Here is a 72089-nt window from a genome sequence, read left to right on the forward strand (position 1 = left end):
AACCAATGTCTAAAAATAGGTTACTAGGTTTGATAAAACCAGAAATTTTACAAAAGAAATGAGAAAAATAGGGCGTAAAGTTATTTCCCCATGGGTTACAGACCTATCGATCAAAAACGTTATCAATCGTACCATGGTGAGTTTAGAAGTTAGAACTAAAGAAACTAAGAAAGGTGCCCTAGAAAGGGAATGATGCAAAGCCTTATACAACTGATACAACTGGAAAGCTTTGTTTAACTTTTCACCCAATTTTACAAAAGGCATTTGGTAAAACGCCAGTCAACACAGTCACAGGCTAAAATGCCACAAACGCATGTTATGCATGAGACAAACTTGGCATTGATAAGGTCGGGATAGGTAGGTAGGTTATGGATAACATTTTGAATGCCGCATGATATTTGGAAACTTGCTCTATATAACTTCATGTAAAAACTCATTTTTGTACATCAGACTAATCTTCGCTCGAATCTGACGATTCAGATTCAATTGCCTGCTGAACACTGGCTATTGCAGCATTTACTGTTGCGTCGATTTCAATGTCAGAATCCTCGTCATCAGAGCAGTCTGACAGAAGATTTTTGCAAATTTCTAATCCACGCATTGCTGTAAATCTTTGCCTAGACATTTTGTAAATGTTTTTGTTTTCAGAAGTAGCCTACTATGATACTGACTCCGATGAAAAACTCAAGAAAATTCAGATAAACATCAAACACTTCCCTTTAGTAAAGTTACTACTACACTACCACAATAGATAAGGGTAAGCTAAGGTTTTCACAACATTTACCTTGAACTAGTTTACCAAGGCAAGAGCTCAATGTAATTGCATCCCATTTACATTTGGTAATAGTTACTTCGTGCAATTTTTCACTCGTATAAGTTGCGAGATAAATTCGGTAATTTTTACTTCGTGCAATTTGATACCCGTATACGTTGCGAGATACATTTGGTAATAGTAACTTCGTGCATATTTGCACCCCTGCAAATGATAACTTACAAAACTTGCGTTTGTACCCGTGCTAATTATAACTAACCCTAACCTCATTTATAAAATGGTTGCACTCAGTAGGCATTTGTTAACCCTATTTAGCAAATGGTTACAATCAGCAGCCATTTGCTAACCCTATTTAGAAAAAGGTTAAACTCAGTAGCAATATGTCAACGCTATTTAGTAAATGGTTACATACAGTAGCAATTTTTAACCCTATTTAGCAAATGGTTTCACTCAGTAAGAATTTGTTAACTCTATTTAGCAAACGGTTTTGGTCAGTTGCCATTTGTAAAATAGCAAAAGGTTACCATGAGTAGCCACATGTTAACCCTATTTAGCAAATGGTTCTGTAGCTTTGCGTCCATTTTGGAAACGGTATGAAGGTAACTATTGACTTGTTACTTTCCAACTGCGCTGAGGTCGTCACACGTCGCCAACTCCATTGTGCGGCATCACGCATTACAGACCACAATGAAATCACAAAGAAGACGCGAAATTTGCAGTTATATTGACCGGGGAAGGCTTGATTGGCCACGGTCGCATTATGTGGAACATTTGCACTTTCAAACGGAGAAACTCGTATTTGACTCTTAGGTAATATCGCGCATCGCACTGTATTTGAACTCTTACGTAATAACGCGCATCCTGGTACTCGCGCCTCAATCAAGCTCATTGAGGAACGTTTTCTTGACAATACAGCAAGTATGCATCATTAACCTACTAGGCCGCCGATCTTTGTTTCTTCAGTTCTAAACTCACCATGCTATAATTTATAACGATTACGATGAAAGCGTCTTCTCTGTCCCACGGTCAATTAATATCACGCTCCGTTTCGCTCATTTCTTTTGTATTTGCCAATAATAGGTCAATTTTTTCTAATTTCGTTTAGGTTATTGTCAAATGGGAACTGAATAAATGACTATATAACGCATCCCTTTTTGCTGAAAGAGTGAAAGACATTTACATGTACTGCTGTTCAGTTTGCCAGTCAGCTTAAGGGACACACTTGGCTTGGACCGAAGGTTTTACAGTTTTTTAACTATTTTCAAGTTAGCCATATTCGTTGATCAGATAGAGCTCAAAAACAGTTAGAGTACAGTATAAAGTTTCCCAAATAGCTAAAAAGTGCCAGGGACACACTTGGCTTGAGCCGAAGGTTTTACAGTTTTTTAATTTGTGTCCGGTCCTATGGAGACCATTGTCTAAACAGGTTCTTTGTTCTGGACGATGTTTTTCTTAAAGATCCACACGCCCCATAACATTATGGGAAGAGGAAACAATTAGTCGATAGCCTTACACGTGCTAATGGTTTATTTGCTAACTGAGGGGCAAAACAATTATATACCATATATATATAATTTCCTGCGGTTCCTCACCCATCGGTGCAGTTGAGGTTGGTGATCATGCGTCGGGCGCATCTCAAAACAACGTTGTTGTGGTGAGCTGATATATAAGAAATCTTACGTGACCGAAAATTTTTGTGGTGTGCAGTTAATTAAGTTGTTAGTTTTTGTTTTGGCAAACATGTCATAGAAATATTTACACGATTTTAAAACCAGTTGCTAGAGCAATAAGCTTTTTTGTATAATGTTTGTCCCAGCGCGATGACTGAAAAAAGAAACTCAATAAAACAATTCCGTCACCAATAACCGCGCGAGAGAAATTCGAAGCTCGTCCTAAAACGAGAGAAAAAGTGACAAAAAGCTGCTAGAAAAAAGCGCTAACGGCAAGGCAATTACTATTTATGCGCGAACCACTAATTTGTTGTCGAGGGATATAACATGTCTATTAAGAATTTTGCACGGCATTTTGTCAGAGAACAAGACCAAGAAGCAGTATTGTAATGACAAGGTTTTCAGTATGAGTGGTTGCACAGAACAGTTTTTAAAATTTTGGGTAATTTTGCGTGTAGAACGACAAAATTGAAATCATTTATCCGTCGCGAATTCGCCATCATATATTCCTAAACGAGTTTAGTTAAAGGATAGTAAATTTGGAAAAATTTGTTAAAATTTTAATCTTATTTAAAAAGCAATCAAGACATTTTTGCAGAAAGCATTATTTGTAAGGATGGTATATCACTGAGCATAACATATTAATCTAAAAGTTACGTTTAAAAATGTTAAAATGTGTCTTATATATGAATTTATGTTAGTCTAACAAAAAAATATTTTCCATACATAGATTTATTTTGCTACAGTTGTTTCTAAAAAAGTCTAAAAAAGAATGAAAGCAACAGCTTTGCATCACATACCATCGTCTCCCCATGACTACGGCAACCTGTTTCAAGCGGTCTCAAATCCGGCAGCCGCAGCACTACTTCTTCGGGCTACGGAAAATACCCAAGAACGCCGAAATGTGGAAGATGCAGAAACCATGGGGTAGTGAGCGCTTTGAAGGGTCACAAAGGATATGGTCGTTGGAAAGACTGCCTCTGTGCAAAGGGCACTTTGATTGCTGAAAGACAAAGAGTAATGGCAGCGCAGGTAATACCCACAGTGTAAAGTAAACCAAATAAAAAAATTTGCAAAGTAGGATATACATGGTTGCTTATGAAGATTACATTCAAAGTAGAACTATGAATAAAAACAAAAAGAAATTTAGGAATATTTTATATCCTCTGTTTTGAAATCTGTCTAAATCAGAATAAATTATTAATGTACAGCAAAAGTTCAAAAGTTTGTTCTTAATAGCGTATTCTTTAAATATGGAAATTTTTTTTAAAACAGAAATTGTTTTATCTTTTAATTAATATTACCCTAATATAGCTTGCTTTAAGACGTCAGCAAGCCCAAGAGGAAAATAACACACGAGAACTGCAACTGCTCTACTACTTTATTGAAAATGAAATTCACAACAAAGCCAGCAGCGACCCGTTATCATCATCAGGTGCGTCGTCTTCGCGTGTTTTTCAACTTCCCTGGTCAGTTTTTGTAACTGTAAGATATGACTTGAACCTTAAACGCGTTGTTATTTAAAAGTCATCACAATACGTACGTTGGTAGGCGCGAAACGTGCGAGATACGACGATTATATCTCAAATGATTGCAATGGAAGTTACGGTTTCGTGTCGTCATCACCGGTACATCAGCAACAACCGCACTTGGACAACAGCTCGGCCAAATCTGTTCATTCGGACAGCGATCAAAATGGCGACACGGAGAGAAAGTCCGACGTCACTCGCTCACCGCGATCGGACGACCCTAGGAAGAGTCCTCCTTCTGGTATGAGTGAAAACAGCTCACCGGCGTACAATGAAAGTCGATATAATCCTGAAAAACCTCACGCGAGTCAGGGGCCTGCATTGGATATCGACGAATCGCCAGAAAAGCATTCCCTTCTGTCACGAACTGACTCAGCTGACCAGGCCAGTGACGTAACCGAAAATCAGCTATACGATTCAAGCCAGCTAACACAAACGCAAAACCAAGATGCAACAAGGTAATTTCAATTAACTAAATTACTGTATAAAGTCAAGTTAATCTGTAAATATTAAGTCCATATAATTCGCTCTAAGTTATAATTATAATAAATCTAAATAAATAGAAACCCAGAAAATATATCGGGTTTTTTCATACAGTGGCGGGTTTGAGATGTTATGTCGAGTTTTTCCCAAACACAACGCGTCGCAATTATCTTCAATTTTAAAAAACTGCAACGGCGATGTGGTGAAAGCAATACAAAAGGTAATTACAGTATATTTATAGCATCGAATGTGGGTAGTAAAAATTAGCACGAAACTACCTGTAAAACGTCGCGCACTACCTTAACATTTCAATATTTTCTTTGTTTTTTCAAACATTTATAAGTCATATGTTTCATCATCCCACAGGTGTTAAAATTTGAAGATGAAATCGCAAAATCTTCACCACATTTGGGATCACCGAGAGACAACGCAACAAATTCTCATGTTCAGTTAAATTACACACGTGATAGCGCACGAGATCCCATTAACCTATCTCAACAAAGCGGTATGTTTTTGTCCTAAAAATAGCAACAGTGCGCCATAAAGATTGATAGAGGGTAATAATATTAATATTTTTTTCCTTCTTTTATAGCTGGAAGCTGCAACACGAGCCCTCATCCAACCATTGATGGTGACGCAATATCACCAGGCACACCTCCCATCGGTGATTTGTCGCAAGCCTACAAGTTCCAACAGGGTTCAATGGGTGCACCAGCACTGGATGCTCGAACCGCATTTTATCCTTTTGTAAACGGTTCGCTAGCAGGCAACTCCTTTTCAGCGCACACTGCAGGAAAAATTCCAGCGACTAACTTTAATGGGGCGTTTAAGCTGGGCCAATTCAGCAATTCTTCAATAAGATCACGTTATCCATTGCCGGGACAGATGCCGATGTCGTGCTTGGGAAATCTTTCCCCGTTTCCATCATCTTACGGCCAACACCCCGCCATCCGAGGACTCTTTGGGGGAGTTTCTCCTTACGGATCGTCTTCATTTATGCCTTCTCTTACCGCCGCCGCAGCTGCCCGCCCCAGACACCATTTCCTACGATACTAACCCTCAATTCTAAGGGCGCTTTCAGCCCTAACCCAAACCCCTCATATACATGGAGTCATTTTTCCAGATGCGATCGGTCATAAAGTTCTAACCCTGAACATTTAGAAACCGGTATTGTCTTTATTTTAGAGCAATAATAAGATCAATCTCCATTGTGGATCCTCATATGACCTTTTAAAGTGTTGCTTTGGGTAAATGACTTAAGACAAACTTAGCATTGATAAGGTTGCTCAGCCGTGTGAGTTTTTATATGACTTCTCAAACTGCCGCGTTGGGTAAATGAATTGTCGCACATATTGCATGAATAAGGTCTTTCTCCAGCGTGCATTCTCATATGACGTTTTAAATGCTAGCTTTGAGTAAATAACTTTTCACATAACTTGCAGTGATAATTACGCTTTCCAGTATGAGTTGTTACATGAGTTTTCAAATTGCTGCGTTGGGTACATGACTAGTCGCACATATCGCATTGTTAAGGTCGCTCATCTGTGTGAGCTCTTATATGATCTTTCAAGTGGCTTTTGTATTTGAATGATTTATCACAAAATTTGCAGGAAAAATGCTTTTCTTGTCCTTCTTTGTTGAAAAAGTCTTGTGAAATCCCATCAATCATTGCTTTTAACAAAACGTCAATTTGCATTCCAACTACTTGACGACCCATTGCGTTATTATTATTATTACCTAATTACATAATATACAAACCTAATTCGTTCGGCAAATTGAATTAAATTACCCCAACACGTGCCACAGTTGCAGATTGTTTACAGAATTTTATGTATGATATATATATCATTTAAGCAATTAACAACATTTGCGAAAAACTAGAAAAAAATTACTTTAATGTAATATTTAAGCCCTGTTCAGAAGACTTAATTCACAGGCAAGCACTCTTATCTCCGCGTTGTGATTTCCTTTGATAAAACAAGTTGGTCTTTGGTAAAATGACAAAACCAAACCAATTCTTGAAAAATATTAAGACGAATGTCAATGCAATGTCAATATTTCATGGTAGTAGGCTACTACACTATTATTAATGATTACTAAACTATACCCTGCAAAAAACATTTATAGGTCTCCAAAGGTCATATTAAATATGATGATCATTAATACACAACTGATTTGTGCCTAAAACGTTTATAAGTGCATATATTCTTGCTCATATTACGTGTAAATGTCAATATTGCATGATACTAAGTACAACTGCATTAGTAATTATCAATGATTACTAAAATATATTTTGAAAAAAGCAATTATATATCTCCAAACATCATGTTAACATGATAATCTTTAATAAACATCTGCTGAATTTTGATTATATTTAAAACTAATATTAATGTAACTATTGGTATTGTATTGTATTATTGTTATTGTATTATATTGTATTAATATGTGTAACGATTTGTACTAATATTAATGTAACTAATTAGTAACTGTAGTCTGTAAATAAACTACCAGCATAATATGTGTCATTTTGTATATATAATTAATTGCCTTCATTTCCTTGCCAGTTGCCACCATTTCAATAATGTTTTTGGATTCCCTACATACGAAAACTGCCTAAATCATAAAAATTTCGCAAACTTCACATAATACAAAACAACTTTTATTTATTATTGACAATTTTCCCAACAAGCACATTACTGAAACCAATATAACTTCCACGCAAATGTCCATTATGCCTGACAAACTCATAAATGTATGTATTCTTACTCATAAAATGTGTATTGTTTAAAACGATTTAGATCAAAATGAGGTCAAAATTTAAACTTGTTAGGTGAAAAAACTGGTTGCCCTACTAATAAGGGATTTGCCACTTTACTGCGATTGTATTTCAACCTGATTTAATTTCATTTATGATTTTCATTTTAACCAATCATGCGAATTATCATGGAATATTATCTAAAGACGTTAAATGCCGCACGTGATCTATGTCCCAGAAACGCACAACAGCGAGTGTTCATCACCTGAAGTGATGGTGTAAGCACCTCAGGGGTGTCCGTGCATGTAATAGAACAAGCAAACCTGAACTGACAGCTGCAGCGATCGGTCCTGAAACGATTAGTTGAAATGGATATTTCAACAGAAAATTTTTTTTTTGAGATAGTATTTTCGGCGCCTTGAAAATGAATCGCATTTGTGTTTCAAAAGTGTACAAGTGCTGCGGTTCGGATGTTTTTTGTGCTGCGACAAGTTACCGATTTTGCAAAGTTTTAAGTGATTTTAACGTAAAAGTGAAAGTTTCAATGTAATGTTCCCCGTAGTGGAGCTGCATCTTGTAAAGCAACGCCAAGAATAGACGCAGTCAACCGAGAATTTGCGGTGCATGCAGTTACTTGAAAACAACCGGATTAAGGGGTAAAAGGGCGTCATACTAACAAAGAAAATTTCTTTAATTTTGCCTCGTCCTTGCCTGGATCGCACCTGGTGTAGATATAACGCTGCTTGGTGTCGATGATAAATAATTGTTATTACGTAAGTCAAAAGTGAGCACACTGTAATGACTCCTCGCGGTCCTTAATCAACGCTTCTTGTAGCTACGTCGCATACCTCATAATCACGCCAATGAAGCTCTCAGTTCAGTATCTCAGTTTAAAACACTACACTAAGTCATACATTAATATTTTCTCCGACCTTGCTGTGGGTAAAAAATTTGAATTAGGGCCAATTCTTTGTATTTGCCGATATATTTGCAAACGTTTGTTTATTTCGACGAGACGTTTTGGCTTTTCACTGTGTGCTTTACCCTTGAAAAGCATAAAAAATCCATTGCATAATTGTTGCATTTAGGCAACATACGTTTGTGACGTATTTCTGCAGGATAACACTTTGGAAGATGATGAAGAAGAAGACAATGTAAAACCGGAGAAAAAGAAACGGATTAGACCGAAAAAAAAGTGTCCGTAAGTTGTACTATAATTTTGGCCTAGCTTTCAAGTATATGAATGGAAGAGAATTTAAAATAATCTCAGCTTTTCAATGCTGTTTTTTGTTTTTATGTGTAAAAGAGAAGAAAAGTGAAACATGTCCAAGAATAATGACATGATGGTGTTAATAATTGTTCTAGATTCTGTTGTGTCATGAATTCGAGTATCTCGCGCCACTGCAAACTCGTGCACGAGAAAATAAACTAATGAAGAAGGTGATTTTGCATGCGAATTTTGCGAAAAGACTTCTGACTTCTTGGAATGGCCTCGTGACTCGTGAGACACCTACGCGGCAAGCTTCACGCTGATCAACCTAAGGCAAAGGAGATGGCTGATTCTGTGGACCGCCGCCGGAAAAACGTCCCAATCGGAAGTTTTGGTAAATACACAAAGTACAAAATGACTGTGCAGTAGTTGCTCATGTTGTTGCCATTAAAAATTATTTGTTATTCTACAAACAATTTGTGTATGATTTGCATTTGTAAAAAAAACCTTTGAAGAAATGCTTCGTTGGTGCACTGTCGTCTTTATTTCATAAACCAGGTGGAAATGCAACGCGTACGAAGTCGGCCCAATGAAGCGATGGGATCGGTAATGGGATTTGAACGCAAAGCGATTGATGGTCTCGGAAAAAGGTGCACAATATTGTGTTTATTGCTGATTATAAATAAATAGCTATATTGTGTGCACTGTGCACGACCTGAAATGCATAAATGTGTTAGAATTTGCAATTCATGTATTCGTTATATTGTTTTATTTTCCTTTTTTCCACAATTTTCCAGACGACGACTTCAAAGTGGAAACGAAATGTATGGTTCAGTTGAAAACTTAATTTTTTTTTTCTGGTATCTAATTGTATTGATTCAATTCAAACGATGTTTAGTGCACAGGGTTCATAGTTGACCTGCCGTCGAAAGATGAGAATAACTGAATTAGGAACACTGAATTACTTTGTTTTGCAATGATCGCCAACACCACTGGAAACAATTCATTGGCACAGAACGCAACCATAACTAGATCAAACAACTGCGCTACGTTTAAAAATCAAACACAACTTGTTACAATTGTTCTGATATATACTTAAAAATCCTGTAACTGCTGTTTATAAACAAGTAAGTCATTTTTCATCTTCATCCACATCTATCTCATGACTCATGATAGCAGCAAGATACTGCCAGATGGTGATAGATGTGTGTTAAGTTAAAGTTGACATGATAAGGCTTTAGAATTTAGATAGTGGACGAAAAGTTAAATTTTTCGTGGATCTTTAAATAAATCTTTCACGAAACTTTTAAATTTTTCTTCATAGACGTAATTGAAGCGTGTATTCGCGAATTGCAGGAAGAGAAGAGATACATAATTTGCCTCGATCAACGAGTTGAGGTAGTGCTTGTACCATGCAGGCACCTCTGTAGCTGTACCGGGTGTGAAAAAGCTCTCAGAAAGTTTCCGATATGCAGAGCTGAAATTGAACAGTCTATGCGTACTTACAGGTCGTAATATGTCTGTCGGGCATGCTTGCCTGAAGTGGCATAAATCCTCCTCACAATTATTTTGTTTGCTTCTTCTCGTTGATATCGTTTCGAGCAAAGATTTATAGAGCTTAAGATGACACAGAAATGTCAGTGAGAATACCTACAGATCGTGTGTTACTTTGTGACTGTGACGCCATAGAATCGTGTGATAATTTTGTAAATCATTACATTGATGTCTTTTTGATATACAGTACTTTAGTTTAATTGGAATGGTTTGCAGCCTAAAATATAAAGTTTAGTTACCTTTATACTGTTTCCAGAATGGACGCGAAGCTACAGAATCAATGGAAACATCCGACTCGGCAACGGCTGCATTATGGGTCCCCGAAGGTTTCCCCTTCGCGCATTTCCAGATTTCTGTCGAATTTTCCCACCAAACACGCGACCGATCGTTTTCGCGCGTCTTGTGGTAAAAATAGATGCCAGTTCCCATTTGAAAATAAACTGGGGGGAAAAAATGAAGACCAATAAACCAATGTCTAAAAATAGGTTACTAGGTTTGATAAAACCAGAAATTTTACAAAAGAAATGAGAAAAATAGGGCGTAAAGTTATTTCCCCATGGGTTACAGACCTATCGATCAAAAACGTTATCAATCGTACCATGGTGAGTTTAGAAGTTAGAACTAAAGAAACTAAGAAAGGTGCCCTAGAAAGGGAATGATGCAAAGCCTTATACAACTGATACAACTGGAAAGCTTTGTTTAACTTTTCACCCAATTTTACAAAAGGCATTTGGTAAAACGCCAGTCAACACAGTCACAGGCTAAAATGCCACAAACGCATGTTATGCATGAGACAAACTTGGCATTGATAAGGTCGGGATAGGTAGGTAGGTTATGGATAACATTTTGAATGCCGCATGATATTTGGAAACTTGCTCTATATAACTTCATGTAAAAACTCATTTTTGTACATCAGACTAATCTTCGCTCGAATCTGACGATTCAGATTCACTTGCCTGCTGAACACTGGCTATTGCAGCAATTACTGTTGTGTCGATTTCAATGTCAGAATCCTCGTCATCAGAGCAGTCTGACAGAAGATTTTTGCAAATTTCTAATCCACGCATTGCTGTAAATCTTTGCCTAGACATTTTGTAAATGTTTTTGTTTTCAGAAGTAGCCTACTATGATACTGACTCCGATGAAAAACTCAAGAAAATTCAGATAAACATCAAACACTTCCCTTTAGTAAAGTTACTACTACACTACCACAATAGATAAGGGTAAGCTAAGGTTTTCACAACATTTACCTTGAACTAGTTTACCAAGGCAAGAGCTCAATGTAATTGCATCCCATTTACATTTGGTAATAGTTACTTCGTGCAATTTTTCACTCGTATAAGTTGCGAGATAAATTCGGTAATTTTTACTTCGTGCAATTTGATACCCGTATACGTTGCGAGATACATTTGGTAATAGTAACTTCGTGCATATTTGCACCCCTGCAAATGATAACTTACAAAACTTGCGTTTGTACCCGTGCTAATTATAACTAACCCTAACCTCATTTATAAAATGGTTGCACTCAGTAGGCATTTGTTAACCCTATTTAGCAAATGGTTACAATCAGCAGCCATTTGCTAACCCTATTTAGAAAAAGGTTAAACTCAGTAGCAATATGTCAACGCTATTTAGTAAATGGTTACATACAGTAGCAATTTTTAACCCTATTTAGCAAATGGTTTCACTCAGTAAGAATTTGTTAACTCTATTTAGCAAACGGTTTTGGTCAGTTGCCATTTGTAAAATAGCAAAAGGTTACCATGAGTAGCCACATGTTAACCCTATTTAGCAAATGGTTCTGTAGCTTTGCGTCCATTTTGGAAACGGTATGAAGGTAACTATTGACTTGTTACTTTCCAACTGCGCTGAGGTCGTCACACGTCGCCAACTCCATTGTGCGGCATCACGCATTACAGACCACAATGAAGTCACAAAGAAGACGCGAAATTTGCAGTTATATTGACCGGGGAAGGCTTGATTGGCCACGGTCGCATTATGTGGAACATTTGCACTTTCAAACGGAGAAACTCGTATTTGACTCTTAGGTAATATCGCGCATCGCACTGTATTTGAACTCTTACGTAATAACGCGCATCCTGGTACTCGCGCCTCAATCAAGCTCATTGAGGAACGTTTTCTTGACAATACAGCAAGTATGCATCATTAACCTACTAGGCCGCCGATCTTTGTTTCTTCAGTTCTAAACTCACCATGCTATAATTTATAACGATTACGATGAAAGCGTCTTCTCTGTCCCACGGTCAATTAATATCACGCTCCGTTTCGCTCATTTCTTTTGTATTTGCCAATAATAGGTCAATTTTTTCTAATTTCGTTTAGGTTATTGTCAAATGGGAACTGAATAAATGACTATATAACGCATCCCTTTTTGCTGAAAGAGTGAAAGACATTTACATCTACTGCTGTTCAGTTTGCCAGTCAGCTTAAGGGACACACTTGGCTTGGACCGAAGGTTTTACAGTTTTTTAACTATTTTCAAGTTAGCCATATTCGTTGATCAGATAGAGCTCAAAAACAGTTAGAGTACAGTATAAAGTTTCCCAAATAGCTAAAAAGTGCCAGGGACACACTTGGCTTGAGCCGAAGGTTTTACAGTTTTTTAATTTGTGTCCGGTCCTATGGAGACCATTGTCTAAACAGGTTCTTTGTTCTGGACGATGTTTTTCTTAAAGATCCACACGCCCCATAACATTATGGGAAGAGGAAACAATTAGTCGATAGCCTTACACGTGCTAATGGTTTATTTGCTAACTGAGGGGCAAAACAATTATATACCATATATATATAATTTCCTGCGGTTCCTCACCCATCGGTGCAGTTGAGGTTGGTGATCATGCGTCGGGCGCATCTCAAAACAACGTTGTTGTGGTGAGCTGATATATAAGAAATCTTACGTGACCGAAAATTTTTGTGGTGTGCAGTTAATTAAGTTGTTAGTTTTTGTTTTGGCAAACATGTCATAGAAATATTTACACGATTTTAAAACCAGTTGCTAGAGCAATAAACTTTTTTGTATAATGTTTGTCCCAGCGCGATGACTGAAAAAAGAAACTCAATAAAACAATTCCGTCACCAATAACCGCGCGAGAGAAATTCGAAGCTCGTCCTAAAACGAGAGAAAAAGTGACAAAAAGCTGCTAGAAAAAAGCGCTAACGGCAAGGCAATTACTATTTATGCGCGAACCACTAATTTGTTGTCGAGGGATATAACATGTCTATTAAGAATTTTGCACGGCATTTTGTCAGAGAACAAGACCAAGAAGCAGTATTGTAATGACAAGGTTTTCAGTATGAGTGGTTGCACAGAACAGTTTTTAAAATTTTGGGTAATTTTGCGTGTAGAACGACAAAATTGAAATCATTTATCCGTCGCGAATTCGCCATCATATATTCCTAAACGAGTTTAGTTAAAGGATAGTAAATTTGGAAAAATTTGTTAAAATTTTAATCTTATTTAAAAAGCAATCAAGACATTTTTGCAGAAAGCATTATTTGTAAGGATGGTATATCACTGAGCATAACATATTAATCTAAAAGTTACGTTTAAAAATGTTAAAATGTGTCTTATATATGAATTTATGTTAGTCTAACAAAAAAATATTTTCCATACATAGATTTATTTTGCTACAGTTGTTTCTAAAAAAGTCTAAAAAAGAATGAAAGCAACAGCTTTGCATCACATACCATCGTCTCCCCATGACTACGGCAACCTGTTTCAAGCGGTCTCAAATCCGGCAGCCGCAGCACTACTTCTTCGGGCTACGGAAAATACCCAAGAACGCCGAAATGTGGAAGATGCAGAAACCATGGGGTAGTGAGCGCTTTGAAGGGTCACAAAGGATATGGTCGTTGGAAAGACTGCCTCTGTGCAAAGGGCACTTTGATTGCTGAAAGACAAAGAGTAATGGCAGCGCAGGTAATACCCACAGTGTAAAGTAAACCAAATAAAAAAATTTGCAAAGTAGGATATACATGGTTGCTTATGAAGATTACATTCAAAGTAGAACTATGAATAAAAACAAAAAGAAATTTAGGAATATTTTATATCCTCTGTTTTGAAATCTGTCTAAATCAGAATAAATTATTAATGTACAGCAAAAGTTCAAAAGTTTGTTCTTAATAGCGTATTCTTTAAATATGGAAATTTTTTTTAAAACAGAAATTGTTTTATCTTTTAATTAATATTACCCTAATATAGCTTGCTTTAAGACGTCAGCAAGCCCAAGAGGAAAATAACACACGAGAACTGCAACTGCTCTACTACTTTATTGAAAATGAAATTCACAACAAAGCCAGCAGCGACCCGTTATCATCATCAGGTGCGTCGTCTTCGCGTGTTTTTCAACTTCCCTGGTCAGTTTTTGTAACTGTAAGATATGACTTGAACCTTAAACGCGTTGTTATTTAAAAGTCATCACAATACGTACGTTGGTAGGCGCGAAACGTGCGAGATACGACGATTATATCTCAAATGATTGCAATGGAAGTTACGGTTTCGTGTCGTCATCACCGGTACATCAGCAACAACCGCACTTGGACAACAGCTCGGCCAAATCTGTTCATTCGGACAGCGATCAAAATGGCGACACGGAGAGAAAGTCCGACGTCACTCGCTCACCGCGATCGGACGACCCTAGGAAGAGTCCTCCTTCTGGTATGAGTGAAAACAGCTCACCGGCGTACAATGAAAGTCGATATAATCCTGAAAAACCTCACGCGAGTCAGGGGCCTGCATTGGATATCGACGAATCGCCAGAAAAGCATTCCCTTCTGTCACGAACTGACTCAGCTGACCAGGCCAGTGACGTAACCGAAAATCAGCTATACGATTCAAGCCAACTAACACAAACGCAAAACCAAGATGCAACAAGGTAATTTCAATTAACTAAATTACTGTATAAAGTCAAGTTAATCTGTAAATATTAAGTCCATATAATTCGCTCTAAGTTATAATTATAATAAATCTAAATAAATAGAAACCCAGAAAGTATATCGGGTTTTTTCATACAGTGGCGGGTTTGAGATGTTATGTCGAGTTTTTCCCAAACACAACGCGTCGCAATTATCTTCAATTTTAAAAAACTGCAACGGCGATGTGGTGAAAGCAATACAAAAGGTAATTACAGTATATTTATAGCATCGAATGTGGGTAGTAAAAATTAGCACGAAACTACCTGTAAAACGTCGCGCACTACTTTAACATTTCAATATTTTCTTTGTTTTTTCAAACATTTATAAGTCATATGTTTCATCATCCCACAGGTGTTAAAATTTGAAGATGAAATCGCAAAATCTTCACCACATTTGGGATCACCGAGAGACAACGCAACAAATTCTCATGTTCAGTTAAATTACACACGTGATAGCGCACGAGATCCCATTAACCTATCTCAACAAAGCGGTATGTTTTTGTCCTAAAAATAGCAACAGTGCGCCATAAAGATTGATAGAGGGTAATAATTAGGGCAAGTTTTTGTTGCACTAAAAACGTGAGAAAGTTGCATTTATTTTTAACAAAAGTTGCAGTAAAAAGTTGCATTTATTTTTAACAAAAGTTGCAGTAAAAAGTTGCATTTATTTTAGACCGCCGAAAATTCATTTTTTTGCCGGTACGCAGCAAGAAAATAACGCTCAACAATAACTCAAATAACTGAACAATAACTCAAATTTAAACGATAGTGAATTAATCAAGCGATCTATTTACATATAGTGCCAAATATTTCCACACATTGTCTGGGGAGAAATGGCGATCGTTTGCCAACAGTTTGCGTAGCATGCTAAAACTTCGTTCCACAGAGCATGAAGTTGCTTGGCAATTTAACAATTTGGTATAGAGTTCTGGACTGATGTTTGGTCGGGTCATTTCCACAATTGCTTTTAGATCACTGTTCAGTTCAAATCGATGATCCAAATACAATTTTATTCCAGATATATTATATTATATTTACGTTTTGCGCAATACTTGATAAAAGTTGCAGTAAAAAGTTGCATGAAAAAATGAAAAAAGTTGCAAAAAGTTGCAATACAAAATTCCTACAAACAGCTTAAAACATCATTCTACGTAAATTGTGAGTATTTAGGAAGCTGCCGGAAGCTGTAAAAAAAAGTTGCAAAAGTTGCAAAAACTTGCCCTAGTAATAATATTAATATTTTTTTCCTTCTTTTATAGCTGGAAGCTGCAACACGAGCCCTCATCCAACCATTGATGGTGACGCAATATCACCAGGCACACCTCCCATCGGTGATTTGTCGCAAGCCTACAAGTTCCAACAGGGTTCAATGGGTGCACCAGCACTGGATGCTCGAACCGCATTTTATCCTTTTGTAAACGGTTCGCTAGCAGGCAACTCCTTTTCAGCGCACACTGCAGGAAAAATTCCAACGACTAACTTTAATGGGGCGTTTAAGCTGGGCCAATTCAGCAATTCCTCAATAAGATCACGTTATCCATTGCCGGGACAGATGCCGATGTCGTGCTTGGGAAATCTTTCCCCGTTTCCATCATCTTACGGCCAACACCCCGCCATCCGATGACTCTTTGGCGGAGTTTCTCCTTACGGATCGTCTTCATTTATGCCTTCTCTTACCGCCGCCGCAGCTGCCCGCCCCAGACACCATTTCCTACGATACTAACCCTCAATTCTAAGGGCGCTTTCAGCCCTAACCCAAACCCGTCATATACATGGAGTCATTTTTCCAGATGCGACCGGTCATAAAGTTCTAACCCTGAACATTTAGAAACCGGTATTGTCTTTATTTTAGAGCCTAAGGAACTATCTTTCAGGCCGTAATGCAAAAAAGCCGTAAGCCTAAAAACTTTTTCATTCAAATGGACAGCTCAGACGATCAGAAAAGGCCGAGCCCATTGAAAAAGTTGGCGTACCATTTCGGTCGATATGGAATTGCAGTACCCCAAAAAACAGTTTCACGATGGAGAACTTGTCCAGACACCATTTCCTACGATACTAACCCTCAATTTAATTGGAAATGCTCATGATTTTTACTGTTATTGTTTACATATCTTATTGTATGATCATCGCCATGGTAATATAGCCTACGTACGGTAATTAGCAACTACCACTGCAAGCATTTAATATAATCAGTTAATCACTAAAAAATAATATCGTGTTTGTAACGAACCACGACAGCATTCGAAAATATAAATTAGGCAGCGATAGTATTTCTTACAAACAAAATAAAATACTACTAACTGTTTGACTTGTAAACGCAATAGCTTGGTATAAAACTTAAACATACCACGATAATAACTCAACTGATAAATAGCAATTTAACTCACATTTAAAATAGGTGGACCATCGATCGTACACAACATGTCCAACAGTTCCACTTGGTGGATGGGTTGTATTTATCATGGCGAGATCGACATTTAGACGCTATATATCGCCGGTCCTGTACTCGAACCAGTACAGGTAACGTATTAATGGTCCAGGTTGATCGTCGTTGTCTAAATCTTCTTCGAAAAAAGTGACGGCAAAAGGATTGCTGACGTAACCATGGAAGCAGGACGTAGTACTGGGCAATAGCACCTATGGAATTCGGCGAAAACAGATGACTATTTAAATCTAGCAATATCTTACAGACCGTTGTAAATAATCGTATTCTATAATTGCACCACTTTAAGAGACAAGAATTAAGCTAAGCTGCAAGACAACAAGTAAATTAAGACAAAAGCCTAAAAAGGAAACTGGTATACTTTGTGTCTATCCACCATTCGCTGGGGTTTATATAACAAATCTTGCAACGTGTGAACTGAACAGACAGTTGTAATAAATAATCGTATTCTTTGAGAGACAAGCTAAGCTGAGCTTTAAGAATTAAGCTAAGCTGCAACACAACACCAAGTAAAATTAAACAAAAGCATAAAAAGGAAACTTATGGTTTTTGAAAATAGGATGTTTTTGGGACTATTTTTACCATTAACTTACTTCGACCAAAACGTTTAAGTACATTTTATTGAAAGTTTCATGCAAAAAGTTTGAAAATATTACTTTTCCTTTGCTATATATTACTGTAAATTAGACATGGTATAATAATACAGTTGTAAAAATATTACGGAATACAGTGAATATAAACATTTTATATCAACAATATTCCTTTCATTGTTTTCGCCGAATTTACTTGGTGTCTGGACCTATAGTTATTTAAGTAAAGTTCAGTTTTAGAGTTCTTGCTAAACGCGAGGTAACTTGCACTACGCGATAGCTATCAGTGCAATTGTTTAAAAACTTAGCAGGAAGCGTTTATACATACATATTTCACCAAAAGTAGGTCACCCGAATCGTGGTCGAAAGATGGCTAACAACGCAAGTTAAGATTAAGCGACGAGCGACGAGGTTTCATAACAGATCTTGCTAACTGATTCATTTTGCCGATGACATCATGACAAGACAGAAAATTCCTCAACTCCACAGAGCCACAAGAGAGGATATGGTGACCTGCGGCTTAGCTTTTCCAAGTACATCCCTTCAAACAGCGAACACGTTGCAGAAGTGGAAGCGGTGTTCTCAATTCGGAATTCCAAATAGATTCCTCAGAGAAGATACCGTTTCCACGGAAACTGCTATCTACCAACCAAACAGGTATAACAAAAACGCATTTTTCCGAAAATCTTGATTAAGAAATGCTCAACATGACGATTTTATTGGTTACAGTAATTAAACAACAAATTTTGCGCGACAGGAACGCGATTATTTTGGAAGATGAGGTTTGCAGCAGAAAAACAATAATTAATTAATTGTTTAGACTTTAGAACCTAGAAGAAACGAAATTTCAAGTTAGCAACAGAAAGATGAAAATCACCATGATTGCTACTGGAAAGTCGTTCCAATTCCCTTGCGTCTTAGCACATTCTTATCGAAATCATATTTTTAATGGCCGGCTATTTAAAAGTAACTTTGCAAACATTGAGGCGCGACAGGAACGCGATTATTTTGGAAGATGAGCTTTGTAGCAGAAAACAAATATTTAAATAATTCAGCATTCATCACGATATAAGCATTGACGAAGAAGACCCAAAAAATAGGCCTGAGATCATCAGCTTTTATAACAAGACAAAGATTGGTTTTGACTTGGTTGACCAAATGGTTCAAACATATATTTGCAAACGACAAACCCGCCGATGGCCTCTAGTTCTCTTTTACAATCTGCTCGACATCGCAGCTCTCAATGAATATACCATATTCAGACAAGTATATCCCGATTATCAGAGTGGACAAGGTTCAAAGCGACGAGGTTTCATAACAGATCTTGCTAACTGCCTCATTTTGCCGCACATGATGACAAGACAGAAAATTCCTAAGCAAGTTAATCTGGCAAATGGCTACAAATATTTTGCTTCGTGCAATTTGATACCCGTATTTATTGCGAGATACATTTGGTAAATGTTAATTCGTGCAATTTCATATCCGTATATTTTTCGAAATACATTTGGTAATAGTTACTTCGAGCACATTTGTACCCATGCGAATTATAACTTACTGATTGTCATTATTCTCGGACATGTTTGGCTTTTGTTTTCTTTCACACATAGAAATCAAAAACAGCATTGAAAAGCTGAAGGTATTTTAAATTATCTTCCATTCATACTTGAAAGGTGGTCGAAATTATAGTAGAACTTACGGACACTTTTTCTTCTTATTTAAACCAGTATTAGAAGATCCTTAATGTGACCTTAATCAGCAATCGCAAAACTTACCAATCAAACTTTTTATTTTTCTCTAGTTTATTTATTCCGTTTAACCATTACTGGCCGAAATATGAAAATAATTCCAATTAACTTTTCCGGCAAAATTGATTGAAAAATACCCTTCCGAGGAAATTGAACATTGTAATGTGGTTTTCATGCAACAGGTATATCATCATTTTTGAAAAAATACGAAGCAAATTTAAAATACATTACAATTGGCAATTGGCATCAAAAAGTCTTAACCCTAACCCAGAATAAGGCGTCCAAATATACCACATTTATTTTGCACATACACACTTAATTATCATTCAAAGAACGCCGAATCAGTTGCCGGACTTTGTCCTGCAACTGTTTCGGCGTTTTGGAAAATTCCTTGCATTTGGGGAGGTTTCCATCTGCAAGAGCCGTTTTAGCATAATGCGTTGTTATTCCCTTCTTCCTACCAATATACCATGAGAAAAATTGTTTAACTTCAAACGATTAATCTGCAGAAAACTGTCGCCGAGAATTCTGTTAAAAACAGTAAGTTTTAGAAATTAATAATAAAATCATTGAAAATAGATTACCGTATACATAATTAAATTATACAAGGCACATGCATTTTTTACGTTTTACATTGGCGATACAAATGAAAAATAAACTTAACTAAGACCTACCACAACATTAACTTTTTTTTCTTCCTTCTCTAATTTCGACAATCGATGTGGATTTAATGGCTAAATTTATCAAAATGCAGTTAAATTTATAAAAAAGTACTTAATAAAACCTAAAATTGTGAGCTTTTCCCCTGGCTTCGGCTTGAGGAATTATATAAAACATGTAAAAGTAGATATTAAATATGTAAACTTATATGCAATATAATACAATAAACGAAAATTGTTAAAATACTACTTACCGAGAAACTATAACGATCGAAAGTAGCTTTCCTCTTTCTAGATGGTTTTGTAGCTGAGCCGGGGCTCTCCTATATTATTAAAAGAACTTTGGTATATCAAGAAAACTGTACAGTGTTTTTGCGCTATTAAATATGTGTGTACAGTATGCATACTTTTTATAACCGCATGGTTCAGTCATATATGCATTGGTCACGTAACGTTTGTGGAGTGATACAAACATTATCGGTCAAGTATATCAGGAAACACCTTCCCGTATTCCAATCTCCCGATATATACTAAAATGCTTAGAATTCTATTTACCACGACATTAAAATCTCTGGAATTGCTTTTCTTTTTCCTCTTTCTGGAGGGTGATGCAGATGTGCTGGGGCTTTCCTAAATCATTAAAATAAATTTTGGTAATTCAAGCAAATTTCTGTTTTTAATTTAAATATGTGTGACTAGTACATGTATAATTTATAAATTTCTTGATTGATGCACGCATTGGATACATAAAGCATGTGGGGTGACAGGAAATAATATCAATAAAATCATAGTTTCACTGTAAAGTCGTAATTAAATTTTAACTTACCGGCAGCTTCGAAGCACCTGCCACATTAGAGATGTCGATCTATAAACCAAAAAATGCAAAATTACCACGATTGATTTTAAGAGATTTTTCAGAGAATTTACCTGCTGCAGAACAACACGAGGCTCAACTATTTTATCCCGGACCGCCTTTTGTCGGCCACCGTCTTTGTTTCGGCGAATTTGTAATGACTCGTCTTCTTCAGCAAAGGTGCTTCTTTCAGCTGACAAACTTTCTTCTGATGAAACGTCAGCAGCTGGTTCTACTCGTTCAGAATATGGGCTTCTATCATCTGACAAACCTTTTTCTATAAATGAAACCTCCACAGCTGATGCGATTCTTTCAGCAGACGGGCTTCTTTGAGCTGACGCTCCTTTTGTTTCGGTGCGACCAGCCGAACTGCACGACTGCGATTAAAAAATATAATTCAATTTTTTACTGACAACCATTTGCCGGAAGGAAGCGTGTGTTCACATCAAACTTGCCATCGACAAGAAATTGTTTCGTTGCCAAGAATAGAATTTATTCGCGAATCAGACTTGTAATGCACACAAAAAAGTTAAAACTTTTATACTTATTCCGAGGAATCCCGTTTATGTTGATTTGAACAACTTACCCTTATTTCTTTCATGATTTCATAGGCTTCTTCAGCCTCTACATTCTGTAGGTCGTTCGCGTAATATCTCTCTTGTGTGCTCGAGCTATGCGCCATATGCTTGGCCACCAAAAGGCGGCGGTCCGGTCTCTTAGATCTAACCTAATATGAAATTTTAAATTTGAAATACGTCACTGGTTGACTTTTATATAAATTTTGCTGCAGATTATTTTCATTATTAGTGATTTATCGTTATTTATATTGCTAGGTCTAATTACAGTAAAGATCAATTACTTGTGTGGCCGAATACTTCCGGTTTGAGGTTGCTGTAAATTTTCCGCGACCTCCGGCCAACTTCCAAACCCGCTGTATTGCTTTAGCTGCAGAGGAACTTGTAAGATTTTTTCCCTTATGGGGAAAAACCATCTTACACTCTTCTCCGTTGAATCTGACAAGGTTGGTAATGCCATCTCGTAGTGTCTTACCACACATCATTCGAATAATCCTCATTTCTGTCATCTGCATTCGCCTGACATCAGCCTTCTTCATCGCCTAACATTCAGCTACGTAGCACATCACACTTCTTACACATGCTTTACACAGCCTTTCTTTTAGGTTTGTATAGAGTAGTCTGCCCTAGCGTGTATCAGACAATTCCTTAAAAGTTTTCCAACTAGCCCGTATTCTTGCCGTCACTGCTCTGCCAGTACTGTAATTTTTCCCTATCATATCCCCTAAATACCGAAACTCCTTAACAAGCTCGATCTCATTACTTCCCAAGTTCACATGTCCTTCCACTCATCAGCCTTCCATTGATAGGCCTACCTGAACTTCTCTTATGCACTCAATACAGTACTTTCACTTTCTGCATTGAATGGAATTTCTCCCTACTCTCTTCCCACAAATTCCGCATGGATCAACAGTACCGACTACTCCCTTCAACGATTTTCTACCAATTCTCATCGCTTTGGTTTTAATGATGTTCACCTTCAAACCTTTGCTTTCTAGTGCGCTTTTACTTTGCTGATATAAATTCTATGAATATATTACATAGTAGATTCTACCTGTAGTATATCCAAAAAATCTTGTATGTAACTAATCAAAATTAATATAACGTCCTAACCTGCACATGTTTCTCTTTATATGTGTCCAGGTCAATGGACTCCAACGTTTTGAAATCACAGTCTTTTATTATATTTTGCAAAAGTAAAACTTTATCTTGGGCTACCCGTTCTTCGTGTGCCCCCCCATCGTGGCCCATTAAAAAGCTTTTGAAGTTGTTTAAAACTTTATTCCAGTTGATGCAGTTAGTTTGTTGCTGTAAAATGTAGCGAGGAATTGTGTTAATCATTGCATGAGTGTTTTCTACTGCACAGTCATTTCGTACTGTGTGTATTTACCAAAACTTACGATTGGGACGTTTTTCCGGCGGCGGTCCATAGAATCAGCCATTTCCATTGCCTTGGGTTGATCAGCGTGAAGCTTGCCACGTAGGTGTCTCACGAGGCCATTCCAAGAAGTCAGGAACTTTTTGCAAAGTTCGCACTTGAAATCACCTTTCCCATTATTTTTTTTATCGTGCACGACTTTGCAGTGGCGCGATATGTTCAAATTCATGACACCACTGTATCTAGAACAATTACTAACAGCATTATGTCATTATTCTCGGACATGTTTGGCTTTTGTTTTCTTTTACACATAGAAATCAAAAACAGCATTGAAAAGCTGAAAGCATTTTAAATTATCTTATATTCATACTTAAAAGCTAGTCGAAATTATAGTAGAACTTACGGACACTTTTTCTTCTTATTTAATGCAGTATTAGAAGATCCTGATTTTGTTATTTCCGACTGCGCTTGTCCATAATCCGTATTCATGAACCCGTCATTTTGTTCTGTTGCTGGGTCACTTTTATCACCTCCCTGCTGTTATAAAAAGAAAATTTGCTGTTGTTCAATTTCATTTAAATTTAGATGGTTTAAGTTTCTATATACCTGTGGCATATTGTGGATAAAAATGAGGATAAAAATCTAAAAAGAATCAAAAAATTTAACAGCCACGTTTCACAACACTATTTAATATGATGTATAGTTTAGTTCACCCTTAACTCCATCAGTCGTTATCCACACTGGAAATGTTTTATTTTTGCCCGGGCCCGTAAGCATTGGCTCCTATGTGACAACTCCCATGTACAACAACTGTTTGTTGTTGCCGTAACTGTGCGCGCCATACGTTTTATAGGTCGAACTGAACCCGAGTAGCAAAGCCAAACAACCAACGAGAACCATTACTGCTACATCCCGAAGGTTTATCACCATTTGAAAAAGTTGGTGTTGATTTATTTGAGTTGAACCAAAAGTCTTATTTAGTCACGGTTGATTATTTTTCAAATTTTGCTGAAATTGATGTCATGACCTCAACAACTGCAAAGCACGTAATCATTTCGTTGAAGCGTCATTTTGCCCGATATGGAATTCCTAAATGCATTGTATCTGACTCTGGACCCCAGTTCATCTCGTACAGAATTTCAAAGATTCTGTCAAAAATGGGCGATACAACACCACAAATCATCACCAGGACATCAACAATGCAATGGAAAAGCGGAAGCTGCTGTGAAAACACTGAAGAACATGCTGAGACGTACTGCACAAGATGGGAAAGATCAGTGGCTGGCACTTCTGGAATTGCGCAATACGCCACGACAAGACGTCAACTGCAGTCCTACAAAGATATTGTTTGGTAGACCAACTCGATCAGTGATACCGATTCACATTCCAAAAAGCAAACATCTTGACATCAATCGTCGTCATCAACGCCGCACCTCAGTCAAGCAAACCTATGATAGCAAAAGTCAACCAATGTCAAAATTGTATATCAACCAACGAGCTTATTTCCAAAGTTCGGAAAAGAAGGGATGGCAAAAGGGTAAAATTGTACGCATACTTGGGCCTCGTTCATATTTGGTAGAATCATTGGATGGTTTTCGTTATTGTCGTAATCGACTACATATTCGTGTTGACCATAGCAAGTCTAACAATGTGTATGAAGATACTGATTTTAATTTCTTCCTTAGCCATATTCGTTGATCAGATAGAGCTCAAAAACAGTTAGAGTACAGTATAAAGTTTCCCAAATAGCTAAAAAGTGCCAGGGACACACTTGGCTTGAGCCGAAGGTTTTACAGTTTTTTAATTTGTGTCCGGTCCTATGGAGACCATTGTCTAAACAGGTTCTTTGTTCTGGACGATGTTTTTCTTAAAGATCCACACGCCCCATAACATTATGGGAAGAGGAAACAATTAGTCGATAGCCTTACACGTGCTAATGGTTTATTTGCTAACTGAGGGGCAAAACAATTATATACCATATATATATAATTTCCTGCGGTTCCTCACCCATCGGTGCAGTTGAGGTTGGTGATCATGCGTCGGGCGCATCTCAAAACAACGTTGTTGTGGTGAGCTGATATATAAGAAATCTTACGTGACCGAAAATTTTTGTGGTGTGCAGTTAATTAAGTTGTTAGTTTTTGTTTTGGCAAACATGTCATAGAAATATTTACACGATTTTAAAACCAGTTGCTAGAGCAATAAGCTTTTTTGTATAATGTTTGTCCCAGCGCGATGACTGAAAAAAGAAACTCAATAAAACAATTCCGTCACCAATAACCGCGCGGGAGAAATTCGAAGCTCGTCCTAAAACGAGAGACGAATGCGAATGCGCGAACCACTAATTTGTTGTCGAGGGATATAACATGTCTATTAAGAATTTTGCACGGCATTTTGTCAGAGAACAAGACCAAGAAGCAGTATTGTAATAAAATTTTAATCTTATTTAAAAAGCAATCAAGACATTTTTGCAGAAAGCATTATTTGTAAGGATGGTATATCACTGAGCATAACATATTAATCGAAAAGTTACGTTTAAAAATGTTAAAATGTGTCTTATATATGAATTTATGTTAGTCTAACAAAAAAATATTTTCCATACATAGATTTATTTTGCTACAGTTGTTTCTAAAAAAGTCTAAAAAAGAATGAAAGCAACAGCTTTGCATCACATACCATCGTCTCCCCATGACTACGGCAACCTGTTTCAAGCGGTCTCAAATCCGGCAGCCGCAGCACTACTTCTTCGGGCTACGGAAAATACCCAAGAACGCCGAAATGTGGAAGATGCAGAAACCATGGGGTAGTGAGCGCTTTGAAGGGTCACAAAGGATATGGTCGTTGGAAAGACTGCCTCTGTGCAAAGGGCACTTTGATTGCTGAAAGACAAAGAGTAATGGCAGCGCAGGTAATACCCACAGTGTAAAGTAAACCAAATAAAAAAATTTGCAAAGTAGGATATACATGGTTGCTTATGAAGATTACATTCAAAGTAGAACTATGAAAAAAAACAAAAAGAAATTTAGGAATATTTTATATCCTCTGTTTTGAAATCTGTCTAAATCAGAATAAATTATTAATGTACAGCAAAAGTTCAAAAGTTTGTTCTTAATAGCGTATTCTTTAAATATGGAAATTTTTTTTAAAACAGAAATTGTTTTATCTTTTAATTAATATTACCCTAATATAGCTTGCTTTAAGACGTCAGCAAGCCCAAGAGGAAAATAACACACGAGAACTGCAACTGCTCTACTACTTTATTGAAAATGAAATTCACAACAAAGCCAGCAGCGACCCGTTATCATCATCAGGTGCGTCGTCTTCGCGTGTTTTTCAACTTCCCTGGTCAGTTTTTGTAACTGTAAGATATGACTTGAACCTTAAACGCGTTGTTATTTAAAAGTCATCACAATACGTACGTTGGTAGGCGCGAAACGTGCGAGATACGACGATTATATCTCAAATGATTGCAATGGAAGTTACGGTTTCGTGTCGTCATCACCGGTACATCAGCAACAACCGCACTTGGACAACAGCTCGGCCAAATCTGTTCATTCGGACAGCGATCAAAATGGCGACACGGAGAGAAAGTCCGACGTCACTCGCTCACCGCGATCGGACGACCCTAGGAAGAGTCCTCCTTCTGGTATGAGTGAAAACAGCTCACCGGCGTACAATGAAAGTCGATATAATCCTGAAAAACCTCACGCGAGTCAGGGGCCTGCATTGGATATCGACGAATCGCCAGAAAAGCATTCCCTTCTGTCACGAACTGACTCAGCTGACCAGGCCAGTGACGTAACCGAAAATCAGCTATACGATTCAAGCCAGCTAACACAAACGCAAAACCAAGATGCAACAAGGTAATTTCAATTAACTAAATTACTGTATAAAGTCAAGTTAATCTGTAAATATTAAGTCCATATAATTCGCTCTAAGTTATAATTATAATAAATCTAAATAAATAGAAACCCAGAAAGTATATCGGGTTTTTTCATACAGTGGCGGGTTTGAGATGTTATGTCGAGTTTTTCCCAAACACAACGCGTCGCAATTATCTTCAATTTTAAAAAACTGCAACGGCGATGTGGTGAAAGCAATACAAAAGGTAATTACAGTATATTTATAGCATCGAATGTGGGTAGTAAAAATTAGCACGAAACTACCTGTAAAACGTCGCGCACTACTTTAACATTTCAATATTTTCTTTGTTTTTTCAAACATTTATAAGTCATATGTTTCATCATCCCACAGGTGTTAAAATTTGAAGATGAAATCGCAAAATCTTCACCACATTTGGGATCACCGAGAGACAACGCAACAAATTCTCATGTTCAGTTAAATTACACACGTGATAGCGCACGAGATCCCATTAACCTATCTCAACAAAGCGGTATGTTTTTGTCCTAAAAATAGCAACAGTGCGCCATAAAGATTGATAGAGGGTAATAATTAGGGCAAGTTTTTGTTGCACTAAAAACGTGAGAAAGTTGCATTTATTTTTAACAAAAGTTGCAGTAAAAAGTTGCATTTATTTTTAACAAAAGTTGCAGTAAAAAGTTGCATTTATTTTAGACCGCCGAAAATTCATTTTTTTGCCGGTACGCAGCAAGAAAATAACGCTCAACAATAACTCAAATAACTGAACAATAACTCAAATTTAAACGATAGTGAATTAATCAAGCGATCTATTTACATATAGTGCCAAATATTTCCACACATTGTCTGGGGAGAAATGGCGATCGTTTGCCAACAGTTTGCGTAGCATGCTAAAACTTCGTTCCACAGAGCATGAAGTTGCTTGGCAATTTAACAATTTGGTATAGAGTTCTGGACTGATGTTTGGTCGGGTCATTTCCACAATTGCTTTTAGATCACTGTTCAGTTCAAATCGATGATCCAAATACAATTTTATTCCAGATATATTATATTATATTTACGTTTTGCGCAATACTTGATAAAAGTTGCAGTAAAAAGTTGCATGAAAAAATGAAAAAAGTTGCAAAAAGTTGCAATACAAAATTCCTACAAACAGCTTAAAACATCATTCTACGTAAATTGTGAGTATTTAGGAAGCTGCCGGAAGCTGTAAAAAAAAGTTGCAAAAGTTGCAAAAACTTGCCCTAGTAATAATATTAATATTTTTTTCCTTCTTTTATAGCTGGAAGCTGCAACACGAGCCCTCATCCAACCATTGATGGTGACGCAATATCACCAGGCACACCTCCCATCGGTGATTTGTCGCAAGCCTACAAGTTCCAACAGGGTTCAATGGGTGCACCAGCACTGGATGCTCGAACCGCATTTTATCCTTTTGTAAACGGTTCGCTAGCAGGCAACTCCTTTTCAGCGCACACTGCAGGAAAAATTCCAGCGACTAACTTTAATGGGGCGTTTAAGCTGGGCCAATTCAGCAATTCCTCAATAAGATCACGTTATCCATTGCCGGGACAGATGCCGATGTCGTGCTTGGGAAATCTTTCCCCGTTTCCATCATCTTACGGCCAACACCCCGCCATCCGATGACTCTTTGGCGGAGTTTCTCCTTACGGATCGTCTTCATTTATGCCTTCTCTTACCGCCGCCGCAGCTGCCCGCCCCAGACACCATTTCCTACGATACTAACCCTCAATTCTAAGGGCGCTTTCAGCCCTAACCCAAACCCCTCATATACATGGAGTCATTTGTCCAGATGCGACCGGTCATAAAGTTCTAACCCTGAACATTTAGAAACCGGTATTGTCTTTATTTTAGAGCCTAAGGAACTATCTTTCAGGCCGTAATGCAAAAAAGCCGTAAGCCTAAAAACTTTTTCATTCAAATGGACAGCTCAGACGATCAGAAAAGGCCGAGCCCATTGAAAAAGTTGGCGTACCATTTCGGTCGATATGGAATTGTAGTACCCCAAAAAACAGTTTCACGATGGAGAACTTGTCCAGACACCATTTCCTACGATACTAACCCTCAATTTAATTGGAAATGCTCATGATTTTTACTGTTATTGTTTACATATCTTATTGTATGATCATCGCCATGGTAATATAGCCTACGTACGGTAATTAGCAACTACCACTGCAAGCATTTAATATAATCAGTTAATCACTAAAAAATAATATCGTGTTTGTAACGAACCACGACAGCATTCGAAAATATAAATTAGGCAGCGATAGTATTTCTTACAAACAAAATAAAATACTACTAACTGTTTGACTTGTAAACGCAATAGCTTGGTATAAAACTTAAACATACCACGATAATAACTCAACTGATAAATAGCAATTTAACTCACATTTAAAATAGGTGGACCATCGATCGTACACAACATGTCCAACAGTTCCACTTGGTGGATGGGTTGTATTTATCATGGCGAGATCGACATTTAGACGCTATATATCGCCGGTCCTGTACTCGAACCAGTACAGGTAACGTATTAATGGTCCAGGTTGATCGTCGTTGTCTAAATCTTCTTCGAAAAAAGTGACGGCAAAAGGATTGCTGACGTAACCATGGAAGCAGGACGTAGTACTGGGCAATAGCACCTATGGAATTCGGCGAAAACAGATGACTATTTAAATCTAGCAATATCTTACAGACCGTTGTAAATAATCGTATTCTATAATTGCACCACTTTAAGAGACAAGAATTAAGCTAAGCTGCAAGACAACAAGTAAATTAAGACAAAAGCCTAAAAAGGAAACTGGTATACTTTGTGTCTATCCACCATTCGCTGGGGTTTATATAACAAATCTTGCAACGTGTGAACTGAACAGACAGTTGTAATAAATAATCGTATTCTTTGAGAGACAAGCTAAGCTGAGCTTTAAGAATTAAGCTAAGCTGCAACACAACACCAAGTAAAATTAAACAAAAGCATAAAAAGGAAACTGGTAATCTGAAAATGGTGAATCGTAGTCACGCAAATGAGGCAGTTAGCAAGATCTGTCATGAAACCTCGTCGCTTTGAACCTTGTATGAATATGTTATGTGTAGGGAGCATACATACAAGAACATACAGCTACAGTCTTTACAATATCTTGGAAATGCTGCACAGAATTTCTTATAGGCACGATAGTAGTAGGCATATACTGTAAAAGTTGTCGTAGTTAAAGCTTGGTGAATGCTATTTTCATGTTAATTCGAACCTAATGCAACAGTTTTATGAGTTGTTTTAGAGTTAGAAATACTGCTTTGATTATTTGATTAATGCAATTAATATTTTCAAACCCTGTTTAGCAAATGGGTACAATCAGTCAATATTAAGTTAATATTTTAGCTTATTTTTTAACTTTATTTAGCAAATCGGTACATTCAGTCACCATTTGTAAACCCTGTTTAGCAAATGGGTACAATCAGTCACCATTTGTAAGTTATACTTCGCACGGGTACAAATGTGCACGACGTAACTATTACAAAATGTATCTCGCAACAAATTCGGGTATCAAATTGCACGAAGTAAAAAATATACGAAAAATATACGAAAAATATACCTGTATGAATTTTTGTAGCCATTTGCCAGATTAACTTGCAAATCACTACTCCAAATTAGAAATTTGACGGGGTAACTCGCAAACACATACCTAACTGACAATAAAGTACCGTATTGAATTGTAAACTTTTGCTAAATAGGGTTAACATCATGTGCATGTGGCTAATCATTGTAACCATTTGCTAAATATGGTTATCATGTTACTACACATGGTAACCTTTTGCTATTTTACAAATGGCTACTGCCTTTAACCAATTGCTAAATAGAGTTAACAAATTGCTACTGAGTGAAACCATTTGCTAAATAAGGTTAACATGTGGCTACTCATGGTAACCTTTTGCTATTTTACAAATGGCTACGGACTAAAACCGTTTGCTAAGTAGGGTTAACAAATGGCTACTGACTTTAAACATTTGCTAAATAGAGTTAACAAATTCCTACTGAGTGAAACCATTTGCTAAATAGGGTTAAAAATGGTTACTGTATGTAACCATTTACTAAATAGCGTTAACATATTGCTACTGAGTTTAACCTTTTTCTAAATAGGGTTAGCAAATGGCTGCTGATTGTAACCATTTGCTAAATAGGGTTAACAAATGCCTACTGAGTGCAACCATTTTATAAATGAGGTTAGGGTTAGTTATAATTAGCACGGGTACAAACGTAAGTTTTGTAAGTTGTCATTTGCAGGGGTACAAATATGCACGAAGTTACTATTACCAAATGTATCTCGCAACGTATACGGGAATCAAATTGCACAAAGTAAAAATTACCAAATGTATCTTGCAACGTGTACGGATATCAAATTGCACGAAGTAAAAATTACCAAATGTATCTCGCAACGTATACGGATATCAAATTGCACGATGTCAAAATTACCGAATGTATATCGCAACTTATACGAGTGAAAAATTGCACGAAGTAACTATTACCAAATGTAAATGGGATGCAATTACATTGAGCTCTTGCCTTGGTAAACTAGTTCAAGGTAAATGTTGTGAATACCTTAGCTTACCCTAAATCTATCGTGGTAGTGTAGTAGTAACTTTACTAAAGGGAAGTTTTTGATGTTTATCTGAATTTTCTTGAGTTTTTCATCGGAGTCAGTATCATAGTAGGCTACTTCTGAAAACAAAAACATTTACAAAATGTCTAGGCAAAGATTTACAGCAATGCGTGGATTAGAAATTTGCAAAATCTTCTGTCAGACTGCTCTGATGACGAGGATTCTGACGTCTCATGCATAACATACGTTTTTGGCATATTAGCCTGTGACTGACGTTTTACCAAATGCCTTTTGTAAAATCGGGTAAAAAGTTAAACAAAGCTTTCGAATTGTGTCAGTTGTATAAGGCTTTGCATCATTCCCTTTCTAGGGCACCTTTCTTAGTTTCTTTAGTTCTAAACTCACCATGGTATGATTGATAACGTTTTTGATCGTTAGGTCTATAACCCATGGGGAAATAACTTTACGCCCTATTTTTCTCATTTCTTTTGTAAAATTTATGGTTTTATCAAACCTAGTAACCTATTTCTAGACATTGGTTCATTGGTCGTCATTGTTTCCCCACAGTTTATTGTCAAATGGGAACTGGCATCTATTTTTACCACAAGACGCGCGAAAACGATCGCTCGCGTGTTTGGTGGGAAAATTCGACAGAAATCTGGAAAGGCGCGAAGGGGAAACCTTCGCGGACCCATGATGCAGCCGTTTCCGATTCGGAAGCTTCCATTGATTCTGTAGCTTCGCGTCCATTCTGGAAACGGTATAAAGGTAACTATTGACTTGTTACTTTCCAACTGCGCTGAGGTCGTCACACGTCGCCAACTCCATTGTGCGGTATCACGCATTACAGACCACAATGAAGTCACAAAGAAGACGCGAATTTTGCAGTTATATTGACCGGGGAAGGCTTGATTGGCCACGGCCGCATTTAAATTACTTTAAAGTTAAACGGAGAAACTCGTATTTGACTCTTAGGTAATATTGCGCATCGCACTGTATTTGATACTTAGGTAATAACGCGCATCCTGGTACCCATGCCTCAATCAAGCTCATTGAGGAACGTTTTCTTGACAATACAGCAAGTATGCATCATTAACCTTCTAGGCCGCCGATCTTTGTTTCTACAGTTCTAAACTCACCATGGTATAATTTATAACGTTTTCGATCATAGCGTCTTCTCTGTCCCACGGTCAATTAACATCACGCTCCGTTTCGCTCATTTCTTTTGTATTTGCCAATATTAGGTCAATTTTTTCTAGTTTCGTGTAGGGTATTGTCAAATGGGAACTGAGTAAATGACTATATAACGCATCCCTTTTTGCTGAAAGAGTGAAAGACATTTACATGTACTGCTGTTCAGTTTGCCAGTCAGCTTAAGGGACACACTTGGCTTGGACCGAAGGTTTTACAGTTTTTTAACTATTTTCAAGTTAGCCATATTCGTTGATCAGATAGAGCTCAAAAACAGTTAGAGTACAGTATAAAGTTTCCCAAATAGCTAAAAAGTGCCAGGGACACACTTGGTTTGGGCCGAAGGTTTTACAGTTTTTTAATTTGTGTCCGGTCCTATGGAGACCATTGTCTAAACAGGTTCTTTGTTCTGGACGATGTTTTTCTTAAAGATCCACACGCCCCATAACATTATGGGAAGAGGAAACAATTAGTCGATAGCCTTACACGTGCTAATGGTTTATTTGCTAACTGAGGGGCAAAACAATTATATACCATATATATATAATTTCCTGCGGTTCCTCACCCATCGGTGCAGTTGAGGTTGGTGATCATGCGTCGGTCGCATCTCAAAACAACGTTGTTGTGGTGAGCTGATATATAAGAAATCTTACGTGACCGAAAATTTTTGTGGTGTGCAGTTAATTAAGTTGTTAGTTTTTGTTTTGGCAAACATGTCATAGAAATATTTACACGATTTTAAAACCAGTTGCTAGAGCAATAAGCTTTTTTGTATAATGTTTGTCCCAGCGCGATGACTGAAAAAAGAAACTCAATAAAACAATTCCGTCACCAATAACCGCGCGAGAGAAATTCGAAGCTCGTCCTAAAACGAGAGAAAAAGTGACAAAAAGCTGCTAGAAAAAAGCGCTAACGGCAAGGCAATTACTATTTATGCGCGAACCACTAATTTGTTGTCGAGGGATATAACATGTCTATTAAGAATTTTGCACGGCATTTTGTCAGAGAACAAGACCAAGAAGCAGTTATGTAATGACAAGGTTTTCAGTATGAGTGGTTGCACAGAACAGTTTTTAAAATTTTGGGTAATTTTGCGTGTAGAACGACAAAATTGAAATCATTTATCCGTCGCGATTTCGCCATCATATATTCCTAAACGAGTTTAGTTAAAGGATAGTAAATTTGGAAAAATTTGTTAAAATTTTAATCTTATTTAAAAAGCAATCAAGACATTTTTGCAGAAAGCATTATTTGCAAGGATGGTATATCACTGAGCATAACATATTAATCTAAAAGTTACGTTTAAAAATGTTAAAATGTGTCTTATATATGAATTTATGTTAGTCTAACAAAAAAATATTTTCCATACATAGATTTATTTTGCTACAGTTGTTTCTAAAAAAGTCTAAAAAAGAATGAAAGCAACAGCTTTGCATCACATACCATCGTCTCCCCATGACTACGGCAACCTGTCTCAAGCGGTCTCAAATCCGGCAGCCGCAGCACTACTTCTTCGGGCTACGGAAAAATACCCAAGAACGCCGAAATGTGGAAGATGCAGAAACCATGGGGTAGTGAGCGCTTTGAAGGGTCACAAAGGATATTGTCGTTGGAAAGACTGCCTCTGTGCAAAGTGCACTTTGATTGCTGAAAGACAAAGAGTAATGGCAGCGCAGGTAATACCCACAGTGTAAAGTAAACCAAATAAAAAAATTTGCAAAGTAGGATATACATGGTTGCTTATGAAGATTACATTCAAAGTAGAACTATGAATAAAAACAAAAAGAAATTTAGGAATATTTTATGTCTTCTGTTTTGAAATCTGTCTAAATCAGAATAAATTATTAATGTACAGCAAAAGTTCAAAAGTTTGTTCTTAATAGCGTATTCTTTAAATATGGAAATTTTTTTTAAAACAGAAATTGTTTTATCTTTAAACTTAATATTACCCTAATATAGCTTGCTTTAAGACGTCAGCAAGCCCAAGAGGAAAATAACACACGAGAACTGCAACTGCTCTACGGAGCTACCCAGAGTTTTTCGCCCTTGGACGCGCAACGCATCGCAAGTATTGAACGATCGCCGAAAAAAGACTTTATTGAAAATGAAATTCACAACAAAGCCAGCAGCGACCCGTTATCATCATCAGGTGCGTCGTCTTCGCGTGTTTTTCAACTTCCCTGGTCAGTTTTTGTAACTGTAAGATATGACTTGAACCTTAAACGCGTTGTTATTTAAAAGTCATCACAATACGTACGTTGGTAGGCGCGAAACGTGCGAGATACGACGATTATATCTCAAATGATTGCAATGGAAGTTACGGTTTCGTGTCGTCATCACTGGTACATCAGCAACAACCGCACTTGGACAACAGCTCGGCCAAATCTGTTCATTCGGACAGCGATCAAAATGGCGACACGGAGAGAAAGTCCGACGTCACTCGCTCACCGCGATCGGACGACCCTAGGAAGAGTCCCCCTTCTGGTATGAGTGAAAACAGCTCACCGGCGTACAATGAAAGTCGATATAATCCTGAAAAACCTCACGCGAGTCAGGGGCCTGCATTGGATATCGACGAATCGCCAGAAAAGCATTCCCTTCTGTCAAGAACTGACTCAGCTGACCAGGCCAGTGACGTAGCCGAAAATCAGCTATACGATTCAAGCCAGCTAACACAAACGCAAAACCAAGATGCAACAAGGTAATTTCAATTAACTAAATTACTGTATAAAGTCAAGTTAATCTGTAAATATTAAGTCCATATAATTCGCTCTAAGTTATAATTATAATAAATCTAAATAAATAGAAACCCAGAAAATATATCGGGTTTTTTCATACAGTGGCGGGTTTGAGATGTTATGTCGAGTTTTTCCCAAACACAACGCGTCGCAATTATCTTCAATTTTAAAAAACTGCAACGGCGATGTGGTGAAAGCAATACAAAAGGTAATTACAGTATATTTATAGCATCGAATGTGGGTAGTAAAAATTAGCACGAAACTACCTGTAAAACGTCGCGCACTACTTTAACATTTCAATATTTTCTTTGTTTTTTCAAACATTTATAAGTCATATGTTTCATCATCCCACAGGTGTTAAAATTTGAAGATGAAATCGCAAAATCTTCACCACATTTGGGATCACCGAGAGACAACGCAACAAATTCTCATGTTCAGTTAAATTACACACGTGATAGCGCACGAGATCCCATTAACCTATCTCAACAAAGCGGTATGTTTTTGTCCTAAAAATAGCAACAGTGCGCCATAAAGATTGATAGAGGGTAATAATATTAATATTTTTTTCCTTCTTTTATAGCTGGAAGCTGCAACACGAGCCCTCATCCAACCATTGATGGTGACGCAATATCACCAGGCACACCTCCCATCGGTGATTTGTCGCAAGCCTACAAGTTCCAACAGGGTTCAATGGGTGCACCAGCACTGGATGCTCGAACCGCATTTTATCCTTTTGTAAACGGTTCGCTAGCAGGCAACTCCTTTTCAGCGCACACTGCAGGAAAAATTCCAGCGACTAGCTTTAATGGGGTGTTTAAGCTGGGCCAATTCAGCAATTCCTCAATAAGATCACGTTATCCATTGCCGGGACAGATGCCGATGTCGTGCTTGGGAAATCTTTCCCCGTTTCCATCATCTTACGGCCAACACCCCGCCATCCGAGGACTCTTTGGCGGAGTTTCTCCTTACGGATCGTCTTCATTTATGCCTTCTCTTACCGCCGCCGCAGCTGCCCGCCCCAGACACCATTTCCTACGATACTAACCCTCAATTCTAAGGGCGCTTTCAGCCCTAACCCAAACCCCTCATATACATGGAGTCATTTTTCCAGATGCGACCGGTCATAAAGTTCTAACCCTGAACATTTAGAAACCGGTATTGTCTTTATTTTAGAGCAATAATAAGATCAATCTCCATTGTGGATCCTCATATAACCTTTTAAAGTGTTGCTTTGGGTAAATGACTTGAGACAAACTTAGCATTGATAAGGTTGCTCAGCTGTGTGAGTTTTTATATGACTTCTCAAACTGCCGCGTTGGGTAAATGAATTGTCGCACATATTGCATGAATAAGGTCTTTCTCCAGCGTGCATTCTCATATGACGTTTTAAATGCTAGCTTTGAGTAAATAACTTTTCACATAACTTGCAGTGATAATTACGCTTTCCAGTATGAGTTGTTACATGAGTTTTCAAATTGCTGCGTTGGGTACATGACTTGTCGCACATATCGCATTGTTAAGGTCGCTCATCTGTGTGAGCTCTTATATGATCTTTCAAGTGGCTTTTGTATTTGAATGATTTATCACAAAATTTGCAGGAAAAATGCTTTTCTTGTCCTTCTTTGTTGAAAAAGTCTTGTGAAATCCCATCAATCATTGCTTTTAACAAAACGTCAATTTGCATTCCAACTACTTGACGACCCATTGCGTTATTATTATTATTACCTAATTACATAATATACAAACCTAATTCGTTCGGCAAATTGAATTAAATTACCCCAACACGTGCCACAGTTGCAGATTGTTTACAGAATTTTATGTATGATATATATATCATTTAAGCAATTAACAACATTTGCGAAAAACTAGAAAAAAATTACTTTAATGTAATATTTAAGCCCTGTTCAGAAGACTTAATTCACAGGCAAGCACTCTTATCTCCGCGTTGTGATTTCCTTTGATAAAACAAGTTGGTCTTTGGTAAAATGACAAAACCAAACCAATTCTTGAAAAATATTAAGACGAATGTCAATGCAATGTCAATATTTCATGGTAGTAGGCTACTACACTATTATTAATGATTACTAAACTATACCCTGCAAAAAACATTTATAGGTCTCCAAAGGTCATATTAAATATGATGATCATTAATACACAACTGATTTGTGCCTAAAACGTTTATAAGTGCATATATTCTTGCTCATATTACGTGTAAATGTCAATATTGCATGATACTAAGTACAACTGCATTAGTAATTATCAATGATTACTAAAATATATTTTGAAAAAAGCAATTATATATCTCCAAACATCATGTTAACATGATAATCTTTAATAAACATCTGCTGAATTTTGATTATATTTAAAACTAATATTAATGTAACTATTGGTATTGTATTGTATTATTGTTATTGTATTATATTGTATTAATATGTGTAACGATTTGTACTAATATTAATGTAACTAATTAGTAACTGTAGTCTGTAAATAAACTACCAGCATAATATGTGTCATTTTGTATATATAATTAATTGCCTTCATTTCCTTGCCAGTTGCCACCATTTCAATAATGTTTTTGGATTCCCTACATACGAAAACTGCCTAAATCATAAAAATTTCGCAAACTTCACATAATACAAAACAACTTTTATTTATTATTGACAATTTTCCCAACAAGCACATTACTGAAACCAATATAACTTCCACGCAAATGTCCATTATGCCTGACAAACTCATAAATGTATGTATTCTTACTCATAAAATGTGTATTGTTTAAAACGATTTAGATCAAAATGAGGTCAAAATTTAAACTTGTTAGGTGAAAAAACTGGTTGCCCTACTAATAAGGGATTTGCCACTTTACTGCGATTGTATTTCAACCTGATTTAATTTCATTTATGATTTTCATTTTAACCAATCATGCGAATTATCATGGAATATTATCTAAAGACGTTAAATGCCGCACGTGATCTATGTCCCAGAAACGCACAACAGCGAGTGTTCATCACCTGAAGTGATGGTGTAAGCACCTCAGGGGTGTCCGTGCATGTAATAGAACAAGCAAACCTGAACTGACAGCTGCAGCGATCGGTCCTGAAACGATTAGTTGAAATGGATATTTCAACAGAAAATTTTTTTTTTGAGATAGTATTTTCGGCGCCTTGAAAATGAATCGCATTTGTGTTTCAAAAGTGTACAAGTGCTGCGGTTCGGATGTTTTTTGTGCTGCGACAAGTTACCGATTTTGCAAAGTTTTAAGTGATTTTAACGTAAAAGTGAAAGTTTCAATGTAATGTTCCCCGTAGTGGAGCTGCATCTTGTAAAGCAACGCCAAGAATAGACGCAGTCAACCGAGAATTTGCGGTGCATGCAGTTACTTGAAAACAACCGGATTAAGGGGTAAAAGGGCGTCATACTAACAAAGAAAATTTCTTTAATTTTGCCTCGTCCTTGCCTGGATCGCACCTGGTGTAGATATAACGCTGCTTGGTGTCGATGATAAATAATTGTTATTACGTAAGTCAAAAGTGAGCACACTGTAATGACTCCTCGCGGTCCTTAATCAACGCTTCTTGTAGCTACGTCGCATACCTCATAATCACGCCAATGAAGCTCTCAGTTCAGTATCTCAGTTTAAAACACTACACTAAGTCATACATTAATATTTTCTCCGACCTTGCTGTGGGTAAAAAATTTGAATTAGGGCCAATTCTTTGTATTTGCCGATATATTTGCAAACGTTTGTTTATTTCGACGAGACGTTTTGGCTTTTCACTGTGTGCTTTACCCTTGAAAAGCATAAAAAATCCATTGCATAATTGTTGCATTTAGGCAACATACGTTTGTGACGTATTTCTGCAGGATAACACTTTGGAAGATGATGAAGAAGAAGACAATGTAAAACCGGAGAAAAAGAAACGGATTAGACCGAAAAAAAAGTGTCCGTAAGTTGTACTATAATTTTGGCCTAGCTTTCAAGTATATGAATGGAAGAGAATTTAAAATAATCTCAGCTTTTCAATGCTGTTTTTTGTTTTTATGTGTAAAAGAGAAGAAAAGTGAAACATGTCCAAGAATAATGACATGATGGTGTTAATAATTGTTCTAGATTCTGTTGTGTCATGAATTCGAGTATCTCGCGCCACTGCAAACTCGTGCACGAGAAAATAAACTAATGAAGAAGGTGATTTTGCATGCGAATTTTGCGAAAAGACTTCTGACTTCTTGGAATGGCCTCGTGACTCGTGAGACACCTACGCGGCAAGCTTCACGCTGATCAACCTAAGGCAAAGGAGATGGCTGATTCTGTGGACCGCCGCCGGAAAAACGTCCCAATCGGAAGTTTTGGTAAATACACAAAGTACAAAATGACTGTGCAGTAGTTGCTCATGTTGTTGCCATTAAAAATTATTTGTTATTCTACAAACAATTTGTGTATGATTTGCATTTGTAAAAAAAACCTTTGAAGAAATGCTTCGTTGGTGCACTGTCGTCTTTATTTCATAAACCAGGTGGAAATGCAACGCGTACGAAGTCGGCCCAATGAAGCGATGGGATCGGTAATGGGATTTGAACGCAAAGCGATTGATGGTCTCGGAAAAAGGTGCACAATATTGTGTTTATTGCTGATTATAAATAAATAGCTATATTGTGTGCACTGTGCACGACCTGAAATGCATAAATGTGTTAGAATTTGCAATTCATGTATTCGTTATATTGTTTTATTTTCCTTTTTTCCACAATTTTCCAGACGACGACTTCAAAGTGGAAACGAAATGTATGGTTCAGTTGAAAACTTAATTTTTTTTTTCTGGTATCTAATTGTATTGATTCAATTCAAACGATGTTTAGTGCACAGGGTTCATAGTTGACCTGCCGTCGAAAGATGAGAATAACTGAATTAGGAACACTGAATTACTTTGTTTTGCAATGATCGCCAACACCACTGGAAACAATTCATTGGCACAGAACGCAACCATAACTAGATCAAACAACTGCGCTACGTTTAAAAATCAAACACAACTTGTTACAATTGTTCTGATATATACTTAAAAATCCTGTAACTGCTGTTTATAAACAAGTAAGTCATTTTTCATCTTCATCCACATCTATCTCATGACTCATGATAGCAGCAAGATACTGCCAGAAGGTGATAGATGTGTGTTAAGTTAAAGTTGACATGATAAGGCTTTAGAATTTAGATAGTGGACGAAAAGTTAAATTTTTCGTGGATCTTTAAATAAATCTTTCACGAAACTTTTAAATTTTTCTTCATAGACGTAATTGAAGCGTGTATTCGCGAATTGCAGGAAGAGAAGAGATACATAATTTGCCTCGATCAACGAGTTGAGGTAGTGCTTGTACCATGCAGGCACCTCTGTAGCTGTACCGGGTGTGAAAAAGCTCTCAGAAAGTTTCCGATATGCAGAGCTGAAATTGAACAGTCTATGCGTACTTACAGGTCGTAATATGTCTGTCGGGCATGCTTGCCTGAAGTGGCATAAATCCTCCTCACAATTATTTTGTTTGCTTCTTCTCGTTGATATCGTTTCGAGCAAAGATTTATAGAGCTTAAGATGACACAGAAATGTCAGTGAGAATACCTACAGATCGTGTGTTACTTTGTGACTGTGACGCCATAGAATCGTGTGATAATTTTGTAAATCATTACATTGATGTCTTTTTGATATACAGTACTTTAGTTTAATTGGAATGGTTTGCAGCCTAAAATATAAAGTTTAGTTACCTTTATACTGTTTCCAGAATGGACGCGAAGCTACAGAATCAATGGAAACATCCGACTCGGCAACGGCTGCATTATGGGTCCCCGAAGGTTTCCCCTTCGCGCATTTCCAGATTTCTGTCGAATTTTCCCACCAAACACGCGACCGATCGTTTTCGCGCGTCTTGTGGTAAAAATAGATGCCAGTTCCCATTTGAAAATAAACTGGGGGGAAAAAATGAAGACCAATAAACCAATGTCTAAAAATAGGTTACTAGGTTTGATAAAACCAGAAATTTTACAAAAGAAATGAGAAAAATAGGGCGTAAAGTTATTTCCCCATGGGTTACAGACCTATCGATCAAAAACGTTATCAATCGTACCATGGTGAGTTTAGAAGTTAGAACTAAAGAAACTAAGAAAGGTGCCCTAGAAAGGGAATGATGCAAAGCCTTATACAACTGATACAACTGGAAAGCTTTGTTTAACTTTTCACCCAATTTTACAAAAGGCATTTGGTAAAACGCCAGTCAACACAGTCACAGGCTAAAATGCCACAAACGCATGTTATGCATGAGACAAACTTGGCATTGATAAGGTCGGGATAGGTAGGTAGGTTATGGATAACATTTTGAATGCCGCAAGATATTTGGAAACTTGCTCTATATAACTTCATGTAAAAACTCATTTTTGTACATCAGACTAATCTTCGCTCGAATCTGACGATTCAGATTCAATTGCCTGCTGAACACTGGCTATTGCAGCATTTACTGTTGCGTCGATTTCAATGTCAGAATCCTCGTCATCAGAGCAGTCTGACAGAAGATTTTTGCAAATTTCTAATCCACGCATTGCTGTAAATCTTTGCCTAGACATTTTGTAAATGTTTTTGTTTTCAGAAGTAGCCTACTATGATACTGACTCCGATGAAAAACTCAAGAAAATTCAGATAAACATCAAACACTTCCCTTTAGTAAAGTTACTACTACACTACCACAATAGATAAGGGTAAGCTAAGGTTTTCACAACATTTACCTTGAACTAGTTTACCAAGGCAAGAGCTCAATGTAATTGCATCCCATTTACATTTGGTAATAGTTACTTCGTGCAATTTTTCACTCGTATAAGTTGCGAGATAAATTCGGTAATTTTTACTTCGTGCAATTTGATACCCGTATACGTTGCGAGATACATTTGGTAATAGTAACTTCGTGCATATTTGCACCCCTGCAAATGATAACTTACAAAACTTGCGTTTGTACCCGTGCTAATTATAACTAACCCTAACCTCATTTATAAAATGGTTGCACTCAGTAGGCATTTGTTAACCCTATTTAGCAAATGGTTACAATCAGCAGCCATTTGCTAACCCTATTTAGAAAAAGGTTAAACTCAGTAGCAATATGTCAACGCTATTTAGTAAATGGTTACATACAGTAGCAATTTTTAACCCTATTTAGCAAATGGTTTCACTCAGTAAGAATTTGTTAACTCTATTTAGCAAACGGTTTTGGTCAGTTGCCATTTGTAAAATAGCAAAAGGTTACCATGAGTAGCCACATGTTAACCCTATTTAGCAAATGGTTCTGTAGCTTTGCGTCCATTTTGGAAACGGTATGAAGGTAACTATTGACTTGTTACTTTCCAACTGCGCTGAGGTCGTCACACGTCGCCAACTCCATTGTGCGGCATCACGCATTACAGACCACAATGAAGTCACAAAGAAGACGCGAAATTTGCAGTTATATTGACCGGGGAAGGCTTGATTGGCCACGGTCGCATTATGTGGAACATTTGCACTTTCAAACGGAGAAACTCGTATTTGACTCTTAGGTAATATCGCGCATCGCACTGTATTTGAACTCTTACGTAATAACGCGCATCCTGGTACTCGCGCCTCAATCAAGCTCATTGAGGAACGTTTTCTTGACAATACAGCAAGTATGCATCATTAACCTTCTAGGCCGCCGATCTTTGTTTCTACAGTTCTAAACTCACCATGCTATAATTTATAACGTTTTCGATCATAGCGTCTTCTCTGTCCCACGGTCAATTAACATCACGCTCCGTTTCGCTCATTTCTTTTGTATTTGCCAATATTAGGTCAATTTTTTCTAATTTCGTGTAGGGTATTGTCAAATGGGAACTGAGTAAATGACTATATAACGCATCCCTTTTTGCTGAAAGAGTGAAAGACATTTACATGTACTGCTGTTCAGTTTGCCAGTCAGCTTAAGGGACACACTTGGCTTGGACCGAAGGTTTTACAGTTTTTTAACTATTTTCAAGTTAGCCATATTCGTTGATCAGATAGAGCTCAAAAACAGTTAGAGTACAGTATAAAGTTTCCCAAATAGCTAAAAAGTGCCAGGGACACACTTGGTTTGGGCCGAAGGTTTTACAGTTTTTTAATTTGTGTCCGGTCCTATGGAGACCATTGTCTAAACAGGTTCTTTGTTCTGGACGATGTTTTTCTTAAAGATCCACACGCCCCATAACATTATGGGAAGAGGAAACAATTAGTCGATAGCCTTACACGTGCTAATGGTTTATTTGCTAACTGAGGGGCAAAACAATTATATACCATATATATATAATTTCCTGCGGTTCCTCACCCATCGGTGCAGTTGAGGTTGGTGATCATGCGTCGGTCGCATCTCAAAACAACGTTGTTGTGGTGAGCTGATATATAAGAAATCTTACGTGACCGAAAATTTTTGTGGTGTGCAGTTAATTAAGTTGTTAGTTTTTGTTTTGGCAAACATGTCATAGAAATATTTACACGATTTTAAAACCAGTTGCTAGAGCAATAAGCTTTTTTGTATAATGTTTGTCCCAGCGCGATGACTGAAAAAAGAAACTCAATAAAACAATTCCGTCACCAATAACCGCGCGAGAGAAATTCGAAGCTCGTCCTAAAACGAGAGAAAAAGTGACAAAAAGCTGCTAGAAAAAAGCGCTAACGGCAAGGCAATTACTATTTATGCGCGAACCACTAATTTGTTGTCGAGGGATATAACATGTCTATTAAGAATTTTGCACGGCATTTTGTCAGAGAACAAGACCAAGAAGCAGTTATGTAATGACAAGGTTTTCAGTATGAGTGGTTGCACAGAACAGTTTTTAAAATTTTGGGTAATTTTGCGTGTAGAACGACAAAATTGAAATCATTTATCCGTCGCGATTTCGCCATCATATATTCCTAAACGAGTTTAGTTAAAGGATAGTAAATTTGGAAAAATTTGTTAAAATTTTAATCTTATTTAAAAAGCAATCAAGACATTTTTGCAGAAAGCATTATTTGCAAGGATGGTATATCACTGAGCATAACATATTAATCTAAAAGTTACGTTTAAAAATGTTAAAATGTGTCTTATATATGAATTTATGTTAGTCTAACAAAAAAATATTTTCCATACATAGATTTATTTTGCTACAGTTGTTTCTAAAAAAGTCTAAAAAAGAATGAAAGCAACAGCTTTGCATCACATACCATCGTCTCCCCATGACTACGGCAACCTGTCTCAAGCGGTCTCAAATCCGGCAGCCGCAGCACTACTTCTTCGGGCTACGGAAAAATACCCAAGAACGCCGAAATGTGGAAGATGCAGAAACCATGGGGTAGTGAGCGCTTTGAAGGGTCACAAAGGATATTGTCGTTGGAAAGACTGCCTCTGTGCAAAGTGCACTTTGATTGCTGAAAGACAAAGAGTAATGGCAGCGCAGGTAATACCCACAGTGTAAAGTAAACCAAATAAAAAAATTTGCAAAGTAGGATATACATGGTTGCTTATGAAGATTACATTCAAAGTAGAACTATGAATAAAAACAAAAAGAAATTTAGGAATATTTTATGTCTTCTGTTTTGAAATCTGTCTAAATCAGAATAAATTATTAATGTACAGCAAAAGTTCAAAAGTTTGTTCTTAATAGCGTATTCTTTAAATATGGAAATTTTTTTTAAAACAGAAATTGTTTTATCTTTAAACTTAATATTACCCTAATATAGCTTGCTTTAAGACGTCAGCAAGCCCAAGAGGAAAATAACACACGAGAACTGCAACTGCTCTACGGAGCTACCCAGAGTTTTTCGCCCTTGGACGCGCAACGCATCGCAAGTATTGAACGATCGCCGAAAAAAGACTTTATTGAAAATGAAATTCACAACAAAGCCAGCAGCGACCCGTTATCATCATCAGGTGCGTCGTCTTCGCGTGTTTTTCAACTTCCCTGGTCAGTTTTTGTAACTGTAAGATATGACTTGAACCTTAAACGCGTTGTTATTTAAAAGTCATCACAATACGTACGTTGGTAGGCGCGAAACGTGCGAGATACGACGATTATATCTCAAATGATTGCAATGGAAGTTACGGTTTCGTGTCGTCATCACCGGTACATCAGCAACAACCGCACTTGGACAACAGCTCGGCCAAATCTGTTCATTCGGACAGCGATCAAAATGGCGACACGGAGAGAAAGTCCGACGTCACTCGCTCACCGCGATCGGACGACCCTAGGAAGAGTCCCCCTTCTGGTATGAGTGAAAACAGCTCACCGGCGTACAATGAAAGTCGATATAATCCTGAAAAACCTCACGCGAGTCAGGGGCCTGCATTGGATATCGACGAATCGCCAGAAAAGCATTCCCTTCTGTCAAGAACTGACTCAGCTGACCAGGCCAGTGACGTAGCCGAAAATCAGCTATACGATTCAAGCCAGCTAACACAAACGCAAAACCAAGATGCAACAAGGTAATTTCAATTAACTAAATTACTGTATAAAGTCAAGTTAATCTGTAAATATTAAGTCCATATAATTCGCTCTAAGTTATAATTATAATAAATCTAAATAAATAGAAACCCAGAAAATATATCGGGTTTTTTCATACAGTGGCGGGTTTGAGATGTTATGTCGAGTTTTTCCCAAACACAACGCGTCGCAATTATCTTCAATTTTAAAAAACTGCAACGGCGATGTGGTGAAAGCAATACAAAAGGTAATTACAGTATATTTATAGCATCGAATGTGGGTAGTAAAAATTAGCACGAAACTACCTGTAAAACGTCGCGCACTACTTTAACATTTCAATATTTTCTTTGTTTTTTCAAACATTTATAAGTCATATGTTTCATCATCCCACAGGTGTTAAAATTTGAAGATGAAATCGCAAAATCTTCACCACATTTGGGATCACCGAGAGACAACGCAACAAATTCTCATGTTCAGTTAAATTACACACGTGATAGCGCACGAGATCCCATTAACCTATCTCAACAAAGCGGTATGTTTTTGTCCTAAAAATAGCAACAGTGCGCCATAAAGATTGATAGAGGGTAATAATATTAATATTTTTTTCCTTCTTTTATAGCTGGAAGCTGCAACACGAGCCCTCATCCAACCATTGATGGTGACGCAATATCACCAGGCACACCTCCCATCGGTGATTTGTCGCAAGCCTACAAGTTCCAACAGGGTTCAATGGGTGCACCAGCACTGGATGCTCGAACCGCATTTTATCCTTTTGTAAACGGTTCGCTAGCAGGCAACTCCTTTTCAGCGCACACTGCAGGAAAAATTCCAGCGACTAGCTTTAATGGGGTGTTTAAGCTGGGCCAATTCAGCAATTCCTCAATAAGATCACGTTATCCATTGCCGGGACAGATGCCGATGTCGTGCTTGGGAAATCTTTCCCCGTTTCCATCATCTTACGGCCAACACCCCGCCATCCGAGGACTCTTTGGCGGAGTTTCTCCTTACGGATCGTCTTCATTTATGCCTTCTCTTACCGCCGCCGCAGCTGCCCGCCCCAGACACCATTTCCTACGATACTAACCCTCAATTCTAAGGGCGCTTTCAGCCCTAACCCAAACCCCTCATATACATGGAGTCATTTTTCCAGATGCGACCGGTCATAAAGTTCTAACCCTGAACATTTAGAAACCGGTATTGTCTTTATTTTAGAGCAATAATAAGATCAATCTCTATTGTGGATCCTCATATAACCTTTTAAAGTGTTGCTTTGGGTAAATGACTTGAGACAAACTTAGCATTGATAAGGTTGCTCAGCTGTGTGAGTTTTTATATGACTTCTCAAACTGCCGCGTTGGGTAAATGAATTGTCGCACATATTGCATGAATAAGGTCTTTCTCCAGCGTGCATTCTCATATGACGTTTTAAATGCTAGCTTTGAGTAAATAACTTTTCACATAACTTGCAGTGATAATTACGCTTTCCAGTATGAGTTGTTACATGAGTTTTCAAATTGCTGCGTTGGGTACATGACTTGTCGCACATATCGCATTGTTAAGGTCGCTCATCTGTGTGAGCTCTTATATGATCTTTCAAGTGGCTTTTGTATTTGAATGATTTATCACAAAATTTGCAGGAAAAATGCTTTTCTTGTCCTTCTTTGTTGAAAAAGTCTTGTGAAATCCCATCAATCATTGCTTTTAACAAAACGTCAATTTGCATTCCAACTACTTGACGACCCATTGCGTTATTATTATTATTACCTAATTACATAATATACAAACCTAATTCGTTCGGCAAATTGAATTAAATTACCCCAACACGTGCCACAGTTGCAGATTGTTTACAGAATTTTATGTATGATATATATATCATTTAAGCAATTAACAACATTTGCGAAAAACTAGAAAAAAATTACTTTAATGTAATATTTAAGCCCTGTTCAGAAGACTTAATTCACAGGCAAGCACTCTTATCTCCGCGTTGTGATTTCCTTTGATAAAACAAGTTGGTCTTTGGTAAAATGACAAAACCAAACCAATTCTTGAAAAATATTAAGACGAATGTCAATGCAATGTCAATATTTCATGGTAGTAGGCTACTACACTATTATTAATGATTACTAAACTATACCCTGCAAAAAACATTTATAGGTCTCCAAAGGTCATATTAAATATGATGATCATTAATACACAACTGATTTGTGCCTAAAACGTTTATAAGTGCATATATTCTTGCTCATATTACGTGTAAATGTCAATATTGCATGATACTAAGTACAACTGCATTAGTAATTATCAATGATTACTAAAATATATTTTGAAAAAAGCAATTATATATCTCCAAACATCATGTTAACATGATAATCTTTAATAAACATCTGCTGAATTTTGATTATATTTAAAACTAATATTAATGTAACTATTGGTATTGTATTGTATTATTGTTATTGTATTATATTGTATTAATATGTGTAACGATTTGTACTAATATTAATGTAACTAATTAGTAACTGTAGTCTGTAAATAAACTACCAGCATAATATGTGTCATTTTGTATATATAATTAATTGCCTTCATTTCCTTGCCAGTTGCCACCATTTCAATAATGTTTTTGGATTCCCTACATACGAAAACTGCCTAAATCATAAAAATTTCGCAAACTTCACATAATACAAAACAACTTTTATTTATTATTGACAATTTTCCCAACAAGCACATTACTGAAACCAATATAACTTCCACGCAAATGTCCATTATGCCTGACAAACTCATAAATGTATGTATTCTTACTCATAAAATGTGTATTGTTTAAAACGATTTAGATCAAAATGAGGTCAAAATTTAAACTTGTTAGGTGAAAAAACTGGTTGCCCTACTAATAAGGGATTTGCCACTTTACTGCGATTGTATTTCAACCTGATTTAATTTCATTTATGATTTTCATTTTAACCAATCATGCGAATTATCATGGAATATTATCTAAAGACGTTAAATGCCGCACGTGATCTATGTCCCAGAAACGCACAACAGCGAGTGTTCATCACCTGAAGTGATGGTGTAAGCACCTCAGGGGTGTCCGTGCATGTAATAGAACAAGCAAACCTGAACTGACAGCTGCAGCGATCGGTCCTGAAACGATTAGTTGAAATGGATATTTCAACAGAAAATTTTTTTTTTGAGATAGTATTTTCGGCGCCTTGAAAATGAATCGCATTTGTGTTTCAAAAGTGTACAAGTGCTGCGGTTCGGATGTTTTTTGTGCTGCGACAAGTTACCGATTTTGCAAAGTTTTAAGTGATTTTAACGTAAAAGTGAAAGTTTCAATGTAATGTTCCCCGTAGTGGAGCTGCATCTTGTAAAGCAACGCCAAGAATAGACGCAGTCAACCGAGAATTTGCGGTGCATGCAGTTACTTGAAAACAACCGGATTAAGGGGTAAAAGGGCGTCATACTAACAAAGAAAATTTCTTTAATTTTGCCTCGTCCTTGCCTGGATCGCACCTGGTGTAGATATAACGCTGCTTGGTGTCGATGATAAATAATTGTTATTACGTAAGTCAAAAGTGAGCACACTGTAATGACTCCTCGCGGTCCTTAATCAACGCTTCTTGTAGCTACGTCGCATACCTCATAATCACGCCAATGAAGCTCTCAGTTCAGTATCTCAGTTTAAAACACTACACTAAGTCATACATTAATATTTTCTCCGACCTTGCTGTGGGTAAAAAATTTGAATTAGGGCCAATTCTTTGTATTTGCCGATATATTTGCAAACGTTTGTTTATTTCGACGAGACGTTTTGGCTTTTCACTGTGTGCTTTACCCTTGAAAAGCATAAAAAATCCATTGCATAATTGTTGCATTTAGGCAACATACGTTTGTGACGTATTTCTGCAGGATAACACTTTGGAAGATGATGAAGAAGAAGACAATGTAAAACCGGAGAAAAAGAAACGGATTAGACCGAAAAAAAAGTGTCCGTAAGTTGTACTATAATTTTGGCCTAGCTTTCAAGTATATGAATGGAAGAGAATTTAAAATAATCTCAGCTTTTCAATGCTGTTTTTTGTTTTTATGTGTAAAAGAGAAGAAAAGTGAAACATGTCCAAGAATAATGACATGATGGTGTTAATAATTGTTCTAGATTCTGTTGTGTCATGAATTCGAGTATCTCGCGCCACTGCAAACTCGTGCACGAGAAAATAAACTAATGAAGAAGGTGATTTTGCATGCGAATTTTGCGAAAAGACTTCTGACTTCTTGGAATGGCCTCGTGACTCGTGAGACACCTACGCGGCAAGCTTCACGCTGATCAACCTAAGGCAAAGGAGATGGCTGATTCTGTGGACCGCCGCCGGAAAAACGTCCCAATCGGAAGTTTTGGTAAATACACAAAGTACAAAATGACTGTGCAGTAGTTGCTCATGTTGTTGCCATTAAAAATTATTTGTTATTCTACAAACAATTTGTGTATGATTTGCATTTGTAAAAAAAACCTTTGAAGAAATGCTTCGTTGGTGCACTGTCGTCTTTATTTCATAAACCAGGTGGAAATGCAACGCGTACGAAGTCGGCCCAATGAAGCGATGGGATCGGTAATGGGATTTGAACGCAAAGCGATTGATGGTCTCGGAAAAAGGTGCACAATATTGTGTTTATTGCTGATTATAAATAAATAGCTATATTGTGTGCACTGTGCACGACCTGAAATGCATAAATGTGTTAGAATTTGCAATTCATGTATTCGTTATATTGTTTTATTTTCCTTTTTTCCACAATTTTCCAGACGACGACTTCAAAGTGGAAACGAAATGTATGGTTCAGTTGAAAACTTAATTTTTTTTTTCTGGTATCTAATTGTATTGATTCAATTCAAACGATGTTTAGTGCACAGGGTTCATAGTTGACCTGCCGTCGAAAGATGAGAATAACTGAATTAGGAACACTGAATTACTTTGTTTTGCAATGATCGCCAACACCACTGGAAACAATTCATTGGCACAGAACGCAACCATAACTAGATCAAACAACTGCGCTACGTTTAAAAATCAAACACAACTTGTTACAATTGTTCTGATATATACTTAAAAATCCTGTAACTGCTGTTTATAAACAAGTAAGTCATTTTTCATCTTCATCCACATCTATCTCATGACTCATGATAGCAGCAAGATACTGCCAGAAGGTGATAGATGTGTGTTAAGTTAAAGTTGACATGATAAGGCTTTAGAATTTAGATAGTGGACGAAAAGTTAAATTTTTCGTGGATCTTTAAATAAATCTTTCACGAAACTTTTAAATTTTTCTTCATAGACGTAATTGAAGCGTGTATTCGCGAATTGCAGGAAGAGAAGAGATACATAATTTGCCTCGATCAACGAGTTGAGGTAGTGCTTGTACCATGCAGGCACCTCTGTAGCTGTACCGGGTGTGAAAAAGCTCTCAGAAAGTTTCCGATATGCAGAGCTGAAATTGAACAGTCTATGCGTACTTACAGGTCGTAATATGTCTGTCGGGCATGCTTGCCTGAAGTGGCATAAATCCTCCTCACAATTATTTTGTTTGCTTCTTCTCGTTGATATCGTTTCGAGCAAAGATTTATAGAGCTTAAGATGACACAGAAATGTCAGTGAGAATACCTACAGATCGTGTGTTACTTTGTGACTGTGACGCCATAGAATCGTGTGATAATTTTGTAAATCATTACATTGATGTCTTTTTGATATACAGTACTTTAGTTTAATTGGAATGGTTTGCAGCCTAAAATATAAAGTTTAGTTACCTTTATACTGTTTCCAGAATGGACGCGAAGCTACAGAATCAATGGAAACATCCGACTCGGCAACGGCTGCATTATGGGTCCCCGAAGGTTTCCCCTTCGCGCATTTCCAGATTTCTGTCGAATTTTCCCACCAAACACGCGACCGATCGTTTTCGCGCGTCTTGTGGTAAAAATAGATGCCAGTTCCCATTTGAAAATAAACTGGGGGGAAAAAATGAAGACCAATAAACCAATGTCTAAAAATAGGTTACTAGGTTTGATAAAACCAGAAATTTTACAAAAGAAATGAGAAAAATAGGGCGTAAAGTTATTTCCCCATGGGTTACAGACCTATCGATCAAAAACGTTATCAATCGTACCATGGTGAGTTTAGAAGTTAGAACTAAAGAAACTAAGAAAGGTGCCCTAGAAAGGGAATGATGCAAAGCCTTATACAACTGATACAACTGGAAAGCTTTGTTTAACTTTTCACCCAATTTTACAAAAGGCATTTGGTAAAACGCCAGTCAACACAGTCACAGGCTAAAATGCCACAAACGCATGTTATGCATGAGACAAACTTGGCATTGATAAGGTCGGGATAGGTAGGTAGGTTATGGATAACATTTTGAATGCCGCATGATATTTGGAAACTTGCTCTATATAACTTCATGTAAAAACTCATTTTTGTACATCAGACTAATCTTCGCTCGAATCTGACGATTCAGATTCAATTGCCTGCTGAACACTGGCTATTGCAGCATTTACTGTTGCGTCGATTTCAATGTCAGAATCCTCGTCATCAGAGCAGTCTGACAGAAGATTTTTGCAAATTTCTAATCCACGCATTGCTGTAAATCTTTGCCTAGACATTTTGTAAATGTTTTTGTTTTCAGAAGTAGCCTACTATGATACTGACTCCGATGAAAAACTCAAGAAAATTCAGATAAACATCAAACACTTCCCTTTAGTAAAGTTACTACTACACTACCACAATAGATAAGGGTAAGCTAAGGTTTTCACAACATTTACCTTGAACTAGTTTACCAAGGCAAGAGCTCAATGTAATTGCATCCCATTTACATTTGGTAATAGTTACTTCGTGCAATTTTTCACTCGTATAAGTTGCGAGATAAATTCGGTAATTTTTACTTCGTGCAATTTGATACCCGTATACGTTGCGAGATACATTTGGTAATAGTAACTTCGTGCATATTTGCACCCCTGCAAATGATAACTTACAAAACTTGCGTTTGTACCCGTGCTAATTATAACTAACCCTAACCTCATTTATAAAATGGTTGCACTCAGTAGGCATTTGTTAACCCTATTTAGCAAATGGTTACAATCAGCAGCCATTTGCTAACCCTATTTAGAAAAAGGTTAAACTCAGTAGCAATATGTCAACGCTATTTAGTAAATGGTTACATACAGTAGCAATTTTTAACCCTATTTAGCAAATGGTTTCACTCAGTAAGAATTTGTTAACTCTATTTAGCAAACGGTTTTGGTCAGTTGCCATTTGTAAAATAGCAAAAGGTTACCATGAGTAGCCACATGTTAACCCTATTTAGCAAATGGTTCTGTAGCTTTGCGTCCATTTTGGAAACGGTATGAAGGTAACTATTGACTTGTTACTTTCCAACTGCGCTGAGGTCGTCACACGTCGCCAACTCCATTGTGCGGCATCACGCATTACAGACCACAATGAAGTCACAAAGAAGACGCGAAATTTGCAGTTATATTGACCGGGGAAGGCTTGATTGGCCACGGTCGCATTATGTGGAACATTTGCACTTTCAAACGGAGAAACTCGTATTTGACTCTTAGGTAATATCGCGCATCGCACTGTATTTGAACTCTTACGTAATAACGCGCATCCTGGTACTCGCGCCTCAATCAAGCTCATTGAGGAACGTTTTCTTGACAATACAGCAAGTATGCATCATTAACCTTCTAGGCCGCCGATCTTTGTTTCTACAGTTCTAAACTCACCATGCTATAATTTATAACGTTTTCGATCATAGCGTCTTCTCTGTCCCACGGTCAATTAACATCACGCTCCGTTTCGCTCATTTCTTTTGTATTTGCCAATATTAGGTCAATTTTTTCTAATTTCGTGTAGGGTATTGTCAAATGGGAACTGAGTAAATGACTATATAACGCATCCCTTTTTGCTGAAAGAGTGAAAGACATTTACATGTACTGCTGTTCAGTTTGCCAGTCAGCTTAAGGGACACACTTGGCTTGGACCGAAGGTTTTACAGTTTTTTAACTATTTTCAAGTTAGCCATATTCGTTGATCAGATAGAGCTCAAAAACAGTTAGAGTACAGTATAAAGTTTCCCAAATAGCTAAAAAGTGCCAGGGACACACTTGGCTTGGGCCGAAGGTTTTACAGTTTTTTAATTTGTGTCCGGTCCTATGGAGACCATTGTCTAAACAGGTTCTTTGTTCTGGACGATGTTTTTCTTAAAGATCCACACGCCCCATAACATTATGGGAAGAGGAAACAATTAGTCGATAGCCTTACACGTGCTAATGGTTTATTTGCTAACTGAGGGGCAAAACAATTATATACCATATATATATAATTTCCTGCGGTTCCTCACCCATCGGTGCAGTTGAGGTTGGTGATCATGCGTCGGTCGCATCTCAAAACAACGTTGTTGTGGTGAGCTGATATATAAGAAATCTTACGTGACCGAAAATTTTTGTGGTGTGCAGTTAATTAAGTTGTTAGTTTTTGTTTTGGCAAACATGTCATAGAAATATTTACACGATTTTAAAACCAGTTGCTAGAGCAATAAGCTTTTTTGTATAATGTTTGTCCCAGCGCGATGACTGAAAAAAGAAACTCAATAAAACAATTCCGTCACCAATAACCGCGCGAGAGAAATTCGAAGCTCGTCCTAAAACGAGAGAAAAAGTGACAAAAAGCTGCTAGAAAAAAGCGCTAACGGCAAGGCAATTACTATTTATGCGCGAACCACTAATTTGTTGTCGAGGGATATAACATGTCTATTAAGAATTTTGCACGGCATTTTGTCAGAGAACAAGACCAAGAAGCAGTTATGTAATGACAAGGTTTTCAGTATGAGTGGTTGCACAGAACAGTTTTTAAAATTTTGGGTAATTTTGCGTGTAGAACGACAAAATTGAAATCATTTATCCGTCGCGATTTCGCCATCATATATTCCTAAACGAGTTTAGTTAAAGGATAGTAAATTTGGAAAAATTTGTTAAAATTTTAATCTTATTTAAAAAGCAATCAAGACATTTTTGCAGAAAGCATTATTTGCAAGGATGGTATATCACTGAGCATAACATATTAATCTAAAAGTTACGTTTAAAAATGTTAAAATGTGTCTTATATATGAATTTATGTTAGTCTAACAAAAAAATATTTTCCATACATAGATTTATTTTGCTACAGTTGTTTCTAAAAAAGTCTAAAAAAGAATGAAAGCAACAGCTTTGCATCACATACCATCGTCTCCCCATGACTACGGCAACCTGTCTCAAGCGGTCTCAAATCCGGCAGCCGCAGCACTACTTCTTCGGGCTACGGAAAAATACCCAAGAACGCCGAAATGTGGAAGATGCAGAAACCATGGGGTAGTGAGCGCTTTGAAGGGTCACAAAGGATATTGTCGTTGGAAAGACTGCCTCTGTGCAAAGTGCACTTTGATTGCTGAAAGACAAAGAGTAATGGCAGCGCAGGTAATACCCACAGTGTAAAGTAAACCAAATAAAAAAATTTGCAAAGTAGGATATACATGGTTGCTTATGAAGATTACATTCAAAGTAGAACTATGAATAAAAACAAAAAGAAATTTAGGAATATTTTATGTCTTCTGTTTTGAAATCTGTCTAAATCAGAATAAATTATTAATGTACAGCAAAAGTTCAAAAGTTTGTTCTTAATAGCGTATTCTTTAAATATGGAAATTTTTTTTAAAACAGAAATTGTTTTATCTTTAAACTTAATATTACCCTAATATAGCTTGCTTTAAGACGTCAGCAAGCCCAAGAGGAAAATAACACACGAGAACTGCAACTGCTCTACGGAGCTACCCAGAGTTTTTCGCCCTTGGACGCGCAACGCATCGCAAGTATTGAACGATCGCCGAAAAAAGACTTTATTGAAAATGAAATTCACAACAAAGCCAGCAGCGACCCGTTATCATCATCAGGTGCGTCGTCTTCGCGTGTTTTTCAACTTCCCTGGTCAGTTTTTGTAACTGTAAGATATGACTTGAACCTTAAACGCGTTGTTATTTAAAAGTCATCACAATACGTACGTTGGTAGGCGCGAAACGTGCGAGATACGACGATTATATCTCAAATGATTGCAATGGAAGTTACGGTTTCGTGTCGTCATCACCGGTACATCAGCAACAACCGCACTTGGACAACAGCTCGGCCAAATCTGTTCATTCGGACAGCGATCAAAATGGCGACACGGAGAGAAAGTCCGACGTCACTCGCTCACCGCGATCGGACGACCCTAGGAAGAGTCCCCCTTCTGGTATGAGTGAAAACAGCTCACCGGCGTACAATGAAAGTCGATATAATCCTGAAAAACCTCACGCGAGTCAGGGGCCTGCATTGGATATCGACGAATCGCCAGAAAAGCATTCCCTTCTGTCAAGAACTGACTCAGCTGACCAGGCCAGTGACGTAGCCGAAAATCAGCTATACGATTCAAGCCAGCTAACACAAACGCAAAACCAAGATGCAACAAGGTAATTTCAATTAACTAAATTACTGTATAAAGTCAAGTTAATCTGTAAATATTAAGTCCATATAATTCGCTCTAAGTTATAATTATAATAAATCTAAATAAATAGAAACCCAGAAAATATATCGGGTTTTTTCATACAGTGGCGGGTTTGAGATGTTATGTCGAGTTTTTCCCAAACACAACGCGTCGCAATTATCTTCAATTTTAAAAAACTGCAACGGCGATGTGGTGAAAGCAATACAAAAGGTAATTACAGTATATTTATAGCATCGAATGTGGGTAGTAAAAATTAGCACGAAACTACCTGTAAAACGTCGCGCACTACTTTAACATTTCAATATTTTCTTTGTTTTTTCAAACATTTATAAGTCATATGTTTCATCATCCCACAGGTGTTAAAATTTGAAGATGAAATCGCAAAATCTTCACCACATTTGGGATCACCGAGAGACAACGCAACAAATTCTCATGTTCAGTTAAATTACACACGTGATAGCGCACGAGATCCCATTAACCTATCTCAACAAAGCGGTATGTTTTTGTCCTAAAAATAGCAACAGTGCGCCATAAAGATTGATAGAGGGTAATAATATTAATATTTTTTTCCTTCTTTTATAGCTGGAAGCTGCAACACGAGCCCTCATCCAACCATTGATGGTGACGCAATATCACCAGGCACACCTCCCATCGGTGATTTGTCGCAAGCCTACAAGTTCCAACAGGGTTCAATGGGTGCACCAGCACTGGATGCTCGAACCGCATTTTATCCTTTTGTAAACGGTTCGCTAGCAGGCAACTCCTTTTCAGCGCACACTGCAGGAAAAATTCCAGCGACTAGCTTTAATGGGGTGTTTAAGCTGGGCCAATTCAGCAATTCCTCAATAAGATCACGTTATCCATTGCCGGGACAGATGCCGATGTCGTGCTTGGGAAATCTTTCCCCGTTTCCATCATCTTACGGCCAACACCCCGCCATCCGAGGACTCTTTGGCGGAGTTTCTCCTTACGGATCGTCTTCATTTATGCCTTCTCTTACCGCCGCCGCAGCTGCCCGCCCCAGACACCATTTCCTACGATACTAACCCTCAATTCTAAGGGCGCTTTCAGCCCTAACCCAAACCCCTCATATACATGGAGTCATTTTTCCAGATGCGACCGGTCATAAAGTTCTAACCCTGAACATTTAGAAACCGGTATTGTCTTTATTTTAGAGCAATAATAAGATCAATCTCTATTGTGGATCCTCATATAACCTTTTAAAGTGTTGCTTTGAGTAAATGACTTGAGACAAACTTAGCATTGATAAGGTTGCTCAGCTGTGTGAGTTTTTATATGACTTCTCAAACTGCCGCGTTGGGTAAATGAATTGTCGCACATATTGCATGAATAAGGTCTTTCTCCAGCGTGCATTCTCATATGACGTTTTAAATGCTAGCTTTGAGTAAATAACTTTTCACATAACTTGCAGTGATAATTACGCTTTCCAGTATGAGTTGTTACATGAGTTTTCAAATTGCTGCGTTGGGTACATGACTTGTCGCACATATCGCATTGTTAAGGTCGCTCATCTGTGTGAGCTCTTATATGATCTTTCAAGTGGCTTTTGTATTTGAATGATTTATCACAAAATTTGCAGGAAAAATGCTTTTCTTGTCCTTCTTTGTTGAAAAAGTCTTGTGAAATCCCATCAATCATTGCTTTTAACAAAACGTCAATTTGCATTCCAACTACTTGACGACCCATTGCGTTATTATTATTATTACCTAATTACATAATATACAAACCTAATTCGTTCGGCAAATTGAATTAAATTACCCCAACACGTGCCACAGTTGCAGATTGTTTACAGAATTTTATGTATGATATATATATCATTTAAGCAATTAACAACATTTGCGAAAAACTAGAAAAAAATTACTTTAATGTAATATTTAAGCCCTGTTCAGAAGACTTAATTCACAGGCAAGCACTCTTATCTCCGCGTTGTGATTTCCTTTGATAAAACAAGTTGGTCTTTGGTAAAATGACAAAACCAAACCAATTCTTGAAAAATATTAAGACGAATGTCAATGCAATGTCAATATTTCATGGTAGTAGGCTACTACACTATTATTAATGATTACTAAACTATACCCTGCAAAAAACATTTATAGGTCTCCAAAGGTCATATTAAATATGATGATCATTAATACACAACTGATTTGTGCCTAAAACGTTTATAAGTGCATATATTCTTGCTCATATTACGTGTAAATGTCAATATTGCATGATACTAAGTACAACTGCATTAGTAATTATCAATGATTACTAAAATATATTTTGAAAAAAGCAATTATATATCTCCAAACATCATGTTAACATGATAATCTTTAATAAACATCTGCTGAATTTTGATTATATTTAAAACTAATATTAATGTAACTATTGGTATTGTATTGTATTATTGTTATTGTATTATATTGTATTAATATGTGTAACGATTTGTACTAATATTAATGTAACTAATTAGTAACTGTAGTCTGTAAATAAACTACCAGCATAATATGTGTCATTTTGTATATATAATTAATTGCCTTCATTTCCTTGCCAGTTGCCACCATTTCAATAATGTTTTTGGATTCCCTACATACGAAAACTGCCTAAATCATAAAAATTTCGCAAACTTCACATAATACAAAACAACTTTTATTTATTATTGACAATTTTCCCAACAAGCACATTACTGAAACCAATATAACTTCCACGCAAATGTCCATTATGCCTGACAAACTCATAAATGTATGTATTCTTACTCATAAAATGTGTATTGTTTAAAACGATTTAGATCAAAATGAGGTCAAAATTTAAACTTGTTAGGTGAAAAAACTGGTTGCCCTACTAATAAGGGATTTGCCACTTTACTGCGATTGTATTTCAACCTGATTTAATTTCATTTATGATTTTCATTTTAACCAATCATGCGAATTATCATGGAATATTATCTAAAGACGTTAAATGCCGCACGTGATCTATGTCCCAGAAACGCACAACAGCGAGTGTTCATCACCTGAAGTGATGGTGTAAGCACCTCAGGGGTGTCCGTGCATGTAATAGAACAAGCAAACCTGAACTGACAGCTGCAGCGATCGGTCCTGAAACGATTAGTTGAAAACTTGAAATGGATATTTCAACAGAAAATTTTTTTTTTGAGATAGTATTTTCGGCGCCTTGAAAATGAATCGCATTTGTGTTTCAAAAGTGTACAAGTGCTGCGGTTCGGATGTTTTTTGTGCTGCGACAAGTTACCGATTTTGCAAAGTTTTAAGTGATTTTAACGTAAAAGTGAAAGTTTCAATGTAATGTTCCCCGTAGTGGAGCTGCATCTTGTAAAGCAACGCCAAGAATAGACGCAGTCAACCGAGAATTTGCGGTGCATGCAGTTACTTGAAAACAACCGGATTAAGGGGTAAAAGGGCGTCATACTAACAAAGAAAATTTCTTTAATTTTGCCTCGTCCTTGCCTGGATCGCACCTGGTGTAGATATAACGCTGCTTGGTGTCGATGATAAATAATTGTTATTACGTAAGTCAAAAGTGAGCACACTGTAATGACTCCTCGCGGTCCTTAATCAACGCTTCTTGTAGCTACGTCGCATACCTCATAATCACGCCAATGAAGCTCTCAGTTCAGTATCTCAGTTTAAAACACTACACTAAGTCATACATTAATATTTTCTCCGACCTTGCTGTGGGTAAAAAATTTGAATTAGGGCCAATTCTTTGTATTTGCCGATATATTTGCAAACGTTTGTTTATTTCGACGAGACGTTTTGGCTTTTCACTGTGTGCTTTACCCTTGAAAAGCATAAAAAATCCATTGCATAATTGTTGCATTTAGGCAACATACGTTTGTGACGTATTTCTGCAGGATAACACTTTGGAAGATGATGAAGAAGAAGACAATGTAAAACCGGAGAAAAAGAAACGGATTAGACCGAAAAAAAAGTGTCCGTAAGTTGTACTATAATTTTGGCCTAGCTTTCAAGTATATGAATGGAAGAGAATTTAAAATAATCTCAGCTTTTCAATGCTGTTTTTTGTTTTTATGTGTAAAAGAGAAGAAAAGTGAAACATGTCCAAGAATAATGACATGATGGTGTTAATAATTGTTCTAGATTCTGTTGTGTCATGAATTCGAGTATCTCGCGCCACTGCAAACTCGTGCACGAGAAAATAAACTAATGAAGAAGGTGATTTTGCATGCGAATTTTGCGAAAAGACTTCTGACTTCTTGGAATGGCCTCGTGACTCGTGAGACACCTACGCGGCAAGCTTCACGCTGATCAACCTAAGGCAAAGGAGATGGCTGATTCTGTGGACCGCCGCCGGAAAAACGTCCCAATCGGAAGTTTTGGTAAATACACAAAGTACAAAATGACTGTGCAGTAGTTGCTCATGTTGTTGCCATTAAAAATTATTTGTTATTCTACAAACAATTTGTGTATGATTTGCATTTGTAAAAAAAACCTTTGAAGAAATGCTTCGTTGGTGCACTGTCGTCTTTATTTCATAAACCAGGTGGAAATGCAACGCGTACGAAGTCGGCCCAATGAAGCGATGGGATCGGTAATGGGATTTGAACGCAAAGCGATTGATGGTCTCGGAAAAAGGTGCACAATATTGTGTTTATTGCTGATTATAAATAAATAGCTATATTGTGTGCACTGTGCACGACCTGAAATGCATAAATGTGTTAGAATTTGCAATTCATGTATTCGTTATATTGTTTTATTTTCCTTTTTTCCACAATTTTCCAGACGACGACTTCAAAGTGGAAACGAAATGTATGGTTCAGTTGAAAACTTAATTTTTTTTTTCTGGTATCTAATTGTATTGATTCAATTCAAACGATGTTTAGTGCACAGGGTTCATAGTTGACCTGCCGTCGAAAGATGAGAATAACTGAATTAGGAACACTGAATTACTTTGTTTTGCAATGATCGCCAACACCACTGGAAACAATTCATTGGCACAGAACGCAACCATAACTAGATCAAACAACTGCGCTACGTTTAAAAATCAAACACAACTTGTTACAATTGTTCTGATATATACTTAAAAATCCTGTAACTGCTGTTTATAAACAAGTAAGTCATTTTTCATCTTCATCCACATCTATCTCATGACTCATGATAGCAGCAAGATACTGCCAGATGGTGATAGATGTGTGTTAAGTTAAAGTTGACATGATAAGGCTTTAGAATTTAGATAGTGGACGAAAAGTTAAATTTTTCGTGGATCTTTAAATAAATCTTTCACGAAACTTTTAAATTTTTCTTCATAGACGTAATTGAAGCGTGTATTCGCGAATTGCAGGAAGAGAAGAGATACATAATTTGCCTCGATCAACGAGTTGAGGTAGTGCTTGTACCATGCAGGCACCTCTGTAGCTGTACCGGGTGTGAAAAAGCTCTCAGAAAGTTTCCGATATGCAGAGCTGAAATTGAACAGTCTATGCGTACTTACAGGTCGTAATATGTCTGTCGGGCATGCTTGCCTGAAGTGGCATAAATCCTCCTCACAATTATTTTGTTTGCTTCTTCTCGTTGATATCGTTTCGAGCAAAGATTTATAGAGCTTAAGATGACACAGAAATGTCAGTGAGAATACCTACAGATCGTGTGTTACTTTGTGACTGTGACGCCATAGAATCGTGTGATAATTTTGTAAATCATTACATTGATGTCTTTTTGATATACAGTACTTTAGTTTAATTGGAATGGTTTGCAGCCTAAAATATAAAGTTTAGTTACCTTTATACTGTTTCCAGAATGGACGCGAAGCTACAGAATCAATGGAAACATCCGACTCGGCAACGGCTGCATTATGGGTCCCCGAAGGTTTCCCCTTCGCGCATTTCCAGATTTCTGTCGAATTTTCCCACCAAACACGCGACCGATCGTTTTCGCGCGTCTTGTGGTAAAAATAGATGCCAGTTCCCATTTGAAAATAAACTGGGGGGAAAAATGAAGACCAATAAACCAATGTCTAAAAATAGGTTACTAGGTTTGATAAAACCAGAAATTTTACAAAAGAAATGAGAAAAATAGGGCGTAAAGTTATTTCCCCATGGGTTACAGACCTATCGATCAAAAACGTTATCAATCGTACCATGGTGAGTTTAGAAGTTAGAACTAAAGAAACTAAGAAAGGTGCCCTAGAAAGGGAATGATGCAAAGCCTTATACAACTGATACAACTGGAAAGCTTTGTTTAACTTTTCACCCAATTTTACAAAAGGCATTTGGTAAAACGCCAGTCAACACAGTCACAGGCTAAAATGCCACAAACGCATGTTATGCATGAGACAAACTTGGCATTGATAAGGTCAGGATAGGTAGGTAGGTTATGGATAACATTTTGAATGCCGCATGATATTTGGAAACTTGCTCTATATAACTTCATGTAAAAACTCATTTTTGTACATCAGACTAATCTTCGCTCGAATCTGACGATTCAGATTCAATTGCCTGCTGAACACTGGCTATTGCAGCATTTACTGTTGCGTCGATTTCAATGTCAGAATCCTCGTCATCAGAGCAGTCTGACAGAAGATTTTTGCAAATTTCTAATCCACGCATTGCTGTAAATCTTTGCCTAGACATTTTGTAAATGTTTTTGTTTTCAGAAGTAGCCTACTATGATACTGACTCCGATGAAAAACTCAAGAAAATTCAGATAAACATCAAACACTTCCCTTTAGTAAAGTTACTACTACACTACCACAATAGATAAGGGTAAGCTAAGGTTTTCACAACATTTACCTTGAACTAGTTTACCAAGGCAAGAGCTCAATGTAATTGCATCCCATTTACATTTGGTAATAGTTACTTCGTGCAATTTTTCACTCGTATAAGTTGCGAGATAAATTCGGTAATTTTTACTTCGTGCAATTTGATACCCGTATACGTTGCGAGATACATTTGGTAATAGTAACTTCGTGCATATTTGCACCCCTGCAAATGATAACTTACAAAACTTGCGTTTGTACCCGTGCTAATTATAACTAACCCTAACCTCATTTATAAAATGGTTGCACTCAGTAGGCATTTGTTAACCCTATTTAGCAAATGGTTACAATCAGCAGCCATTTGCTAACCCTATTTAGAAAAAGGTTAAACTCAGTAGCAATATGTCAACGCTATTTAGTAAATGGTTACATACAGTAGCAATTTTTAACCCTATTTAGCAAATGGTTTCACTCAGTAAGAATTTGTTAACTCTATTTAGCAAACGGTTTTGGTCAGTTGCCATTTGTAAAATAGCAAAAGGTTACCATGAGTAGCCACATGTTAACCCTATTTAGCAAATGGTTCTGTAGCTTTGCGTCCATTTTGGAAACGGTATGAAGGTAACTATTGACTTGTTACTTTCCAACTGCGCTGAGGTCGTCACACGTCGCCAACTCCATTGTGCGGCATCACGCATTACAGACCACAATGAAATCACAAAGAAGACGCGAAATTTGCAGTTATATTGACCGGGGAAGGCTTGATTGGCCACGGTCGCATTATGTGGAACATTTGCACTTTCAAACGGAGAAACTCGTATTTGACTCTTAGGTAATATCGCGCATCGCACTGTATTTGAACTCTTACGTAATAACGCGCATCCTGGTACTCGCGCCTCAATCAAGCTCATTGAGGAACGTTTTCTTGACAATACAGCAAGTATGCATCATTAACCTACTAGGCCGCCGATCTTTGTTTCTTCAGTTCTAAACTCACCATGCTATAATTTATAACGATTACGATGAAAGCGTCTTCTCTGTCCCACGGTCAATTAATATCACGCTCCGTTTCGCTCATTTCTTTTGTATTTGCCAATAATAGGTCAATTTTTTCTAATTTCGTTTAGGTTATTGTCAAATGGGAACTGAATAAATGACTATATAACGCATCCCTTTTTGCTGAAAGAGTGAAAGACATTTACATCTACTGCTGTTCAGTTTGCCAGTCAGCTTAAGGGACACACTTGGCTTGGACCGAAGGTTTTACAGTTTTTTAACTATTTTCAAGTTAGCCATATTCGTTGATCAGATAGAGCTCAAAAACAGTTAGAGTACAGTATAAAGTTTCCCAAATAGCTAAAAAGTGCCAGGGACACACTTGGCTTGAGCCGAAGGTTTTACAGTTTTTTAATTTGTGTCCGGTCCTATGGAGACCATTGTCTAAACAGGTTCTTTGTTCTGGACGATGTTTTTCTTAAAGATCCACACGCCCCATAACATTATGGGAAGAGGAAACAATTAGTCGATAGCCTTACACGTGCTAATGGTTTATTTGCTAACTGAGGGGCAAAACAATTATATACCATATATATATAATTTCCTGCGGTTCCTCACCCATCGGTGCAGTTGAGGTTGGTGATCATGCGTCGGGCGCATCTCAAAACAACGTTGTTGTGGTGAGCTGATATATAAGAAATCTTACGTGACCGAAAATTTTTGTGGTGTGCAGTTAATTAAGTTGTTAGTTTTTGTTTTGGCAAACATGTCATAGAAATATTTACACGATTTTAAAACCAGTTGCTAGAGCAATAAGCTTTTTTGTATAATGTTTGTCCCAGCGCGATGACTGAAAAAAGAAACTCAATAAAACAATTCCGTCACCAATAACCGCGCGAGAGAAATTCGAAGCTCGTCCTAAAACGAGAGAAAAAGTGACAAAAAGCTGCTAGAAAAAAGCGCTAACGGCAAGGCAATTACTATTTATGCGCGAACCACTAATTTGTTGTCGAGGGATATAACATGTCTATTAAGAATTTTGCACGGCATTTTGTCAGAGAACAAGACCAAGAAGCAGTATTGTAATGACAAGGTTTTCAGTATGAGTGGTTGCACAGAACAGTTTTTAAAATTTTGGGTAATTTTGCGTGTAGAACGACAAAATTGAAATCATTTATCCGTCGCGAATTCGCCATCATATATTCCTAAACGAGTTTAGTTAAAGGATAGTAAATTTGGAAAAATTTGTTAAAATTTTAATCTTATTTAAAAAGCAATCAAGACATTTTTGCAGAAAGCATTATTTGTAAGGATGGTATATCACTGAGCATAACATATTAATCTAAAAGTTACGTTTAAAAATGTTAAAATGTGTCTTATATATGAATTTATGTTAGTCTAACAAAAAAATATTTTCCATACATAGATTTATTTTGCTACAGTTGTTTCTAAAAAAGTCTAAAAAAGAATGAAAGCAACAGCTTTGCATCACATACCATCGTCTCCCCATGACTACGGCAACCTGTTTCAAGCGGTCTCAAATCCGGCAGCCGCAGCACTACTTCTTCGGGCTACGGAAAATACCCAAGAACGCCGAAATGTGGAAGATGCAGAAACCATGGGGTAGTGAGCGCTTTGAAGGGTCACAAAGGATATGGTCGTTGGAAAGACTGCCTCTGTGCAAAGGGCACTTTGATTGCTGAAAGACAAAGAGTAATGGCAGCGCAGGTAATACCCACAGTGTAAAGTAAACCAAATAAAAAAATTTGCAAAGTAGGATATACATGGTTGCTTATGAAGATTACATTCAAAGTAGAACTATGAATAAAAACAAAAAGAAATTTAGGAATATTTTATATCCTCTGTTTTGAAATCTGTCTAAATCAGAATAAATTATTAATGTACAGCAAAAGTTCAAAAGTTTGTTCTTAATAGCGTATTCTTTAAATATGGAAATTTTTTTTAAAACAGAAATTGTTTTATCTTTTAATTAATATTACCCTAATATAGCTTGCTTTAAGACGTCAGCAAGCCCAAGAGGAAAATAACACACGAGAACTGCAACTGCTCTACTACTTTATTGAAAATGAAATTCACAACAAAGCCAGCAGCGACCCGTTATCATCATCAGGTGCGTCGTCTTCGCGTGTTTTTCAACTTCCCTGGTCAGTTTTTGTAACTGTAAGATATGACTTGAACCTTAAACGCGTTGTTATTTAAAAGTCATCACAATACGTACGTTGGTAGGCGCGAAACGTGCGAGATACGACGATTATATCTCAAATGATTGCAATGGAAGTTACGGTTTCGTGTCGTCATCACCGGTACATCAGCAACAACCGCACTTGGACAACAGCTCGGCCAAATCTGTTCATTCGGACAGCGATCAAAATGGCGACACGGAGAGAAAGTCCGACGTCACTCGCTCACCGCGATCGGACGACCCTAGGAAGAGTCCTCCTTCTGGTATGAGTGAAAACAGCTCACCGGCGTACAATGAAAGTCGATATAATCCTGAAAAACCTCACGCGAGTCAGGGGCCTGCATTGGATATCGACGAATCGCCAGAAAAGCATTCCCTTCTGTCACGAACTGACTCAGCTGACCAGGCCAGTGACGTAACCGAAAATCAGCTATACGATTCAAGCCAGCTAACACAAACGCAAAACCAAGATGCAACAAGGTAATTTCAATTAACTAAATTACTGTATAAAGTCAAGTTAATCTGTAAATATTAAGTCCATATAATTCGCTCTAAGTTATAATTATAATAAATCTAAATAAATAGAAACCCAGAAAATATATCGGGTTTTTTCATACAGTGGCGGGTTTGAGATGTTATGTCGAGTTTTTCCCAAACACAACGCGTCGCAATTATCTTCAATTTTAAAAAACTGCAACGGCGATGTGGTGAAAGCAATACAAAAGGTAATTACAGTATATTTATAGCATCGAATGTGGGTAGTAAAAATTAGCACGAAACTACCTGTAAAACGTCGCGCACTACCTTAACATTTCAATATTTTCTTTGTTTTTTCAAACATTTATAAGTCATATGTTTCATCATCCCACAGGTGTTAAAATTTGAAGATGAAATCGCAAAATCTTCACCACATTTGGGATCACCGAGAGACAACGCAACAAATTCTCATGTTCAGTTAAATTACACACGTGATAGCGCACGAGATCCCATTAACCTATCTCAACAAAGCGGTATGTTTTTGTCCTAAAAATAGCAACAGTGCGCCATAAAGATTGATAGAGGGTAATAATATTAATATTTTTTTCCTTCTTTTATAGCTGGAAGCTGCAACACGAGCCCTCATCCAACCATTGATGGTGACGCAATATCACCAGGCACACCTCCCATCGGTGATTTGTCGCAAGCCTACAAGTTCCAACAGGGTTCAATGGGTGCACCAGCACTGGATGCTCGAACCGCATTTTATCCTTTTGTAAACGGTTCGCTAGCAGGCAACTCCTTTTCAGCGCACACTGCAGGAAAAATTCCAGCGACTAACTTTAATGGGGCGTTTAAGCTGGGCCAATTCAGCAATTCTTCAATAAGATCACGTTATCCATTGCCGGGACAGATGCCGATGTCGTGCTTGGGAAATCTTTCCCCGTTTCCATCATCTTACGGCCAACACCCCGCCATCCGAGGACTCTTTGGGGGAGTTTCTCCTTACGGATCGTCTTCATTTATGCCTTCTCTTACCGCCGCCGCAGCTGCCCGCCCCAGACACCATTTCCTACGATACTAACCCTCAATTCTAAGGGCGCTTTCAGCCCTAACCCAAACCCCTCATATACATGGAGTCATTTTTCCAGATGCGATCGGTCATAAAGTTCTAACCCTGAACATTTAGAAACCGGTATTGTCTTTATTTTAGAGCAATAATAAGATCAATCTCCATTGTGGATCCTCATATGACCTTTTAAAGTGTTGCTTTGGGTAAATGACTTAAGACAAACTTAGCATTGATAAGGTTGCTCAGCCGTGTGAGTTTTTATATGACTTCTCAAACTGCCGCGTTGGGTAAATGAATTGTCGCACATATTGCATGAATAAGGTCTTTCTCCAGCGTGCATTCTCATATGACGTTTTAAATGCTAGCTTTGAGTAAATAACTTTTCACATAACTTGCAGTGATAATTACGCTTTCCAGTATGAGTTGTTACATGAGTTTTCAAATTGCTGCGTTGGGTACATGACTAGTCGCACATATCGCATTGTTAAGGTCGCTCATCTGTGTGAGCTCTTATATGATCTTTCAAGTGGCTTTTGTATTTGAATGATTTATCACAAAATTTGCAGGAAAAATGCTTTTCTTGTCCTTCTTTGTTGAAAAAGTCTTGTGAAATCCCATCAATCATTGCTTTTAACAAAACGTCAATTTGCATTCCAACTACTTGACGACCCATTGCGTTATTATTATTATTACCTAATTACATAATATACAAACCTAATTCGTTCGGCAAATTGAATTAAATTACCCCAACACGTGCCACAGTTGCAGATTGTTTACAGAATTTTATGTATGATATATATATCATTTAAGCAATTAACAACATTTGCGAAAAACTAGAAAAAAATTACTTTAATGTAATATTTAAGCCCTGTTCAGAAGACTTAATTCACAGGCAAGCACTCTTATCTCCGCGTTGTGATTTCCTTTGATAAAACAAGTTGGTCTTTGGTAAAATGACAAAACCAAACCAATTCTTGAAAAATATTAAGACGAATGTCAATGCAATGTCAATATTTCATGGTAGTAGGCTACTACACTATTATTAATGATTACTAAACTATACCCTGCAAAAAACATTTATAGGTCTCCAAAGGTCATATTAAATATGATGATCATTAATACACAACTGATTTGTGCCTAAAACGTTTATAAGTGCATATATTCTTGCTCATATTACGTGTAAATGTCAATATTGCATGATACTAAGTACAACTGCATTAGTAATTATCAATGATTACTAAAATATATTTTGAAAAAAGCAATTATATATCTCCAAACATCATGTTAACATGATAATCTTTAATAAACATCTGCTGAATTTTGATTATATTTAAAACTAATATTAATGTAACTATTGGTATTGTATTGTATTATTGTTATTGTATTATATTGTATTAATATGTGTAACGATTTGTACTAATATTAATGTAACTAATTAGTAACTGTAGTCTGTAAATAAACTACCAGCATAATATGTGTCATTTTGTATATATAATTAATTGCCTTCATTTCCTTGCCAGTTGCCACCATTTCAATAATGTTTTTGGATTCCCTACATACGAAAACTGCCTAAATCATAAAAATTTCGCAAACTTCACATAATACAAAACAACTTTTATTTATTATTGACAATTTTCCCAACAAGCACATTACTGAAACCAATATAACTTCCACGCAAATGTCCATTATGCCTGACAAACTCATAAATGTATGTATTCTTACTCATAAAATGTGTATTGTTTAAAACGATTTAGATCAAAATGAGGTCAAAATTTAAACTTGTTAGGTGAAAAAACTGGTTGCCCTACTAATAAGGGATTTGCCACTTTACTGCGATTGTATTTCAACCTGATTTAATTTCATTTATGATTTTCATTTTAACCAATCATGCGAATTATCATGGAATATTATCTAAAGACGTTAAATGCCGCACGTGATCTATGTCCCAGAAACGCACAACAGCGAGTGTTCATCACCTGAAGTGATGGTGTAAGCACCTCAGGGGTGTCCGTGCATGTAATAGAACAAGCAAACCTGAACTGACAGCTGCAGCGATCGGTCCTGAAACGATTAGTTGAAATGGATATTTCAACAGAAAATTTTTTTTTTGAGATAGTATTTTCGGCGCCTTGAAAATGAATCGCATTTGTGTTTCAAAAGTGTACAAGTGCTGCGGTTCGGATGTTTTTTGTGCTGCGACAAGTTACCGATTTTGCAAAGTTTTAAGTGATTTTAACGTAAAAGTGAAAGTTTCAATGTAATGTTCGCCGTAGTGGAGCTGCATCTTGTAAAGCAACGCCAAGAATAGACGCAGTCAACCGAGAATTTGCGGTGCATGCAGTTACTTGAAAACAACCGGATTAAGGGGTAAAAGGGCGTCATACTAACAAAGAAAATTTCTTTAATTTTGCCTCGTCCTTGCCTGGATCGCACCTGGTGTAGATATAACGCTGCTTGGTGTCGATGATAAATAATTGTTATTACGTAAGTCAAAAGTGAGCACACTGTAATGACTCCTCGCGGTCCTTAATCAACGCTTCTTGTAGCTACGTCGCATACCTCATAATCACGCCAATGAAGCTCTCAGTTCAGTATCTCAGTTTAAAACACTACACTAAGTCATACATTAATATTTTCTCCGACCTTGCTGTGGGTAAAAAATTTGAATTAGGGCCAATTCTTTGTATTTGCCGATATATTTGCAAACGTTTGTTTATTTCGACGAGACGTTTTGGCTTTTCACTGTGTGCTTTACCCTTGAAAAGCATAAAAAATCCATTGCATAATTGTTGCATTTAGGCAACATACGTTTGTGACGTATTTCTGCAGGATAACACTTTGGAAGATGATGAAGAAGAAGACAATGTAAAACCGGAGAAAAAGAAACGGATTAGACCGAAAAAAAAGTGTCCGTAAGTTGTACTATAATTTTGGCCTAGCTTTCAAGTATATGAATGGAAGAGAATTTAAAATAATCTCAGCTTTTCAATGCTGTTTTTTGTTTTTATGTGTAAAAGAGAAGAAAAGTGAAACATGTCCAAGAATAATGACATGATGGTGTTAATAATTGTTCTAGATTCTGTTGTGTCATGAATTCGAGTATCTCGCGCCACTGCAAACTCGTGCACGAGAAAATAAACTAATGAAGAAGGTGATTTTGCATGCGAATTTTGCGAAAAGACTTCTGACTTCTTGGAATGGCCTCGTGACTCGTGAGACACCTACGCGGCAAGCTTCACGCTGATCAACCTAAGGCAAAGGAGATGGCTGATTCTGTGGACCGCCGCCGGAAAAACGTCCCAATCGGAAGTTTTGGTAAATACACAAAGTACAAAATGACTGTGCAGTAGTTGCTCATGTTGTTGCCATTAAAAATTATTTGTTATTCTACAAACAATTTGTGTATGATTTGCATTTGTAAAAAAAACCTTTGAAGAAATGCTTCGTTGGTGCACTGTCGTCTTTATTTCATAAACCAGGTGGAAATGCAACGCGTACGAAGTCGGCCCAATGAAGCGATGGGATCGGTAATGGGATTTGAACGCAAAGCGATTGATGGTCTCGGAAAAAGGTGCACAATATTGTGTTTATTGCTGATTATAAATAAATAGCTATATTGTGTGCACTGTGCACGACCTGAAATGCATAAATGTGTTAGAATTTGCAATTCATGTATTCGTTATATTGTTTTATTTTCCTTTTTTCCACAATTTTCCAGACGACGACTTCAAAGTGGAAACGAAATGTATGGTTCAGTTGAAAACTTAATTTTTTTTTTCTGGTATCTAATTGTATTGATTCAATTCAAACGATGTTTAGTGCACAGGGTTCATAGTTGACCTGCCGTCGAAAGATGAGAATAACTGAATTAGGAACACTGAATTACTTTGTTTTGCAATGATCGCCAACACCACTGGAAACAATTCATTGGCACAGAACGCAACCATAACTAGATCAAACAACTGCGCTACGTTTAAAAATCAAACACAACTTGTTACAATTGTTCTGATATATACTTAA

At 37.2% G+C, this 72089-nt stretch overlaps 4 protein-coding genes across 4 annotated transcripts; all 4 read left to right on the forward strand.

The window, feature by feature from the left end:
- The first annotated feature begins 13901 nt into the window (after positions 1-13901).
- On the forward strand, positions 13902-16531 carry LOC143444212 (doublesex- and mab-3-related transcription factor A2-like). Its single transcript, XM_076943368.1, has 6 exons — positions 13902-13913; positions 14196-14316; positions 14433-14868; positions 15008-15113; positions 15260-15398; positions 16167-16531. The coding sequence occupies exons 1-6, from the start codon at positions 13902-13904 to the stop codon at positions 16529-16531; spliced, it is 1179 nt and encodes a 392-aa protein (XP_076799483.1).
- A 7776-nt stretch (positions 16532-24307) lies between these two features.
- On the forward strand, positions 24308-28676 carry LOC143444213 (doublesex- and mab-3-related transcription factor A2-like). The gene is made up of 7 exons (XM_076943369.1): positions 24308-24501; positions 25881-26058; positions 26341-26461; positions 26578-27013; positions 27153-27258; positions 27405-27543; positions 28312-28676. The coding sequence occupies exons 1-7, from the start codon at positions 24308-24310 to the stop codon at positions 28674-28676; spliced, it is 1539 nt and encodes a 512-aa protein (XP_076799484.1).
- Positions 28677-34248: 5572 nt separating this feature from the next.
- LOC143444216 (doublesex- and mab-3-related transcription factor A2-like) lies at positions 34249-36615 on the forward strand. Its single transcript, XM_076943374.1, has 6 exons — positions 34249-34509; positions 34793-34982; positions 35099-35534; positions 35674-35779; positions 35926-36064; positions 36152-36615. Exons 1-6 carry the CDS (start codon positions 34249-34251, stop codon positions 36613-36615), a joined length of 1596 nt encoding a protein of 531 aa, XP_076799489.1.
- Positions 36616-44758: 8143 nt separating this feature from the next.
- On the forward strand, positions 44759-47125 carry LOC143444217 (doublesex- and mab-3-related transcription factor A2-like). The gene is made up of 6 exons (XM_076943375.1): positions 44759-45019; positions 45303-45492; positions 45609-46044; positions 46184-46289; positions 46436-46574; positions 46662-47125. Exons 1-6 carry the CDS (start codon positions 44759-44761, stop codon positions 47123-47125), a joined length of 1596 nt encoding a protein of 531 aa, XP_076799490.1.
- The last annotated feature ends 24964 nt before the right edge of the window (positions 47126-72089 follow it).

This window comes from Clavelina lepadiformis, chromosome 1 (assembly GCF_947623445.1).
Source record: "Clavelina lepadiformis chromosome 1, kaClaLepa1.1, whole genome shotgun sequence".
NCBI lineage: Eukaryota > Metazoa > Chordata > Ascidiacea > Aplousobranchia > Clavelinidae > Clavelina > Clavelina lepadiformis.

What these genes read in the sequence shown, in the direction of transcription:
- LOC143444212 (XM_076943368.1), top strand. An exon ending in CAAAACCAAGATGCAACAAG is followed by an intron (nt 14,869 to 15,007) that starts GTAATTTCAATT and finishes TTTTTCATACAG; the next exon opens with TGGCGGGTTTGAGATGTTAT. An exon ending in TAACCTATCTCAACAAAGCG is followed by an intron (nt 15,399 to 16,166) that starts GTATGTTTTTGT and finishes CTTCTTTTATAG; the next exon opens with CTGGAAGCTGCAACACGAGC.
- LOC143444213 (XM_076943369.1), top strand. Translation starts at nt 24,308, where the DNA reads ATGGGCGATACAACACCACAAATCATCACCAGGACATCAACAATGCAA. An exon ending in CGACCCGTTATCATCATCAG is followed by an intron (nt 26,462 to 26,577) that starts GTGCGTCGTCTT and finishes GTACGTTGGTAG; the next exon opens with GCGCGAAACGTGCGAGATAC. An exon ending in CAAAACCAAGATGCAACAAG is followed by an intron (nt 27,014 to 27,152) that starts GTAATTTCAATT and finishes TTTTTCATACAG; the next exon opens with TGGCGGGTTTGAGATGTTAT.
- LOC143444216 (XM_076943374.1), top strand. Translation starts at nt 34,249, where the DNA reads ATGAAAGCAACAGCTTTGCATCACATACCATCGTCTCCCCATGACTAC. An exon ending in CAAAACCAAGATGCAACAAG is followed by an intron (nt 35,535 to 35,673) that starts GTAATTTCAATT and finishes TTTTTCATACAG; the next exon opens with TGGCGGGTTTGAGATGTTAT. An exon ending in TGGTGAAAGCAATACAAAAG is followed by an intron (nt 35,780 to 35,925) that starts GTAATTACAGTA and finishes ATCATCCCACAG; the next exon opens with GTGTTAAAATTTGAAGATGA.
- LOC143444217 (XM_076943375.1), top strand. Translation starts at nt 44,759, where the DNA reads ATGAAAGCAACAGCTTTGCATCACATACCATCGTCTCCCCATGACTAC. An exon ending in AAAGAGTAATGGCAGCGCAG is followed by an intron (nt 45,020 to 45,302) that starts GTAATACCCACA and finishes ACCCTAATATAG; the next exon opens with CTTGCTTTAAGACGTCAGCA. An exon ending in TGGTGAAAGCAATACAAAAG is followed by an intron (nt 46,290 to 46,435) that starts GTAATTACAGTA and finishes ATCATCCCACAG; the next exon opens with GTGTTAAAATTTGAAGATGA.